This window comes from Mesoplodon bidens (genome assembly GCF_964165515.1).
Source record: "Mesoplodon bidens genome assembly, chromosome: 4".
Lineage (NCBI taxonomy): Eukaryota > Metazoa > Chordata > Mammalia > Artiodactyla > Ziphiidae > Mesoplodon > Mesoplodon bidens.
The window spans coordinates 159325794-159396340 of NC_138160.1; the positions used below are offsets into that span (position 1 = coordinate 159325794).

Here is a 70547-nt window from a genome sequence, read left to right on the forward strand (position 1 = left end):
CTGTGGTGGCATTGGACATCTTCTCCCACACCCGCGTCCCCATCCCTCCCTGGTGGGGCAGGTTCCCCTAGGGGACGCCAAGGGGGGCGTGGGCCAGTGCCGAGGCTGCTGCGGGGATGACCAGGCTGCAGGCAGCTCTCCGCTCAGCTCAGCGGGGGGAAGCCTGGCCCTTCCCACGCCCCTCCTGGAATGCAGGGCTGCTCCGGGGAGTTGATCGAAAGTGTGACTTTCCCTCCGGAGTCTGAGGTCAGTCAGCCTCCCAGGCCCGGGCCAGCATTCTTGACAGGGAGCCAGAACAAGCAAGGGGCGAGGGGCCGGGGCCAGCTCAGAGTCCTGGGAGCCCCTGCCATCTGATCGCCCCTCGCTTTCGTTCCTTGTGGGTAGGAGGTGTGCTAATGCTAGATATTCCACACTTGGGGGAGGGAGATGTTGAAATCAAGGTTCTACTATTTGGGAGACCTGTGCTGATCACCTGTAGATGCTGCTAGCCGTGTCACAGGCCCACTCCTTGAGGTAGTACAGGGCCTGGATGGAGGCCCAGGGGACTGTGGGGTGACAGAGGTGGCCCCTGGCCCAGCTGGGACAGGGAGGAGTGGGATGAATGGGGGAGGTGGTGTAGCAGGCCTGCAGTACTGGTAAAAACGGTAACCACCTACTGGGCACTTCCTAAGTGCCAGCCACTTCCTGACACGGAGCGTCCTGAGCAGTCCACCACGGGGCTGACACCCTCTCGCCTCAAAGATGCAGGAACTGAGGCTCAGAGAGGGTCAGTAACTTGCCCCACAGCAGAGGCAGGCCTGGACCCCAGGCTTGTCTGTCTCCCGAGCCCGCGCTCTCATCCCCCTATGCTAGACTCCATCACAGTGGATACCCTGCTGGGAACTGACAAGCCGGAATGCAGCCTCCTCAGGACCTGGGGAGTGAGTGGTTCTACAACCCCACCTAGAGGCAGGGAAGTGAGGTGCAGAGAGGGGGGCCTCCCCATCGCAGCCACACAGACTTCGAGATGAACAGCACCCCCAGAAGGCACCTTGGGCAGACCAAGTGCCCCAGTTTGTTGGGGTCTGAGTGTGGATGTGAACTCTGACCTCTCCGGCTGACTCCTGAGCCGTTCCTCCAGAGTCCTCAGAGGATGGCTGAAGCCTTTCCCTGTCATCGGGGAGAGGCAGGAGGGGAGTCTGAGGCTCTCAATTGAGAGAGAAAGGTTTAGACCTGGGCAGGTCATAGCCAGGAGGGGAGGGGGCTGAGGAAAGGGGACCAGCCTGCCCAAAGCGCTCTGATGCAGCTGCCCCAGGGACTTCTGGAAGCTTCCCCTGGGTACATTTAACAGCCAAGGTTGGGGTTCTGTTCCCATAGCTGGATGCCTGGAAAGTTCACTTTCCACATCCCTGTGTGGGAGCCAAAACCAGCTTCCAAGAGCCAGGAGACTTGAGCCTGAAGGGAGAAGCAAAGATTCTCTGTCCCTGGAATTGGGCTATTAGACGTTATGTAAGTTGAGGACCTGGCTTGACAGCTTTTCTCTCCTTGCCCTTCTAGGTGCTGAGTCTGGTTCTTTCCCTTCCACTTCTCTCCCCTTCCCTCCTCTCCCACCGTTTCTTTTCTTTCTTCTCTTTCCTCTTCCTCCCCCTCCCTACAGTTTACTCACAGAGAAGCCATGATGCCGTGGAAGGAGCCAGACGTGGTTCACAACCTGGGCTCCACAGCTCACAAGCTGTGTGATTCAGGCAGGTCATTGCCTTCTCTGAGCCTCTCTTCCCTTACCTGTAAAATGGGACAATAATACCTACCTGAATGGCTGTTTGTAGGATTAATGTAAACACAAGTGAATATGTTCCAGGCCCATTTGCCCTTGAAATATCACTGGGTTTAGATTCTGGGAAATAATTACAAAAAGAAAGAGGAGAAATCCTTTTGTCTTTGAGAGGCCATGCACAGTGGGATAAAGTTACTTAATTTCTCTTGGTCTTGGTTTTCTCTCCATAAATGGGAGTAATGAGGGGATCTACCTCAAAGAGCTGTCATGAGGATTCAATGGATGTCGTTAGCACATCGTAAGTGGTCATTAAATGATTTGTTTATTATTATTATTATTACTATTACGGATTGTTTGTCCTGCAGGAACCCAGGAAATGAGGGAAAGAGAAGTCTTTATAAATATTTTTTGGCAAAACTCCTCTGAGGCTAGCTGCATCAGGGAGGCTGAGGGTCAGGGCATGGGCTTTGTACACTGAAGCTTTAGACAAGAATATGATGTGCCTGGGAGTATGGCCCAGGCATTGGTAAAAGCCTGAACATCCAGGAGAAAGAAGGATGCTTAAATTACATCACTAAATGATCAAGAGCTTTTATGCCTTGGATTTGATCTGTCCCAGCAGCCTCAGAACTACACTAGTCTGAACATGTCTGTTTTGGGGTCTGCCTTCCCTTTCCAGATTGGTTGATTCTTGAGGGTAAAGGCCATGTCATACCTGATTTTGTATCAGGTGTGGGTGTGTGACAGAGATTGGTTCAGGGATTAAGCTTTTAGATTAAGTTCTGGGCAGACTCTGCCTCTGAGACCTAAGGGAAAGGGTGAAAATGTGCCTCTGAAAGATTTTGCCTCTTTACTCTGGAACAGGCACACCTGGGGTCTAATACTACTTCTACCTTGGAGGGAGCCTGGTTTCCTCCCTGTAAAATGAGGAGACAAATATTGTGGTGAAGATTCGTTGAGAGAATGTGTGAAAATCACGGTTTCTTCTGCTTGACAAATGCTGGTTCATTTCTCTTACCCTATTGTTTCCAAAATTCAATGTCACCTAGCTGGGATGTTCTAACAAGCCAGGAGGAACAGCCCTGGGCAACAACATCTCTTCTCCCTTCCCCTCACTCCTGATACCACTGCAAGGCTCCACCCCAGAAATCTGGGCTCTAAAGCCTGGCCTGGAGGAAGCCCAACCAAACTGGTTAGCCTGGCCTGGTCTCCACTAGAAACTAACAAGCCCTTATCTCCACCATGACTAAATTTGGATCTCAAACGCAGACAATCAGCCTGGGAATTCCTGATGAATTCTAGCAAGGGCCAGCTGTTCCTGTTGGGTTTTGCAGAGTAGGGAGATAATTTTTCCAAACAAGAAGTTTAAGTTAAAAGTAATAACTGGTCATTATAGAAAAATTGGAAAACATGGCAGGAGAAAAGTTACCAATAATGCCATCACCTAGACACAACCCCCATGGACATTTTGCTTCTATTCTTTTGGTCATTCCAATGCATGGTCAGGTTTTAGGGCTACTGGTTGTTGTTGGTGGTTTGTTTTGTTTGTTTTACATCCATCCAATTAAAGTGTATGTGCAGGGTTGTTTTTGAGTTGTTGTTGTTTTTAAAATTTTTATTGGGGTACAGTTGATTTACAATGTTGTGTTAGTTTCAGGTATACAGGGAAGTGAGTCAGTTACACATATACATATATCTACTTTTTTTTTAAAGATTATTTTCCTATGTAGACCATTACAGAGTATTGAGTAGAGTTCCTTGTGCTATACAGCAGGTTATTATTAGTTATCTATTTTATATATGTAAGGTCGGATCTTAACAAATGGCACCGCGAAACAGAGGAAAGCTTCAAGTGAGCTCTATTAGGGGGCGCTCCTGGGCGAGGTTCACTGGTCCGAGAGAAGGGGGCCAGAGAAGTCGCACCCGGGCAAGGAGGGTTGGGCAGGATTTTATAGGGGAAGAAGGGAAAGGGGTGTGCTGAATCTGGGAGGGCGCAGGGTATTCCTTATTTGGTGGTTCTTCGGGTATCGTGGCAATATCTGGTGCCGGTTACATCAGTCTTGGGACCGCCAGTCCCGCCCCTCGAAAGGCGGGAAGGCTGGGCCGGGTGGAAGGTCCCCAGGTCAGTTCCTGGAACTGGGTGGTCCGGAAAGTCTCCAGGTCGGTTTCTGGAACTGGGTGGTCCGGAGAGTTTCTGTCTAATGCAACCTGTGAATCTGATTGCGTTCCCCTGCCTCGGGCCAGTTGGCCTTACATCCCGACATCTTTGGTGTAATGGGGCGGCGTTCTGATCTCTGGCTACTTCATGCTGAATGGGGGCGTCGAAAGGGGAGTCGGGCGACCAGAGGTCTGAGGCTTAGGGGAGACCAGTTGGGGGTTCTGTAGGAAGCAAGGTGTAAGGACCGAGGAGCATTTGGTTTGTGGCCACCCGAGAGACTTCCTCCATGCGCCTGCGAAGGAACCTAAGAAAACAGGGGGCAAACATGAGCAAGATACAGATGAGAATTAAGGGGCCTAAGATTGGTGTTAGCCAGGTATAGAGGGCGGATCGCCACCAATCGGGAATTGGGGAGGCGGACTGTTGGTGTTTGCGTCGGAGCTCTTCTCTTAAGCGATGGAGGGCGTTTACGTTGTCTTCGACGGGTCCTGTTTCATTGATGTAGTAGCAGCGTTCCTCCTGTAGGAAGAGGCAGGTACCTCCGTTGTCGGCCGTCAGGAGATCCAGGGCTCGTCGATTCTGGAGAGCGACTCGGGCTGTGGAGGCGATTTGGCGCTGGAGAGAGGAGATGGAGGCGGCGGAGGCTTCAGTGGCTAGCTGGAGTTTATGTTCTAAGTCGCGGGATGTTGAAACACTATGTGTTGGAGCTCCTCCCACCACCCCCGAGGCCTGCAGCGACCAGGGAGGAGGCGAGAGAGATGCCTGCGACCAGAGGAAGAAAGATAGCTCTTTTCCGTCGGGTGAAGGGCGGCGTGATTAGCGAGGAAAATTCGGCTTGGCTATACAGTGTGAGTTGTGGGACGAGAGTAACAGGGATACATGGGAAGGGGGAGGAAGAATTGATCTCTTTTGTGAGGGAACCATTGCACCACAAAAACATGCCTGGTGGTGCTTCAATTGATGTGTTTACCGTGAGGGATGAGTTGCAGAGAAACCCAGTATCAGCTAGATTTGGGCGGCTGCCGTAGATTTTTTGAATCAAGGAATATGGGGAATAGTAGGTGGAACTCCTGGATGCGGGAGGGGCCCAGGAGGGAGAGAAAGACTTGTGGCCTAGGAGGTCGACCAGCCGGTGGGAGGAAAACACGGTTAGTGGGTGGGCCAGAGTCAGTTTGAGTGTTTGGTCAGTTCGGCTGCTGCTGCTAGGGCCCGAAGGCATGGTTGCCATCCCCGAATGGTTGGGTCTAGCTGTTTGGAGAGGTAAGCCACGGGGTGGTAGGAAGGCCCTACAGGCTGGGCAAGGAGTCCAGTGGCTATTCCGGCCCGTTCATCCACAAAAAGGTGAAAAGGTCGGTTTGGGTTGGGCAGAGAAAGGGGAGGAGAAGATATCAGAGCGTTACGGAGGGTGAGAAAGGCCTGTCGAACGGCGGAAGGAGAGGTGAGGGGTCCTTGAGGGGTTTCTTCAGCAGCGGCTAGATATAAGGGTTTAGTGAGGAGAGCAAAGTTAGGGATCCAGTGTCGGAAAAATCCTATAAGGCCCACAAAGGAGAGAATTTGTTCCGCTGTTTCCGGAGGCTGGAGTTCACGGATAACCCAGGTGCGATCGGCTGTTAGACCTTTTGTGGTAGGGGTAAGGTGGAGCCCCAGGTAGGTTACAGAAGATACAGATAACTGAGCCTTGGCTGGGGAGACCCGTTAACCGCGAGATCCAAGGTAATTGAGGAGATCTGCAGTATGTTGCCTTGAGAGGCTGAGAGATGGGCTACAAAGGAGGAGGTCATCTACATATGGAAGGAGTGGGCTGGGGGTAAGGGAGCAGGAAGTGAGGTCCCGTGCCAGCGCCTGACCGAAGAGGTGAGGACTGTCGCGGAAGCCATGGGGAAGAACTGTCCAGGTGAGCTGACTGGAAGTATGGGTATCTGGATCCGTCCAGGTAAAGGCAAAGAGGAAATAGGAGTCGGGATGTAGGGGGATAGTGAAAAAGGCATCTTGGAGATCCAGAACCATAAAGTGGGTTGTGGATGGGGGGATATGGGAGAGCAAGGTGTATGGGTTTGGTACTACTGGGTGGAGAGAAATTATGGTCTCATTGATTAGTCGGAGGTCCTGGACCAGGCGATAATCCCCAGAGGCCTTGCGGACAGGCAGGATGGGGGTGTTGCAGGGAAAGTCAGTGGGGATAAGGAGTCCCTGGTTTAGGAGTCCGGCGATAATAGGTGGTAGGCCCCTAAGGTGAGTCTCAGAGATGGGAAATTGGGGCCTTGATGGAAATTTGGAGGGGTCCTTTAGGCGGATGAGGACGGGGGAATGGTGTGTTGCTATTATGGGCTTAGAAGTATCCCAAACTTGGGGATTGATTGGGTTCGGTGTGATTGGAAGAGGGGGATAGGAGGGGGAGGGTTCTAGAGACAGGCCGAGAAGAGGAAGCAGGAGTTGGGAGGAGGGGACCTTAGGGTCAAGTCTAACCAGCTGGAGGGAGGCCCCTAAGTGGAAAAGGACATCTCGACCTAGCAAGGGAACTGGGCAGGATGGTATGACTAAGAAGGAATGAGTAAAAGGGAGTCCTTCGATATGACATGGGAGTGGACCGGTCTGGAGTGGGAAGGATGGTTTGCCATCACTACCCATGACCGAGATCTGGGAAGGAGAAACTGGCCCGGAATAAGTAGGCAGGACCGAATAGGCAGCCCCCGTGTCCACCAGAAATGAGATGGACTTACCCGCTACCTGTAGCGTTACCCTGGGCTCGGCGAGGGTGATGGGCGTCTTCGAGTCCGGGCGCCATCAGTCGTCAGCCAATCCCAGCAGTTCGAGTGGTAATGCTGTGGGGTCGGCCTGCCCCCCGCGTGGAGACGCTGAGGGCGGGCCAGTCGTAGGGCAGTCGCTCTTCCAGCGGCCCGTTAGCCCGCAGCTGGGACAGGGCTTAGAAGGAGGTCGGGGATTGGGACATGGGCGAGCCCAGTGGCCTTCTTTTCCGCATTTGAAGCAGGCCCCCGGCGGGGTTGCCTTTTGCGGACCCCGTGGATGCTGTGATCCATGGGAGATGGCCGGCCTTAGGGCGGCTACAAGAGCTTGGGTTTGGAGGGCCACCTTCTAGTGCATCCGAGCCTGTCGGCTGGATTCTGCCAAATCCTCACAGCCATTGTAGACTTTAAAGGCCATCTTTACCAGATCTCGAATAGGGGTTTGAGAGCCGTCTTCTGCCCGTTTTAATTTCTTTCGGATGTCCGGGGCTGATTGGGTGATAAAATGGGTGGCTAGGACGGCTGGGTGTCGGGATCCAGCCGGGTGTAGAGAGTTAAGGCCTCTGTAAGGCGATTGAGAAAGATAGCTGGATTTTCGTTAGGTTCTTGGGTTATCTCTTTTAGTTTTTCAAAATTGACTACCTTATGAGCGGCAGCTTGCATGCCAGCCAGGAGGCATTGGATCATGAGGTCGCGTTTACGACGGCCATTTGGGCCATCCTGATAAGTCCAGCCTGGATCGGTGCCAGGTTCGGCAGTCGCTCCGACAGGCATGGAGTTGTCAGTAAGGTGAACCTGATCTGCATGGTTTCGGGCAGCAGTTTGAATTCTTTCCCTCTCGTCAGGGGTCACAGTAGAAGATAGGATCACAAAGATATCGTGCCAGGTTAGATCGTAAGCTTGAGAGAGGTAGCGAACTTCTTTGATGTAGCTGGAAGAGTCGGCAGAAAAGGAGCCGAATCGCTTTTCTATTTGAGAGAGATCTTGGAGGGAAAAGGGACCATGAACTCTGACTAATCCTTCCGCTCCTGCCACCTCCCTCAGAGGGCAGGGGAGATTTGGATCTTGGGTGTCGTGAGAGCGTGTATGTGCACGAATTGGCGAGGCAAGGGGCGTGGCAGGAGAAACCGTTGAGGGAGGCGGGAAGCGGTTGGATGGGCGGAGAGGGTTCGGGAGGAGGAGGGACCGCTTCAGGGTAGGGTGGAGGTTGGAGAGGAGCTCTGGAGCGGGGAGAGGCGAGAGATTCGGGTGGGTCGGCTAGTGGAGAGGGGTCATCGTCAAAGGAAATGAGGGGCTTGGATGTAGGAGATGTCTGTCTGGCAAGAAGGATCTGGGAAGTGGAACAATCGCCGCAGAGGGAGGGGCGGGAGGGTAAATACCAGAAGGCCTGAACGTAGGGGACCTCGGACCATTTGCCCGTCCTGCGGCAGTAATTACCTAGATCATGGAGGATGTTAAAATCGAAAGTCCCTTCAGGAGGCCATTTGGATTGATTGTCTAGAGGATATTGTGGCCAGGCCACGGTGGAATAGAAAATAAGCCGTCGGCGACGGAGATCTTGGGAGAAACCGAGGGCTGTAAAATTGGCTAGGAGACACCCCGGGGGCGTCTTAGAATCTGGTTTCGATTGTGAGGTTCCCATGACCCCCAGTCTGTCCCTGAGTGAATGGAGAGGGAGAGAGGCGTCCCTGGTCTCAGTCTCCAATTCACGGCAGGTCGGAGGGCGGTCAGGCGATTGGGACGTCTCCACAGTCGCCCGAGGCCCGGAGAGAGGACGGAGGAGTCCCTGACGCGGCCGCGATTAGGGACAGGGAGTCCAGTGGGTAGGGACTCTGGGGTTCGGAGGGAACAAGGGAGGGGGACTTACCCCGTTTTCTGCCGGATCGGGTGGAAGAGTAGAGGTTCCCTAGTTGTCTCCTGGGGGAGGGGAGGAGCGGCCCGCGGGGCTTGGTACCCCTCCCGGGTTTCGGCACCAAATGTAAGGTCGGATCTTAACAAACGGCATCAGGAAACAGAGGAAAGCTTCAAGTGAGCTTTATTAGGGGGCGCTCCTGGGCGAGGTTCACTGGTCCGAGAGAAGGGGGCCAGAGAAGTCGCACCCGGGCGAGGAGGGTTGGGCAGGATTTTATAGGGGAAGAAGGGAAAGGGGTGTGCTGAATCTGGGAGGGCGCAGGGTATTCCTTATTTGGTGGTCTCTTCGGGTATCGTGGCAATATCTGGTGCCGGTTACATCAGTCTTGGGACCGCCAGTCCCGCCCCTCGAAAGGCGGGAAGGCTGGGCCGGGTGGAAGGTCCCCAGGTCAGTTCCTGGAACTGGGTGGTCCGGAATGTCTCCAGGTCAGTTCCTGGAACTGGGTGGTCCGGAATGTCTCCAGGTCAGTTTCTGGAACTGGGTGGTCCGGAGAGTTTTGGTCTGATGCCACCTGTGAATCTGATTGAGTTCCCCTGCCTCGGGCCAGTTGGCCTTACAATTTGTAGCCCCGTTTTTTAGACTCCACATGTAAGTGATATCATATGATATTTGTCTTTCTGTGTCTGACTTACTTCATTCAGTATGACAATCTCCAGGTCCATCCATGTTGCTGCAAATGGCATTATTTTGCTCTTTTTTATTGCTGAGTAATATTTCATTGTATATATGTACCACACCTTCTTTATCCAGTTCTCTGTTGATGGACATTTAGGTTGCTTCCATGTCCTGGCTATTATAAATAGTGCTGCAATGAACATTGGGGTGCATGTACTTTTTGAATTATAGTTTTCTCTGGGTATATGCCCAGTAGTGGGATTGCTGGGTCACATGGTAACTCTAATTTTAATTTTTTAAGGAATCTCCATATTGTTCTCCTTAGTGGCTGTACCAATTTACATTCCCACCAACAGTGTGGGAGGGTTCCCTTTTCTCAACACCCTCTCCAGCATTTATTGTTTGTAGCTTTTTTGATGATGGCCATTCTGACCAGTGTGAGGTGATACCTCATTGTAGTTTTGATTTGCATTTCTCTAATAGTTACTGATGTTGAATATCTTTTCATGTGCTTTTTGGCCATCTGAATGTCTTCTTTGTAGAAATGTCTATTTAGATCTTCCCCCGTTTTTTGATTGGGTTATTTGTTTTTTGTATGTGCAGTTTTATATCTTGATTTTCCCAGTATATTTTAATGTAAACATGTTCCTGTGTTATAAACTCTTTGCTGAGTGCCCGATGCTGTGCCTAGCGCATCACCCGCATGATCTCAATAATGCTCACATCCACCCTAAAAGCAGGAGCTCCTATTATTCTTGCTTTGCAGATGAGGAAACTGAGGCACAAAGAGTTTAAGTGTCTGGCCCAATGTGGAGGTGAGGACCAGGCTGTCTGGTTTCACAGCCCATACTATTTCCCAGGGATATATCTGCATCATGTTTTATTCAACCTTTCTTAGACATCTGTTGTTCCTCCCTGCCCATCTTTCCTTCTACATTGCTTCAATTTTCCCATGGGGTCTCTGATTCCCACCCCCCAACCCATAATTCAACAGGTGCGGCTATTGGGTGGAGGTGAGCGCATGTCCTGGGTCTCACCAGTCAGAGCCCCGGATCTCCCCAGCTTCCATGATTGGCTAAGGAAGGGGCACGTGATCCAGTTTGGTCCACACAGGGATCACTCAAAGGCAGGATGTAGCCTGGACCTGCTGCCAGCTGTCTTGAGAACTTGTGCGGGAAGGGGGGACAAAAGAGGGCAGAGGCAGAGGGGGAAAGACCACATCCTCTTGCAGCTTTTCAGATTCTGGATCGAAATGCACTCGAAGTGAGTTCTTGGGTTTTGATACTGGACTTCTCAGTTACCCGAGCCTTTTAATTCCCCAAAGGCTGTTCCAGTTGGGTTTCTGTCACTTGTAACCAAGAGCTCTTGGCAAGTACAGTTGACCCTCCATATCCGCAGGTTCCGCATCTGTGGATTCAACCAGACTCAGATGGAAAATATTTGAAAAAAAAAATTCCAGAAAGTTCCAAACAGCAAAACTTGAATTTGCTGTGTTGGCAACTATTTACATAACATTTGCCTTGCATTAGGTATTATAAGTATTCTAGAGATGATTTAAAGTATATGGGAGGATGTGCGTATGTTATATGCAAATACGACACCATCTTATATAAGGGATTTGGGCATCCGTGGATACTCCAAGGCAGGGTGGTCCTGGAACCAATCCCCTGATGATAGAATGGTGGGGACAACTATAAACCCTGGCTGTTGGTCATCAGGCTTTCTTCTAGTTTTTCATCATTATAAATAATGCTGCAATGAACATCTTTACATATAGAGCTTATCCTCAACAAGAATTATTTCCTGGGGATATTTTCTCAGGAGTTACTTGGCAAAAGGTTTGAATATTCTCAGGGTTCTATAGACATTTTGCAAATTGTCTCCTCAAGGCTGGCAATGATTTGTATCCCTCACCTCCACTCCCCAACTCTGTAGGCAACTGTGATTTTTAAAACTGAGTCCTGAAGAGACTTTCTTAACAAGCCAAAGTTGTATTTGTTTTTTTAAACAGGAAAATTATGTTAATATAAAACGGATAAAAAGACAAAAATCAAAACGCACAACACGCAAGAGCACAACACACAGGACCAGTGCAAACCCTTCCCCACCCATCCCCCCCAGGTTTTGAAACCTTTATTACAGATCTCCAAAGAGTAGACTGTATTGGAGAGGTCACAGCATTGAATCAAAAAAAGAGACATTTTTAAAAAGGTCTGTACACAGGTAGTGGGGTGGGGCAGGGGACGTACACTTCTTCACTCCAACATCAAATACACAATGCAGAAGGGTTTCAGTGATGAGCACAGATTTCTAGAACACTACCACGTATGCTAGTCCCCGGCCCACTTTTTAAAGTTGCTTTCAAAAAGGATTAAAAGTGCACAGACACTTTCATAAGGCACAGACAAATTGTTGTACAAGTCATCTCACTAGGGACTTGAGAAAGACGGTGAGAAAATTAAATACCGAGAGATGCCGGGAGGACACGTGTTCCTGAGCCGGAGTCCTTCTGCCAGAACCGGCGCAGAGACAGGATTGAGCAGCGGAAGGTGACTGCCTCTCATTCGCCAAGAGTTTGCACAACCCTATTCTGGAACTGACTGGGGGTTCTCTGTCGACTTGGGGATTGATTTCCAGCCACCAGTCCCAAGGCCTGAAGGTAGCAGGTAGCCATCTCCCTGTGTCTCCCTGGCAAGACCTGAAGGCGATTATCGGTTGGTAGGGCTCTTGAGGGCTCTGCCCAAGGCCATTTCGGCAGCAACTCAGTGACTACAAGATGCCCGGCATTCTTAATTCAGAGAAGGCCTTTCTGAAGTGTGCAGGGGGCTCTGGGTCTGGAAAGCAGTTGTGTACTCACTAAGATAGACCCCCGAGGTAACAGAATGGCCAGGAAAGCCCATGGACTCTGCCCCAAATGTCTCATAATGTCACTCCCTCTGACATCAGAGCTGGGGTCCTGTCCTCTCAGCTCCGTCCTCCCAGCACCCCACACCTGGTGGGCACTCAGCAAATGTCTGTTGAATGACTTTGTGTGCATGTATACATGGTGTTTTACCAAACCCCTGGAGACTCATAACCTGCTTTCTGATTTACTCAGTAAGCCTTTAATGAGAACCTACTAAGTGCTACCACAAGACCCAGCACTAGATGGGTCAAATACAAGTTTACAAATCTGCCCACCTCCTGCTCTGGACTGCGAGCTCCCTACAGGCCTTGTCTTTAGACCCGGTTCCCATCCCTTTGTCCAGAACAGAGGCCACGCTGACCAGTGGTTGTCGGATGACCGAAAAAGCACTGCTGTACTTAGGGGAGCAGCTGCCCTGGGTAGCTAAATCCCAGAAGACTCCCAGTTCTGAGAATGGGCTAGAAAAAGGAGTTTGTCTTGACTTGGAAACAGCTCAATTTCTCTGGTGGTTCAGAATGAACAGGCACCAAGCCACAACAAAGGGGGCATCCTCTGGTCTTCCTGTCCTCGCGCTGGGGGCCCTACTTAGGGGGGTGGTGGTCATGAGGCCCAGGAAGGTGGTGGGACAAGTACCTCCCCAAAGTTGCCCCTGATGGGCACCCCTATGTAACAGGAGGAGGCCCTTGGGTTGGACCCAAGCTCACACGTGGCTCAGCCCTGCCGGGAGAAGGTGGGTAGTAGGCCGATAAGCCTGAAAGGAAGGACACTTGTGCTCCCAGGGTTCCGGGCGGCACAGGGGCTGCAGTCTGGGGCTGGAACCCTCACACAGGGGCGGGTGCCCAGCTCTCTCCAGGCGCTGCCCAGGTGAGCTCAAAGGAAGAAAACTCAAGCAGTCTCGAGCTTTCTGGGCTCGGGGCCAGGCAGTGGAGAGCGTGGGTTTTGGCATCACGCACTCCTGGGTTTGAAGCCCAGTCCTGTCACCTCCTGCTTCACTTCCAGCACCTTAGTTCTCTTACCTGCCAACTGGGGATAATATCGTATTTCATTGATTCTAGGAGCACAGCTTCTCCACTTAACACGTAAAACGAATGGAGTAAAATGAATAGAATAGCTGTGGCACCTTACAGCTGAAATTGGCAGTGTTTTTCCCTTAGTGGTACATAGAATGGTGTGTTTTGTCATCAGTGGTGTCTTTGATACGACTCAATATGGTACTAAGACCTACCTCACAGGATTGACATGGGGATGCACCTCTCCAGCCCAGTGCCGGGCACACAGTGATGTCAGATAAAGGAGGTGGTTCCCTTCCCTCTTCCTCCTGCCCCCTCTCCAGACAGAACCTAGAGGGCGGTGTGGGCAGCTCCTCTGCAGCACTGAATAAATCAGTTTAGAGCATCAGGAAATGTCTGGTTTTTAGAAGATAAACACACCCTTAATTCCTCTTGGAAACAGGGAGGCTATTTATAGCAGCTGCAGAGCATGTTAAACAGGCCACCAGCTCCTTTCTTCCCAGGTAATAGGTCACCAGGCACATGGCCTGGTCCACCCTGGGTCCAGGCCCTCGATCCCTGGATTCCCGGCAGTGGTTGCACTGACCCTGGCTGGAACCTGAGGGGACAAGAGAGAGGAGCTCGCTCCCCCAGGCCGCCGAGACCACCGGGGCTTGTGACTATGGCTCAATCCAGTCAGGGGAGCTGCTGCCTGGAGAACCACGGTCCTGTGGGTAACTAGCCCTCTCACATGGGGCCTGTGCGTGGCCTTGCCCACACCCAGCACGTGGGGGAAATGGAAGGCTCCAGCGGACCAAATTCAGCTGGGTGCTGAGCGCTGCCTAGGTTTGCAAACTCTTATCTTGGCAAATGCTGGGGTGCCAGTTACTCCCCTAAAGATTCTGCTGCAAAATTAAAACCTGGGCATGTTTCCCAAGTTCATAAGGGAAAAAGAACTAATCAGGGATCCTTGAAGGGGCAAGAGTAGGGTTTCTGAAGTTGAGATCAGGTCGGAATACCAGGCAGAGGAGAAGCAGATGTTCCAAGACCTGGAGCATCACAAGGGCACGGACTGACTGGCCTTATGGGCCTTGATCTGATGAGGGGGACCCCAGACACGCAGGAAACACTTGTTATATGAATGCAAAAACTCTGCAAGTCTTCCCTTCCCTGCCTCCCTCAACAGAGGAACAGATTAGGAATTGGACTAAAAACAATACCTGTCCTTTGCAAGGTGTCTTGGGCCTTTTAAAATGTGCCAGTCCTGCCAAGAGCTCTGGAGTGGGCAGGTACCAGGCTTCCTCTTGGACAGATCGGGAACTGAGAAACAGAGAGGCCCAGGGACCTCCCTAAGGGTACAGCACAAGACAGAGCAGAGGTGGGGCCCAGAAGGGAATTGCAGGCCTGCCAGCCCATCAGCCCAGGTGTGGTCCGGGAGTCTGCAGAGATGGGCCCAGGCAGGGGGGAGGGGGGAGGGGTTGGGGCAGAGCCAGGGTCCCAGGAAATGCCCGGCAAATAACCCTGGGGAGAGGGAGAGTCCCAGTGTCAGCATTTTCAGTGAGTGTCTCAGTTCCTAGTTAACATCCTAATGATCAGTTAACATCTTAGTAATCAGCAGGGGGAGATAAGCTGAGAATCAGAACAAAGACCGGTTGCAAAGCCCTGCTTCCTTCCCCTACTTGGCCAGCAGGTCATCCTGGCGATGCCCACAGCTGCTGGCAAATGCCAGGCCCCGTATTTCAGCAGGTAATATGGAGAGTTGCGGAGTGACCCTTTCCAACCCCAGGTGGCTCACTGGCATCTAGGATTCTTTCCCTCCCCCAGGAAAGGGGAACCTGTTGCTTGTCTTCTCCTTGGAGACGGTGAGGATGCTACAGACTAAAAGCATATAGGGATGGAGTCAAGGGGTGGTGTGCTTGTAATTAGGCTGTCTGGAGTTGAAGGGGTGACAAGGCTTCTGGAGGAGACACCGCCCAGAGCTCTGGTCCCAGCACCCAGTCAAAACTCCTCTCCAAGACTGAGTTAGAAACTGAAAAAGCAAATTGTTCTCTTATGTTCTCCGCCCAACTACTCCCCAAGGAGTTGCCGCTCCGGAGCTGTAAACAATGAGCTATTTTTTCCTCGCCTTAGAAAGTCTGAGTGTCCCTTTTCTATACCACCTGAGGGAGTTCTGTTTAGGTGCAGGCTTTGTACATTCAAAACCAGCTGACAGCCCTGTAAAGTGAACAACTTCTAGTCACGCTACCGTCTGGGCTCCGGATTGCACATTCCTTAGTGTTAAATAACCTCCTAGAGCCAGGATCCCTGGATAAATACCTACACGTTCTCTAGGTCATTCTCACACTCGCCCTCTCTGGACTGTCTCCCTCCCTCCCCTCCCCCTCTCTCACACACACTCAACCCAACCCCAGCAAAAGGCATTGCACAGAGGACGCCATTTCTCAGCTAAGAGGTCACCGGGGGACAGGGCAGTCTGCCAGGCAGTTCCTGAGCTCGCTCTTGGGGGCAAAGCACTTACGAGCCAGAAGCAACCCTCACTTGGACTGAGACCCTCGGGGGCCTCGTGTCCACGACTGTCACGCCTTGCCCACCACTGGAGAGCGGCAGGCAAGATAGCTGCTGCCCTTGGACTCCCCGGCGGCCATGGTGGTTGCCCGGCCCGGGGTGGGGGTGGGCTTCAGAAAGGTGACCTTGCTCTGGTCAAGGCCGTCGGCGGGCCAGGCTACGGCCTGTAGATCTTAATGACGTCCTTGATGGGCCGCCGGCAGATAGGGCAGCAGGCCCGGGCCTGCCTCTTGAGCCGCAGGCCGCAGCCGTGGCACAGGCACATGTGTCCACACGTGTAGATGACCGTGTCCACTTCGCCATCGAAGCACACCGCGCACTCGCTGTTCTTGCCGCCCGCCAGCTCCGGTGGGGAGAACACGGGGGACACTGGTGGGCTCAGTGGGGAGCTGGGGGCCGTCACTGCAGAAAGGGAGAACAGGCAGACCTTAATCCGTGGTTCTCAGGTGGGCTCTGCTGGGGCAGTCCCAAGAAGGCAGGGCTTCTATGGCAGAATCCATTGGGGGACAACTTTGGGAGACACCAGTTTTGGTTATTCTCCTGGGTTTTGGCCCCTTTCCTACGCTCCTACCCCCAAGCATCAAGCACCATTATCACCCTCTGGGATGCCATATCCAGATGTTTCTCCTCCCTACAGCTGAAGAAGGAAAGGATGCGGGGGAAAGGCGGCCACCTTATTTAGCCCCAGGAGGGGCTGGCACAGCCACCAGGGCGAGCCCCTGTCTCCCTGCACCCTCCACGCCCCCATCCCTGAAGGTTTGCCCTTCCTTACCCAGGGATGATTCGGATGCCGAGGAGGACTGGTTGACACTGAAGGCCATGTCGGAATCGCTATCGTCCTGGGAGCCGCTGAGGGATCCTGATGGGGATGTGGTCGTAGGGCTGGACTGCAGGGTGCCTGAGACCAAAGAGACTCCATCAGGGGCAGTGGGAGGTGGGCTCTGCTCTGCTAGTCCCTGGCTCTCCACTGCTTCGCACCTTCACTTCCTCATGTATCTAAGGGGAGGACAAGAGCTACCTCACAGTGTCCTGCTAAGAACTGATGGAATCGTACAAGTGTGATCGACATCTGGTCTTTGCCACCTAGCCTCCATTCTTATTTCAGAAGCAGCACTGGAATTTTGTTTGAGGCACTACTTCACCCTCACACACACGATCCAGGCCAGGCCAATAAGAACTTCCACCCTTGGTCTCAGTGGTGGTTCAAGCAAGGCCTGCAAGGCCAAATTCTGTGACTTTCACTGGAACTACCAGGAAAGAAGGGGCCCATTCCACTGGGAGATGAGCCTGGTGCTGTAGGGCCTGCCTGGGAGTCAAGCCAACACAGAGGAAAGTACAGCTTTCAGGTGGAATGCTGATGACATCCTTTCAACACCTAGATCCAGCTGTTCCTGAATCCATCCAATATACGCCCAGACTTCTGAGGCAGGTGTGTACCCCCCAAATTCCCTTTTTGCTTAGGGCACTGTGAGTGGGGTTTCGTTACTTGCAACTACAGGACTCCCAACTAGTGTTCAACGTGGAGGGGTCTTCTTCCCTGAACTCACTGTTGCTTCAGATAAGGATGGGTTATCTCCGATGGGAAGAGACATGCCCCTTCCCTTACCCTACTTGAGGATGGATGGACAGATTACAGAACCAGGGCTGCTGTCAGACGGGGATCAGGAGGGCAAGTCCCTGGCCTCCAAAAGCAGTCACTTCCTTTCTACCTTCTCCTGCCTTCTCTTCCTGACCACTCAAAGGCTCATCCTGGTTCTTCTGGAGGTGCTGGGGAGGGGGAGAGAATGACTCTAGGCTTAGTTCTTGCAAAGCCCCAGTGGGAACTTGGGCCACTCATCTCAGGCTGAAATGATGACTACTGTCTGATGGTCCCTTAAAAAAACCCCAAAAAACCCAAACCAACCAAATTACAACCACCACTACCCTGTTCCTCCTCTGTCCTCAAAGAGCAACAGTCACTGTCGTTACTATTGCCACTTATTAAACACGCTGCGTGTGGAAGGCACCTGCTTAAAAGCATTATATGCACCTCATCATTTCATCCTCACACCAACCCCATGATGCACGTCATCCCTCCCTTTCTACACTGAAGGGAACTGAGGCTCAGGGATTCTCTGATTTGCCAAGCATCTTCATGGCTGACCAGCCACGTGCCTGGGACAGTTATTTAATCTCCCTGTGCTTCAATTTTCAGGAGGATAAAACTGAATGAGGTGACATATGAAACGTTCATCGTTTCTGTTATCGCTCGACTTTACTTCTTGAAACACGAAAATGGAGCTATGCTCTCCGGGAACCTTCCCTGATCACCAGCCCCGCTCCACCAAGCTGGTGAGAAGAGAAGCCCCTCTGCTGTAGCGAACACCACACGGCGCAAATCTCCATTTGGGTGTCTGTGAGGACGTGAAGGCGCCCCACGGTTCTGTGTCCTCTCCTCTGCCGTGCCCCATCCCACGAGCTCAGGGCCTGGCCCACAGCTGGAGGAGGGTGCTGCGTGTCTATTTGTGGCATGAAAGAAGGCAAGAATCAATCTCAAAACGGGATGGTTCGAGCCTGCGTTCCACTTTCTGTGGACGGTGTTATTCTCATTTTCCTCTTTTAAATGTAGTTGTATTTTCTTTTTCTCCTACACTTAATATACATTACATATGTAAAAATATTTATAATGAATCATAATAATGGAAATAAAAATTGCACCGACAATTTACCTGCCAGGCCCTGACACCAGCGGGTACTTGGGTTGGTGTGGACAAAGTGTGGTCCAGGGAGCTGCGACAAAGGCATCCCCGGGGCACTGGTTAGAAATGCATCTTCTCAGGACCCACCCACCCCCACCGAATGGGAAACTCTAGGTGGAGGCCAGGTGGTTCTGATGTGCGCTCAAGTTTGGGGGACCACCGGCTGGGCTTCAGCAGCGGCTCCGGCTACCTATCCAGTGGCGCCAGGATCCCCGGGGCGAGCCCCGCAAAAGCGCGGTCGGGGGACTCACCGAGGAGGCGCAGCTGGCCTGCGGCGCCGCCGCTAACGGCGAAGAAGGCCCAGAGCGCCTGCGTGGTGTCGACGCACAGCAGGCGGTCGCGCGGGCGTCCGTTGACGCCCAGGAGCACGTCGCCGCCGGGCCGCAGAGTGAAGCTGAGCGCGTCGCCCCCGCTCGGCACGGGCCCGGCGCGCGCCACCACCCAGTACTCTTTGCGGTCGAGCAGCGCGTAGGGGTCGGTAGGCAGCTCGGCGGCCCGGAGCCCGCCCGGGTCGCATGACGTGATGCCGAAGGCCAGCGCACCGGGCGCCGCCAGCCCCGGGCGGCCCACCTCCACGAAGAGGCTCTCGCCGGGCCGCAGCGGGCGCTCGGAGAAGACAAGCGTGCGACCGCCGTCGGGCCGCGGCGCGCAGGCCACCTTGCGGTCGAGCGACAGGCTCACGTCGGGCCCGCGCGTCGCGTGGAAGCGCAGGTCGGCTTCTAGCAGCGCCGGCGACGACGAGGGCCGCGGGCGTTCACGGGGCCCGCACGGGATGGCGGCGGCCGCGTGGTCGGCGAGCGGCGGGCCCGGGGCGCGGCCCAGCGCCAGGTGGCCCAGCTTGGCCACCACCTGGTTGTTCTCGAGCTCGTTGTTGTCGAAGTTAGCCGCGTCGTGGCTGCTGGGCGGCAGGCAGGCGCTGAAGCGGGTCTGGCCGAGGCGCGCGGGCGTCAGCGTGTCGGCGAACCCGCTCTCTGCGCGGGGAGGGCAGAAGAAGGACAGTGAGGGCGCAGCCGGCCAGGAGCCCCCGCCTTGCCCTCCCCACGCCCCCACCCCGACCTGGGCCCTCCCTTTCTTTTTCTGATTCCTTCGTGAGGTTATTTAAGATCCTCAGGTGCACAGAACTGGATTAAGCATCACCCCGAGTGCACTTGACTATTCTTATCTCTGGGAGGGGCAGATGAGGCCCTCCTCCCTTTTCCTCCCCCCTTTCTCTCACTCCCATCCCCCCATCCTTTCCTCTCCCTCTTTTCTGTCTTCTCGTCTTACTTTTTTTCTTTCCCTCTTCTTCCTTCCTCCCCCCCCCCAGAGGTTTTCATACTTTTGAAGTTTTTTTTTCTTTTAATTGGTGTGTTAGTTTCTGCTTCGTAATAAAGTCAATCAGCTACACATACACATATTTAAAGGGCATTTAAAAATCGTTATTGTCCGCTTCCCCAACTAGAACATAAGCTCCAAGGGAAAGAGCAAACCCTTGGGTTTGTGGCCTTACTGTGTGACAGGTTATTATTTTAAGCTCCTTCTCACAGGGTCTCATCTAGTCCTCATACAACCTGTGAGGTGTGTACTGTTATCACCCACCATTTGGTAAAGAAGGGAGCTGAGGCACAAAGGGGCTAGGGAGCACGACCGAGCTTGCACAGCAATTAAGTGGCAAAGTCAGGACTCGAACCCGGGGCTCTCTGGTTCCATGCTGCTTCTGAAAGAAGGCGGGGCATGGGCCTGTCCTCCTCACTGCTGTGTCTGCAGCAGGGAGCACAGTGCCTGGGTGCTACCCCACCTTTGAATGTGTAAGGTTTCTGCAAGAAATGGCCTCATTGTATAGGACAGGAAACTAAGGGGGGGTTTTTTAAAAGTCACAGTCGTGAAAATATTTTTGAATAATTTTTAGTAACATGAAAAAATGCCCTTGATCTCTATTAAGTAAAAAAGCAAATAAAAATAGTGTTTGTCATCCAGGTAATACAGGTCTTCATACTTTGGTATCAATAGATTACTTGTTGACCGTCCCTATCTAGAACGTGAGCCCCTGGAGGGCCGTGTCTGTGACAGTCTGTTCACCACCAAGTTTCAGGGCTTAGCAGAGTGCTTGGCAGATAGCCTTCATTATTATGTAGTTTACTGGATGAATAAATGAATGAGGTCTCTAGCAGAGACAGACTGCCTCTCTGAATAACAAAGATATCAGGGAAAGAAAGTATTTTGAAGTTGTTTTTGTGATCAAAATTTTCTTGTTAACCAAAGCAAGTAAAGGAAGCAAGAAAAAGTGTTACTCAGACTTTTTAAACCAAACCACTCTAGCTAAGATTTTGTTACCATTCTGTAATTTTTATCACGGGGAAAAACTATTTCCTCATCTTTAGTTTTCCAAATATAAAATTAAATCATAATAACAAACATGGTTTTGCAAAAAACATGCCCTAACCCCTGGTGAGAGCCTCATATGTTACTCCCCACCCCCACTCCATACAGGGCAGAGTTTGCAAACTGGCCATCCAAGTTCTGATGCTGGTTCAGAGACCTGTCTGGTTGGCCTACTGGTGTCTGGGGGTTTTTTTTCTTTTTTTTTAACTTTTTATTTAAAAAACCCAAACATATACAAATAGTATAATGAATGCTGTTTACCCAGATTCAACAATTACCATTCATGGCCAATCTTGTTTCACTGACGCCCCCATCAGTTCTCCCTCCTATATTATTTTGAAGCAAATCCTATACATGCCATTTTATCTCAAAAAATTTCAGTATGTCTCTCTAAAATTTAAAGACTTCTTATCATATTGTGTGTGAGAATATGCTTTTTTCCCAGTTTCTTTGAGTGAAGATCCAAATAAAGCCCACTCATTGTCACTGGCCTCTTTTAAGCTATGATTGCCTCTTCTTTTTTTCCCTTCCAGTGGTTTGTTGAATAAATCACCCCTTGGTCTTTCAAAAAATTTTTGAACTAGTGGCCAGTACTTAAGAGTCAGGAGATTCACTTTACACTGGATGTATAGCCTCTCTTGGAAAATCAGGTCTAGTGACACAGGACCTGAATTCTCGCCTGTCATCAATGGGTTACAGCTTGCCCTTTTGCTGAGGTTGTTTGCTCTCCTTCCCCATGGCCCTGAGCTGGCCCCTTCACCCATCTCAACTACTTGCTTGGGATCTGTGGACATTTGAGTTTGTCTTGCGTTAGTGGATGCTCCCCCATAACCTGAGGGAAGAAGTAGGATTTCAGTTTGGTCCTTTTAAAAAGTATATATGTGTGCATGTGTCTGTATCTATCTGTCTATAACACTATATGTGCATAGGAAATCAAGTTCTAGAAAGACAACAAAATGTTAATGGTCATTATCTCTCAGGTGGGTGAGGTTACGAGGGATTTTCTTCAGATTTTTCTGTATTTTCCAACTTTTCTACAGTAAACATATACACTGCAAAGTTTTATCATCAAAAACCCCAATATTTTGAAAAATCAAGTTTTCAATTAATATTTAACAATGGGGGGGAAAATGCCCGTGATATAATACTAAATGAACAGCTGAGGATACAAAACCGAATATATGATTTGATTCTAATTATGTGGGAAATGTATGCGTGGGACACAGAGGAAAGACACAGGAAGGAAATACATAGAAATTCGAGGGTGGTTATCTCTGGGTGGAAATTTGCTTCTTTATGGTTTTCAGATTTTCTCATTTTTCGCTAATGAACATGCATTGATTTTGTAATCAGAAAAAAAACACGAATAAAAGTAGACTAAAACAAGCACTTTTTTTGAAAAGGCATTTTAGACAAGTGGATGTTTCTGGGAGCCTCTTGGCGTAATGCATTTTCCCAGGGCTCGCTGCCCTACTACAGTCATCCTGTGAGGCCAAGCCTAAAGGCATTGGCCGTGGCTTGCCCTGGGCCTCTGCTCTTGCCAACACACTCTGCTTTTGTCCCCCACCCCCAAAGCTCTTCCTCCTGGCCCCTAACAACTCCACATAACAGCCTGTCCTTCAGTATAGCATCCTAATTGAGAGCATGGCTTGGAGATGGGTACACTTAGGTTTGAGTCTTGGCTTCAGCCCTTTTGGGCTGTGTGACTTTAGGTAAGTCACTTTACCTCTTGAAGTCTCAGCTTCCTCAGCTTAAATATCGTATATTAACGCATATATGTGGAACCTAGAAAAATGGTACAGATGAACCGGTTTGCAGGGCAGAAATTGAGACACAGCTGTAGAGAACAAACGTATGGACACCAAGGGGGGGAAGGGGCGGGGGTGGTGGCGGTGGTGGTGGTGTGATGAATTGGGAGATTGGGATTGACATGTATACACGAATATGTATAAAATAGATAACTAATAACCTGCTGTATAAAAAAAATAAAATTTTAAAGTTTTTAAAAAAGGAATGATGATACCTGCCCCCCACACTCCCACCCATGTTGTTGTAGAGATTAAATTAGATGCTTTTATAAAGAGTCTAGCACAGGGGTCCCAACCCCTGGGGCACGGACCCGCTATCAGTCCCCATGGCGTGTTAGGAACCGGGCCTCACAGCACGAGGTGAGCAGCGGGCAAGCCAGCGAAGCTTCATCTGTATTTACAGCCGCTCCTCATCGCTCACATTACTGCTCACATCGCTGGTCTGACAGGAGCTCCGCCTCCTGTCAAATCAGCGGCAGCATTAGATTCTCATAGGAGCGTGAACCCTACTGTGAACTGCGCATGCGAGGGATCTAGGTTGTGCGCTCCTTATTGAGAATCTAATGCCTGATGATCTGAGGTGGAGCCAAGGCGGTGATGCAAGTGCTAGGGAGCGGCTGCAAATACACATTATCATTAGCAGAGAGGTTTGACTGCACAGAGACCATAGTAAATCAATGCACTTGAATCATCTGGAAACCATCCCCCTACCACCCGGTCCGTGGAAAAATTGTTTTCCACGAAACCAGTCCCTGGTGCCAGAAAGGTTGGGGACCAGTGGTCTAGCACAGAGCATGGCAACAAAGTGCTCAAAACATGGTAATTATCATTATTCCTTAAACATCTATTAACAAAATGCACAGAGCACTTGCCATGTGCCAAGCGCTGTGCTGGGCACTGGCTGAAGAGGAGAACAAGCAGGCATGGCCTCTGGGTCCATGGAGCTCTCGTTGCAGTGGGAGAGACAGATTTTAATGAAGCAACTGACAGTAAACTAACTCTTCTTCCAAACTGTGATGAGTGCCACCAAGAGCTGCCATCTCACGATGCTCTGAAAGACGGGCACATTCCAGTGGGGAACTCAGACTCTGAGAGGCAAGGTGAGTTACTCCACGTCACACAGCCAGGAAGTGATAGAACTGGGATCCTCTGTGTGTGTCAAAGGGGGACTTGGTCAGAAGTGGGGCCTGACCGCGGGTCAGAACAGCCCAGTCTCTGATCACGGAGCTGTGACACGAAGGCTGAGGGAGTGGTGGCTGGGAGGTGGAGAGTAAGCAGTTCAGGCAGAGGGAACAGCACGTGTGAAGTCTCTGAGGCGGCGAAAGCTTGGTATGTTTTTGAGGCTGGTGTTACAGGGTATGTGACAGCATTTAACCTGGGACCTGGCACACAGTAGCCCCTTGGAAAAGCTTGGGTCTCCTTCCTTTATTATAAGGAGCTTTGTCCCTATCAGGCATTGTCCCTGAGTGAGACAGGCCCAAGAGAGCAGAGTGCTGGCCTAAGCCCGACACGTCAGAATCCACCTCTCAAAGCTTCTCTATGGAGAGTCAGCCAGCTGGCTACAGGCAGAAATCCAGCCACATCAAGAGGCCATCAAGGAAGCTTATCAAAACTTCCTGGCTCTAACCTGTGACTCGTCTCCAAATCCACTCCCTGGACCTCATGAAAGTATACACAACCATTTACTTGAGCACCTACCAGAAGCAACTCCATGCATTCATTATCAATCCTTACCACTATCCCATGCGGCTCTGCAAAATGGGCACATTTCACAGTGGGAAAACACCGAAGCTTTGAGAGATGAAGTGAGTTATTCAAGGTCACACAGCCAGCGGTGACAGAAATGGGATTCCATCTCAGGCTATGCAACTCCAAAGCCGGGCTCCTATGACAAGCAACGCTGCCTCCAAAATTCAGCTGTCCTTGTTCAGCTCTTACAGCTGCCCAGCATGGGGACTCAGCCTCAGGCCAAGTGGAATTGTGGTCCCCGGGGACCTAATATCTCTGACAGGAAGGGTCCAACAAGTACCCCCCCCCAACCCCTCCATGATCATCCACCAAGCACCATCATGCAGCAGCAGTCCGAGGCCAGGCACGCGGAGGCTGGAATGGCTGGGATGGGCGCCCTGACCTCCCACTCTCCCTGGGCCACCTCCAGGGCCTGCCTCTGGCCTGGGTTGGAGCTCAGTTCTTCCCTTTCTTTCTCTTCCCTGGCTCTCTCAGGTCAACTATGTCTGGGCCTGGAGGTAAAGCAGAATTTATGCCCCAAGAGAAACCATCTGTGTGTGATGATGAAAATGAAGACTGGAAGAACTGGAGACAGAGGGGACCATCCATCAGTCACTTCAGTGTCTCAGAAGGACTGTTTTGGGCCGTGTCCTGGAGGCAGAAGTGACAGGACACGCTGACAGAATGATTGCCGGGGGAGGAAAAGAGGAGTCCAGCATGACCCCGGAGGTTTTGGCTGAGGCACTATGTGGGTGGTGCCATCCACAGACAACAAGGGATGGCTGTGTGAACGTGTTCCATGTGGGAAGCCTCTCGGACGCCAGAAGGAGATGTGAGTAGGCGGAGGGAACTCTGGAGTTCAGGGGAGGTGTCAGGGCTGGGAATATGGATTTGGGAGCCAACAGCTTAGAGATGGGACTCAAGGCCCAGCGACAGGGTCATATCATCTGGAGAAAGAGGGTAGATGAGAGAAATGGCCTTGCCTCATTTGTTTGTTAAATTCTACAGTTGTTTAGACACTTTTCTACATGCACGTTGTATTATATGATTTACAAGTAAGAAGGAGGGCTTCCCTGGTGGCGCAGTGGTTAAGAATCCACCTGCCAATGCAGGGAACACGGATTCGAGCCCTGGTCTGGGACGATCCCCCATGCCCTGGAGCAACTAAGCCCGTGCGCCACAACTACTGAGCCTGCTCTCTAGAGCCCGTGAGCCACAACTACTAAGCCCACGTGCCACAACTACTGAAGTCCACGCATCTGGAGCCCGTGCTCCGCAACAAGAGAAGCCACGACAATGGGAGGTCTGTGCACCACAACGAAGAGTAGCCCCCGCTCGCCACAGCTAGAGAAAGCCCACGTGCAGGAACGAAGACCAACACAGGCAAATATAAAAACACATAAATAAATAAATTTATTTTTAAAAAAAGTAAGAAGGAAAGAGAATAAAGAGGGCCTAGGATAGAATCCTGGGGCTCTCAGCATATGGAGACAGGCAGGGGAGGAGCCAGCAAGCGGGCCAAGGAGGAGAGGCTCAGGAGGTAGGAGGAAAAGCAGGAGCTTTGGAGGCCTGGAGCCACGAGCAGGTCAGAGAGGCGGGGAGAGCTGTCCTGTGGCAGCGGGGAGAGGCCGGGTGAGAGGATGGAGACGACAGCTCTGGATCTGGCAGCGCGAGGCTGAAGGGTGAGCTTGCAGGCTGAAGTCCAGTGAAGCGGTGCGGACGGCTCTATTGCAGCCAGGTTTCAGCACACTGGGGAGGAGTCTGATAAAACTGGAGCGAGTAGGGGCTTCCCTGGTGGCGCAGTGGTTGAGAGTCCGCCTGCCGATGCAGGGGACGCGGGTTCGTGCCCCGGCCCGGGAGGATCCCACATGCCGCGGAGCGGCTGGGCTCGTGAGCCATGGCCGCTGAGCCTGCGCGTCCGGAGCCTGTGCTCCGCAACGGGAGAGGCCACAACAGTGAGAGGCCCGCGTACCGCAAAAAAAAAAAAAAAAAAAAAAAAAATTGGAGTGAGAAGGGTTTCTGCTGGTCCACGAGCACTGGCCACCCCGTGTATTACTGCCACAGCTGGGAACAACTTTCTTCAGCACACCTGGTGGTGCCCTAAGCCAGGAGAAGACGAAGTTGAAGGGCTAAAACTCTCACTGGCCGAGATACTGGGGCATCACGGTGAGTCCTGCCAGACTGGGTCATTGATGACTACGTGGGTAACTAGTAGCGACCAAATGTTGAACGTCCTCAGTATCCGTATATTCCTGCACACATTACAAAGCCTAAGGAATATAAGCAGTTGTTTTTGGTTTAACTTCAAGAGAAAGCCTTGTTTGCAGAACCTAAAAATTACAGGCTGGTAGCTGCCCCATTGTTTGAATTGACGATGCACCAGGCTACGGATCCACCATTTCTTGTCTCCCTCAGCTTCTGAGCAGGTTCCATTTTACCTACAACTGCAATCCTGTGCCAGTGCAGAGGTAGAAGAAGCTGTCTCTGGGAGCACAGCTATATGCAGTGTAGAATAAACATGGTAGAAAATGTGCTTTGGGTATATCTCTCCCCCAGTCCTTAAATTGCCAACTATACTTTCTGTTTTTTTTTTTTTTTTTGCGGTAGGCGGGCCTCTCACTGTTGTGGCCTCTCCCCTTGCAGAGCACAGGCTCCGGATGCGCAGGCTCAGCAGCCATGGCTCACGGGCCTAGCCGCTCTGCGGCATGTGGGATCTTCCCAGACCGGGGCACGAACCCGTGTCCCCTGCATCGGCAGGCGGACTCTCAACCACTGCGCCACCAGGGAAGCCCCTACTTTCTGTTGTTTGAATAGTAAATAATATGAAGAACCAGAGGGTGGTGTAAACAAATGTGATAATGTTTCATTTCCTTTGGGGCCTACTCATACTTTTTTGTATAATGCTAAAGAGAATTGATTTCTTTCTATTTGTGTTTTCTTTTTAATTTCATATTAAAAACTTTTTTAATCAAAAAAAAAATTTCACGGTGGCACACTGGTTAAGAATCCACCTGCCAATGTAGGGGACATGGGTTCAAGCCCTGGTCTGGGAAGATCCCACATGCCGCGGAGCAACTAAGCCCGTGCGCCACAACTACTGAGCCTGTGCTCTAGAGCCCGTGAGCCACAACTACTGAGCCCACGTGCCACAACTACTGAAGCCCGCGTTCCTAGAGCCCGTACTCTGCCACAAGAGAAGCCACCCAATGAGAAGCCCACGCACCGCAACAAAGAGTAGCCCCCGCTTGCCGCAACTAGAGAAAGCTGGTGTGCAGCAACGAAGACCCAACACAGCCAAAAATAAATAAATAAATAAAATTAATTAAAAAAAAATAATTTAAAAAATATTTTTAAAAAATTTCACTGGGACGAGCTGAAGAAGGAAATGGGAGGGGGTGGTATAGACAACACCTTTGAGAAAGTTTCTCTCTGAAGGAGAGCAGAGAAATGGTAGTAGCCTGTGGAAGAGACTGTCAAGGGCAGTTTCTTTTAAAGATGGGCGCTACCAGAACCCTTGTGTGTGCTCATGGGGATGATTCAGTGGAGAGGGAAAGAGAGGCTAGAGAAAGGGACAAATGACAGGAGAATGTCCCTGAACAGGCAGAGGGGACAGGAGCAGAACTCCTTCTACCATGGCCACAAGAGGGCAGGCAGAAAGGCAGGGGTGTTGGGATGGAGAAGAGAAGGTGAGGATGTTGGGCACTGAGCCAGGGCTTTTCCAGATGCCTCCCTGCTGCCAACCAGAGAAGACTGGACCAGGGCAGACAGACCTCGGCTGGTCCCTGGCCAGTACGGTTTGTGACCTCAGCTTCCTTCTGCAATTTGGGGAGTTTCACACCTTCCTCACAGGCCCATGGGGAGGCAGGCAGAGCTGTGGAAGGAATACCCACGTGCCTGGTGCCGTGCCTGGTGCCATGCCCGACACAGAGTGGGCCTTTAGGGGCCCCTAGTAGGACGTGGCCGCAGAGTGGAGCTCTCACTCCTGACTGGGAAAGGATAAGCTTTCGGGGTACCCTACCAGGCAAATGCCTTACTGTGGGGCTGGGAGCTGGGCGCTGATCTGGGCTGTTTGTAAAGAAAACATTAACTGCAAAAGCCGATTACCCTCTGCTGCTCCCCACTGGGGCTCCGGATGAAGCCAGCTGAAGCCACTCCTCCCTGCCTGATGTGGGTGCTCACAGGTCCCACACCAAGGCACCTCTCGGGTCCTGGACCAAAGCCCCTTGCCCACCACAGCCACGGATGGGCTGGGTGACCTCAGGCAAATCCCTGCCCCTCTCTGGGCCTCTGTTTCCTTATCTGCAGCATGGAGAGGTGCACTCAGACCTGCAGGCTCTGATTTCAATCTACAACTTCAAGTCTCTGTCAAACAGTTTGTTCGTAACACTAGTGAACAAATACTGGCTCTAGAACCACCAACTGTTAGGTGACCTTGGCCAAGTTATCCATCCATGCTGGGTCTGCCGATGGGGATGATACTATTTCCTATCTCAAAGGGTTCTTGTGACGACTAGAAGACATCACCCAGGTAAAGCCCTCAGCGTGGTGCCTGGCACAGAGTAGGTCCAATAAATTAACGAAAGGGCTCAAGGCTTTCAAGGGGGGTTAATGACTCCCTTATGAGGCCTTTGGAGAGCCACTGTTGCTGGCTATCTGGCACCCAATCCCCGCTTCTTCCGGTCTCAGCACCCAACTATTCTTTTGAGGGAACTCCCCCTGCCCCATTTCCACTCATTGCCTTGAGGAGGGAGTCTTAACTTGGCCAGTCACTCTATCCCATCCCTCTGGCCATGGAGATCAATGAGGTTAGATCTTGAGATTTTAGCTAGACCTTGTGGGAAAGCAGCTCTCCTGCTAGTTCGTGGGACATGGGACTGGAGCTGCTGGTGGCCTTGCCCCCAACCCAAAGGGAGAGCCTGGTGGAGGATGACACCAACAAAGACTACAGCTGAGCAAGAAATAAAGGCAGGCCAATATTCTGGATGCTATTTCTTGGGCCTCTGCATCAAGCCAGTCTAACAGGGAGCTGTTCCCTGGAATTTTCAGTCACAGAAGACATTAATTCCACCCCACCCCACCCCCACCTTTTTTTTTTGCTTGAGTGAGATTGAACTGGTTTCTGTCACTTGCAACCAAAGGTTTCTGACAGCATAGCCTGCAATGCCATGGCCTTGGGCTGGCGTTCCATGTTCAGTCTGACCAGCCTTCTACCGCTTGGCAGAGGGAGGATAATGAGGCCATGACACTGACCACTCCTGAGCTGCCTGGAAGAGGGACAGGGCTGCCTCAGGACAGCATGGGGCCTGCATTCCAGAGCTCTGGAAAAGAGCTTCCTTGGAGAAAAAGGAGCCAGGAGAGGTGTGCACGACCTGGCTGAACCTTCTTCTCCTGGGTCCGAGAACTACTAAAATCAGCAGAAAGTAACTTGTCTTTGGCCCAGAGGAGCATCCAGAGAAATCAAGGCTCTCAGGATGGACCACTCCAGGCCCCAGTAAGCCCATCCTGGTTGATGCCCCCGAGAACAGTAAACTAGCAGCCACAGGGCAGCCCTGTGGGAGAATGTATCCAGCAATGCAGTTTGCATGGGGGCAACCCAGGTGTCCATCAAAGCGGGAGGCCATTAGAGAATAAGGAAGCAGAGACAGATACAGATAAATCTTAAAATGGGGCAAGTGAAAAAAGAAAAACAGAATAAGATCCTTAGCACAATACCATCTACCTATGCATACAAAACAGCTCTACATATTTTAAAAAGATACACACGCCCAAGGGCTGCCAAATGTCAGAGTGATGCTTATCTGGGCAGGGGAAGGCGTGAATGGGAGTGGGAACTGGAGATGAAGCAGAAAAGTCAAAACAAGAGAAGGGGCTTGTGTGATGATACCATGCCCTGAACTGAGAGGTCTGAAGAGCTCAGCTTGGTACTAGGCAGGGAGGAGGGACAGGTACCCATGCAAAGAGGACCACTGTGATCACAATCCTGGCTGCACCCTGGGATCACCCGAGGAGCCTTTAAGAAATCTGAGTGCCTGGGAGCCACCCCCCACCCCACCCCCACCTCCCTGAGGTTCTGATCTAATTGGTCTGGGTGCAACCTGGGAAGTGGGGTTTTCAGAGCCCCCCAGGTGACATCAATGTGCAGCCAAGGCTGAGAACCACTGAACTAAAGTGTTCTAATCCTGGCTCTGCCACTCACAAGCAAGTCACTTCCCTTCTCCAAGCCCTGGATTCTTTATCTAAAAGGGGCTAAGTTGCCCTATCTTGAGGAAAGACTGAATGTCACAAGAGGGGGCACCTGAGGGTCTGGCCACAGAGAAGCAGTGCTCTCTGCTGCAGCTGGACCCCCCTGCAGGAGGAATGCTGGGCTGAAAGCACAATTTCTTCAGGTAAGAGAAATAGGCAAGGCCTACGCATCTCTTTTTGTTTCTGAGACTTAATTTTGGCTCAAGTTCCAGGGCAAATACAGTGCACCCCTGGCCCACCAGATGGGGAGGACACTTCCCAGGTGAGGGTTGCCAGATAAAATATAGGATGCCATGTTACATTTGAATTTCAGATAAACAACAAATTCTTCTCTACCCAATATTCTGTAATAACCTATGTGGGAAAAGAATCTGAAAAAGAATGGATATACGTATAAATGAATCATTTTGCCTTACACCTGAAACTGACACAACATTGTAAATCAACTATACTCCAATATAAAATCAAAATTAAAAAAAGAAAACAAATTATTTTATAACTATGTCACAAATATTGCATGGGGTATACTTGTACTAAAGAAATTATTCATCATTTTTCTGAAAATTCAAATGTAACTGGGCATCCTAAACTTGACAACCTTACCCAGATGCTGCTTTAGCTTGGTGTTGAGGGTCTATCCAGTGTGGTCTGAGAGAGGTGAGGGAGGGATGAGGGGTCCCTATTCTGGAGTTTCACAGCTGAGACTCTCTAAGGGAACTATGTTACCCCCTTGTTCCTAGTGAGGAAAAGGAAGCCAGAGGAATTTGCATGACACTAACATCAGTTGCCTTTTACTTATCCACTTGGTACTGTGGACACCACCCTCAGAAGCCCAGTTCTTCCAGGAACTGGGAGGGAGGGGTCCCCTTTATGGTGGGATTTCTTTGGTTCTCATGTTGTGCCGGCCACAGCAGAGTATCTATTACCCAGGCTCAAACCGTACAAAAGCATGACTGTTTTGCTTTCTTCTTATCTTTATTATAACTTTTTTTTCTGATTATAAATCATTGTTGATAACTTGGGGGGAAAAAAAGAAAAAAAAACACCCATAACCCCTGTACCCGGATGCAACCAATGTCAATTTCCTCTTTCCCTGGAAAGGAAACATTTATTGAGCCTTGATCACATGTCAGTAACTTCTCCATTATCTCATATAACCTTTAGAAAGAAAAATAACTTTATTGCCCTTTCTGATTATAAAAGGTTTTTTTACATATATATTAAAAAAGATAACTCATAGAGGTAATAAAGAAAGAAGTGAAATTCACCTATGATCCCATCACCGAGAGATAGCATTCCTTCTGAATCTCATTTCCGCATCTGCATGTAATTGTGAACATTGCCCCATGGCACCTGTGCTGGTGCTCCCTGTCAACCAGCTCACTGCAGGCACTACTGTCAGAGAAGGAAACAAACTCATGCCTGCCACCTGCCACTGATGTTCCAGTGGGTCCTCTCCTTCCCTCCAAGGGGCATGGGATGCTGGAGGGGCTCAATAAAGGCTTGTTAAATGAGCAAATGAACATGGGCAAGAGTCCGTGACTCCTCACAGGCTTGTTCAGTCTCATTAAGTCATCAGAGGCTACTTCCAATTTGTATTTTTTAAAAATCCGAATCCACTTGCACTGATTATGGAGTGGCTGTGATTTCTCGGCTACTACCCTGAGACATGGGCTATCTGAGGGAGCAGGTGAATGAGGCCTGATTGTTTTCCTGCTCTATAGGAATAAAGAGCTCCAAAAAAGAGCGACAGGACATCTAGAGGAGGTTTTAGAAACCTACATTTCCTGGAGGTGAAATACCAAAATTTTCCATGGAAAAGAGTGTGGGGCAACACAGTTAAAATGCCCAAGTAAGGCCTCAGCTTGGAGGGTGGGTAGCTCTTCATAATTTGGTCTGCCTAAACCTGGATTTCAGACATGTGCTTCAGCCCCCATGCAAACGGGCAGAGATTCTTACTTCTTAGCTGTTATTTCTTGAGTGCCTTCTATGGGCCAGGTGCTATGCTGCATCGCTTTCATACACCATCTCATGTTCCCCTGCCCAACAATCCCACGAGGTGGGTGCTATCATGAACTCAATTTACAGATGAAGAAACTGAGGCACAGAGAGGGTTCGGTCACCTGGCTAAGGCCACATAGCTGGCAAGTGGAGAGCCAGGTGTGGAGCAGAAATCCGTGTGACTCCCAACCCTCTGCTCCTAACTGCTCAGAAATCCTGCTGCCTTTCTTCTCCTGGAGATTTGGGGAGGCTGAACGCATACATCTCCCTTCCCTGCCCAGCGGTGGTATGGGTGGTGGTAGGCAAGGAGCCCGGGGCCAGAGTTTTCCCTCAAGATGCAGGGCTGAAAGACCAGAAACAGCCCAAACATTCAGATATACAAACTGTGGTGCATCCATATCACGGAATCCTACTGCACAATAAAAAAGGAACAAACTTCTGATACACCATCAACATGGATGAATCTCAAAGACCCTGCGCTGAGATTAAGAAGCCAGACACAAATGCATATACCGCATGATTCCATGCATGTAAAGTTCAAGAAGAGGCACAATAATCTATAGTGAAAAATCGGAAGAGTGGCTGCCCCGGGAGAGAGGGGGGCTGCCTCAGAAGGGGCAGGCAGGAACTTTCTTGGCTTATGGACAGGTGTATAAATATGTCAAAACTCAAACTTTAGATCTGTGCGTTCACTGCAGGTAAATGACATATAGGGCCGTGTCCCCTGAGAAACTTGCTCTCCTTTTGCTTCCCCAGAAATGGAGGCTGGGTTGGCTCAGGTGCCACCTGAGCACCTTCAAGAGCTAATGTCACAAACAGAAAGCAGGTCAATGGTTGCCAGGTGCTGGGGGGAGGGAAGGATGGGGAGGGACAGCCCAATGGGTATGGATTTCCCTTTGGAGTGATGAAAATGTCTTGGAACTAAATACAGGTGATGGTTGCCAACTGAATGCCACCGAACTGTACACTTTAAAACGGCACTTTTGTGTCATGTGACCTTTACCTCAATTTTTTTTTAAGTTTAGAGAGAGAGAGAGAAATAAGGTCTTAAGAGCAGCAGACTTGTAGCCCCATGAGTTCTCACCACCTCCTCTGTTACAGCCAGAGCCACACTTACCTGCCTGCTTCCCCAGTGGACCTTGAGCCCTTTAACCATGGGCCTTGATTCGATACATATTGCCGACTGCCTGGGCAGTGTAAATACTAGAAGACTAGGTCATATGTTTGACTGCTATACCAGTAAATGGATTGTGAGTGAATGAATGAGCAAATGAATAAACACGTGTGAGTGAGTGGATATATGAATCAGTGAATGAATGAGCGAGCAAAAGAACAAATACTTGCATGAATGAGTGTGTGAGCAAATGAACAAGGGAGTGAAGGAATGAGCACAGGAATGGATGAAAGAATGAGTGAGTGAATGAGCACGGAACTGAACGAAGGAGCAAGTGAATGAACCTGGGCCAGACCATGGACTCTGGACCACACCCGTGTGGGTTCCAATCCTGGCTTTGCAATGCAAGTCATTTAACCACTGCGTGCCTCAGTTTTCTCATCGGTAAAACGGGGGTGGTAGGTTTTTGCCAGAAAGAAATGAGTTGAAATGTGTCAACTGCTCAGAAGACGCCTGGCAAAGTGAGCCCTCGGTACTCGTGAATGTTACAGAAATACACATCCATGCGCGCGGGGACCCGCTGCCTGGTCCAGGCGGCGCCGCCCTATCCCCCTGCCAGCGGGAGCCGCGACCTACCGAGGAGCTGCACCTCGTCAGTGATGCCGTAGACGTCGATGAGCGCCCAGAGAGGGCCGCTCACGGCCACACCGCAGTGGAAGAGCACGGGCTCACCGTCGTTGACGCTGTAGAAGACACGGCCGTGGCGGTCCGCCCAGTAGGCCAGCACAGTGTCGCGCAGCGCCAGGTTCTCGGGCAGCGCCTTGGCCCAGTAGCCGGGCCGCGTGACCAGGTCGGGACAGGCATACTTGGGGATGTCCTGGGCGCTCATGAGCGACGGGTCGTGCGCCGTGAAGCCGAAGCGCAGCGCCCCGCTCCAGCCCGGGCGCACGGCCACCAGGCGCAGCCGCACCTGCTCGTATAGCCGGATGGGCCGCTGCGTGAACGTGACCCCGTTGCAGAAGCTGTTGCGCCGCGTGGCCCGGCGCGAGTGGCCGTCCAGCCGCACGTTCTTGCCCTTGGCCTGTGCATGGAAACGCGGCGCTTCGCCCAGGACCGGGCGCCGCTCCGGGCCGGGGCCGCAGCAAGGCCGGGTGGCCAGGAGGCGCGCGGGCGGGCTCGAGTCTGCGGGAAGACACAGACAGGAGGGTTAGGCGCCCTCACAAACTGTTAGGCCCCTCTGAAACTGTTCAGAGCTGTTTCACTCCCAGACAGGCCAACACTAATGAGCTGGTCACAAGAGCCAGGCTGGGGTCAACTGACTTCTCCATTCCCATCAAATCCCTCCACATCTAGAGGCTTCCTCCAAAAGCCACTTCTGGGCTGCAAAGTCCCTCTAAAGGGAAGAGCGGCCTTGGATTCTTGGGGAGTAGTGGGGAGTCTTTGGTTGCTTTTCTCTGTGTAATTTTTATTAAAAAGCAAGGCAATTTGGGCACACTCTTGGGATCCCCGGCGCATCCTGGAATCTCAGCTCTCTGGCACTTCCTGGCTGTGTGATATGCAGGAGATCCTATCACTTCTCTAGCCTGTTTCCCTGCCTGTAAAATGGGGACATTGCTTAACTCACACAGCTGCTAAATGAACATGTGGACGAAGTTCCTAGAATACTGCCTGGCACAGAGCATGTGGTTAATAAGCAACTAATAACGTGATCATAATACTGAGGTTCCAAAGGACACCCAAGCCAGTATTCTGACTTCCCTTCCCCTTTACCCACAGAAGAGGAAGGCATTCTTTATAAGCAAGTCTGGCTTTTCTAGAACATACACCTTTCATAATTCATTTCTATGGGAATTTTGCCCCAAAGGACCTGGAGAATCTTGGGATAGTCTCCTTTCAAAGGATCTGGACGCTGGCCACAAACCCAGGTGGCCCCTTCTGGAGGTGGGGGCATCATCCTTCCCACCTTCCCTCCTCCATCCCTGGTGACTTACCATGCGTTTCCTCATTTAATCCTTATAATAACTGTATGAGGTAAGGACTACCATTATCTCCTTCATGCAGATGAAGACATGGTGTTTCAGAGAGGTTGATTTATTTGCCTGAAGTCACACAGCTGGCTCCAGTAAAGGCAGAGCTTCAATTGAAGCCATGTTTGTGTGACCTCCGTCCTGCCTTTTTAGCCATTTTACCTTATTCTCTCTGCTGTTTAGGAATCAACACAGGATGGACAGAAGGGCTGGGCTGTACACCCCTGATGTAGGACAGGGATGCAGAGGCCACCTGTTGATTCCTTGTACCCCTAGGCAGGCCTGCTAGGCATTGAACTGGTGGAGGAGGGCAGCAGGCAAAATGCTCACTCCATTATTCATCCATCCATCCATCCTTCCATCCTTCTATCTACCTATCCATTCCATCCAACCATCCATCCATCCATGCATCCATCTATCCATTCATCCATCCATCCGTCCATCATCCATCCATGCATCCACCCATCCATCTTTTTGCAGATGCATCTGCTGGTGTGAAGCACTGAGGGAGCACAGGTGATGATACAATCCTGCCCTTGTGGAGATCTGAGTCTCTCCGTGGAAGAGAAGACACACAGATGAATAGACATGAACATTAGGGACCAATAATAACAATAGAGACCACATTAGGCATTGGCATTGGGGGGCTATTAGGCCCAGAGGAGACCCCAGACTCAGCCAGGGGCCGGAGGGCAGGGGGTGATGTCCACAGAGCCAGGTCTTAAGGGAGTATACATTCCAGGCAGAGGGAACACTAGGGGCAGAAGTGGGGGAAGCTGGACTTGGAGGGGAGGGTAAGTACTACGGTAGGTGTGACAGAGGGTATCTGAGGTTGGGCAACGACTGCTTTGCAGGGGTGAGGGGTGAGGGAGCCATCACATCATAGGGACCAAACAGGAAGGCCCTGAACGCCAGCCTGGGAGGCTCAGAGTGCACACCATAGGGGCCTCCAGTGGAGCAGGCCGGCACTGCCTGTTAGGAAGGGCCCCTAAGGCAGAGAGGAGGGTGGACACAGAGCCAGGCTGTGGGCCATCTCCGGAACCACAAGGATAAGAGTAAGGGACCACTGGACAGCAATACCAGCAGGACAAAAATCAGACGAAGGGGGGAAATACTGCTCGGGTGTAAACCATCCAGAGAGGCCGCCCAGGACAGCAGAGCCTGCGTTCTCCACGCACGCTGTGGCCTTGTACCAGCCACCCAACCGTGGGTAGCAGTTTCCTCCTGTGTCTAACAGGCCGGATTCTCTCCAAGGTCCCCGCCGCTGGCAAACTCTCCAGGAAACATTAAATAGGACTAGAGATCAAAAGCACCAAAGACCACAAGCCACCCTTATTTGATTATTTTTATCTCAGCTCCCATCACTGTTGTTTTTCCAACCTTACCTCTCAATCAGAGACTTTCTTTACAAAACTGGCTTGGGAATCCTAAGCAGCTGTTCCTTCAGAGTGGCCTGGCGATTTCAATGGATGCTGGGGTGTGGAGAGATACTGCTTTGTTACTACAAGGGGATGTTTCCTGCTAAACCAGCTATATGTTAGGATAAAAGGCAGCCAAGTAACCAGCGAAGTTTACATATTTGTTTAATTTTGATTATATGATCCAACTTCCTTCAGGGAATGAGGGATAAACACTACTTTTCCCTCCTCTGAGGCCAGAGGCCTTATGTGAGATAAAGAAAACCAGAGTGAAAAAGTCTCTAAGAGGATGTGTTATTTACACAAATTGAAAATGCTCAAAATGAAAGAACAAAAAGCAATCTGCAAATTGTACACCAGCATCTGCTTTTAGCTCAGCTCAGGGAAAGCAGCTTCTACATGAAACAGAAAACTGTGGCCATGGACCCCACGGGGCCTCAGAGAACATCCTAGTTCAGGGATGTCAATGGAAAACCTGAACTTTGTCATTTAAATTACAGCAATAAACACTACAGCCATATTAGAGAAAGTTTGGGAAGAAGGAGAAAGTTTCCCCTCTTCTCCCCACATTCACACCTTAGCTCACATTGCATTTTTCATCTTCCCTGCCTGGCCCTTATCCGCGGAAGAACCATGGCTGTGCCCTCACTAGGCGCCATGTCTTGGGCCAGATTTTTTTTTTTTTTTTTTTTTTTTTGCGGTACGCAGGCCTCTCACTGCTGTGGCCTCTCCCGTTGCGGAGCACAGGCTCCGGACGCGCAGGCTCAGCGGCCACGGCTCACGGGCCCAGCCGCTCTGCGGCACGCGGGATCCCCCCGGATCGGGGCACGAACCCACCCGCGCCCCCCACGTCGGCAGGCGGACCCCAACCACTGCACCACCAGGGAAGCCCGGGCCGGATGTTTTTGATACAAGGTTGTAGTTAATTCTCAATACAAATCCTCACCCACAGGATTATTGTCTTTATTTTCCAGGAAAAAAAACTTCCTGCAGCTACAAGGAGATATGAACCCAGCTCTGTCTGACCCCAAACCAGTGCTCTTTCCTCCTGTCCTGCCTTTCCTCCATAAGTAGCACAGAAGTACTAAGCACTAAGTAGTACTGAGTACCTTTTCTAACTTCCTTGCAACCAGAGTACACATTTAATTTTGCCTCCTGCCTTTTCTTTCCTAACTCAACATTATATAAAAAGCATTTTTTCCCACATGGCTCCCAAGCATTCACTGTTCTGTTTCACGACTGCAGAATATTCCACTGAGAGCCAAAATGTCCCCTGCCGTTCCCCTCCTGGAGATCACTTCAGCTGTTCCCCCAAATGGCTGAGTCCATGGGCACAGATGTTCCTGGCTGCTGGTGCCAGGACCAGATTTAAATGGACGCCCTGTCACTGGTGAGAAGGTGTCACCTTCTGCCAGGGAGGGACCCCAACCCACGCCAGGGGCCAGACCCTTTCCTCCCATGCAAGGCCGAGTCCCCACTGGCCTCGTGCGGGTGTGCCTCCCTCTCTCTGGCCAGGAACTGGGTCTAGAGACTCTAAGAACAAGGCAGGGGGAAGGAGTTTCTATGCGGTGGGAACCGAGGGGAGACTCTGTAGTCTCTTCCTGTGTGTAGGAAGGAGGGGACAGTCCTGGCCCACCCCTCATGGTTAACCAAAGGCTGCTCCAGCCCCTCCAAGACCAGAGGCAAGGGCCTTTCCAGCGTTTAGTCAAGGAAGCAATGCCCCATTCGAAAACGTACGAGTACAGATTTTGGGGGGTGGGTGATGAGTGGCTGTGGGTATTTAGGGAGGAGGGAGCTCTGTTCTGGCTAAACAAATGTTGCCACTGCCAGCCTTGGGCTAGTCCTTCGGGAAAGCAGGGGGATGGGCTGCTGCTCCATGATTTACTCACATCAGTGCTTTAGAACGGCCCTCACGGGCTCTGGGTGCAAGCCCGTGCTTTGCTGCTAATTTGTCTGAGGGGCCTTTGGACAAGTCGCCATCTGTGAATAGTGTGTGAATGCAGAGCCTCATCTCAGGCTGCTGGGAGGGGCGATGAGAGCACAGAAAGCTCCCAGCAGGAGTCCCAGCACACGATGGATATGCACTAAACGTTCATTCCCGCCCCTGCAGGGAACATCAGGTCCAACCCCTGGGTAAGCCCCTCACTCCATCTCTCCCACACTTTTATTTTCTAAATTTCAATGTGAGAGGCAGTTAAAAAGAGCACAGGCTTGGAGTCAGACAGATGGGGGTTTAAATTCTGGTTTTGTCGTTTTGTAGCTGTGTGATCTTGAGGTACATGCTTAACTTCTCTGCCCCGCCCCCCAACCAGACCTAGAAAACTGGTAAGAGTCATCTCCACCCTGCACAATTGCTCTGAGGACAAATGAGGCCAGCTGGTCAGACTCGGTGTGTGGCACGTAGTAGGTGTTCACTTAACACTGGGTTCCCCCCCAACACCCCATTTAGTTACCTTATTTAGTTTCTTTGCCGAGAAAAGGTTTACTCCTGGGTCGAAGATGGCTACTTGTAGGGTCAGGGGAATATATCCTGCAACGTTTCTCCCATGGAGGGTTGATAACCTTGGCCAGGAAAGGCCTCTTGAAAACCCCAGGGTCACTTTCTCTGGGTGTCTGAGGACAGAGGCCTATTTTTAAGCCATCCCAGCAGCGTCCCAAATGTGCACTGTGCCACCCCTGAATGATGCCCGCTCATCGCCCCAACCCAGCTTTTCCTTTGATCTAAAAAGAGCCCAAGGAAATGGCATTTACTGCCAGGAGGATGGCAGGAAGCAACAGCTCCAGCTTCTCTGGCTGCCGAGATGACGGCCTCCAGCTTGCTGGCACTCAGCAGATGGCATTCTGGCTGAAATTTTCAGCAGATTCCGCTCCACCGGGGAAGGGAATTGCCAACTGCGAGGACAGTCTATTCTGCCCCCTCCCTCTCACCAGAGGATTTAACTAGCCTTTTACTGAGCCTTCGTTATGTGCCTGCACAGGCCTTTGTGTATTGAGTTTACATTCTTACAACCCTGCAGGGTAGGTTTTACCACCTTCATTTTCCAGAGAAGGAAACCAAGGCAGCAAAGATGGGCAGTGGCAAGGGAGGGCCAGGCTCGGGCCCTTCCTCCCATCCCTGCCCCCTCTCCAAGGCTGCCGCCTGTGGCCTTTGGGGGCGGGGGTCGTGTGCCTTGCTAAGCGCAATGACAGCTGTACCGGCCCCTCTCCCACCGAAATACACCCACACTCCACTCACACAATGTGACGTACAACTTCAGGGGCTCTGAACCCTCACAACATCCAACCTCAGACTGTGGACCTTCAGTAACAACTCTCTGGTTCAAGTGACAGAGGTAGGAAGCAACAGGGTGCACGTGTGTGCGTGCGCGCTCGCGGGCTTTAGAGAGGAAAAGGCAAGCCTGGTATTTGGCAAGGCTTCCCGTCACCCAAAGCAGGGCGGGAATATCAGTCTCCTTTGGCAACAGAAAGTAATTTTCTATTGGTGAGTTTGAAAGTGTATTAGAAAAAAAATAACCAAGCCTCCTTCACCTCTGCCAAAAAGGGCAGTGACATGCACCCAGCAGAAAGACGCCAGCCTAACGGGACTTTGTTTCAGAGGCCTGGTCGGCCAGCACCCAGGGTGGAAAGGGGCCAGCCCACACTTGGAAACCGCCACCAGGCTCCTCCCCCTCCTATTCTCTGCAGACAGAACGCGGTCAGCACAGTGCAGCCGGAAAGGCACAACACTCCTGTCAACAGCTGCAAGGAGGCCCAGGAGGGAGGCCGGAGGTCACGCGCCACTGCTCGTTGGGAGAAAAGCCCTCTCCTTCCAGGTCTAAGTGGCAGCCCTCTTGGCTCAAGTGGGCTCAGATGCACTGAGTTCCCAGGGGGTGAGGTCATCCCGACGCCCGCTCCAAGCATGTTCAACAGAGCTGGGATTCCCAAGCCGGCTCCGACCCTCTGCTGGGCCCCTCGGTCGAGGCCTCTTCTTGATAAAGGGACCCAGCAAGCTCCAACTTCAGAAGCGCCGGCTCCCAGGGTTAGGACCCCACTGCTGCAGAGGGTGAGGGGGAACGTGCCCTCATTCTTTTTCAAGTACATCACTTCCTCCTTCATCTGACATTTAAGGAGCATCCGCTCCATGCCAGGGCCGCGCTGGCTGCAGGGACGCACACGCTGACGAGTCACACACAGTCCCTGACCCCAGAGCTGAGAGACCAGCAGGGGGGATGGACACAGACAACATGACTGCACAGGGTGGTCAGCACGGAGGGCTGGGGCCATGGGGCTGCTTCTCAGAGGGGCCACTCTGCAGTCTGAGGAAGAAATGGCTGGGGGTGGGGCATGATAAAGGATGGGGAACTGTGTTTCAGGCAGAGGGAACAGCACAGGCAAAGGCCTGGAGGTGAGAGCAAGCTGAGCGCACTTGGGGAACTGCAGGGAATAGAGTGTAGAAGGGAAAGGGGAGGGTGGAGAGGGAGTCAGGAGCTACATCACAAAGGGTCTTAAAGGCCTAGCAGAGGAGATTAAGGTCCTCACGAAGGCTCTGGGGGCCACTGAAGGGTTTGGAGAAGGGAAAGAGCCTCTGAGGATCCGTCTCTCTGAAAAATGAGATTCAAGTCCTGGGTCTTCCCATAGAAACTGCCCGCTCCTTTCTTCCCTGCCTATCAAAATGATCCGGCACAGCAGGAGTGGTAAAACCAGTCCAGGTTTCGAACACTGCTTCCAACCGCTGGCACAGTCTTGTCCCTTGGCACCTGCTTCTCCTCCAGGCAGCTTCTGGCAGCTGCCTGCTAAGCCAGCTGATGGGCCAGCTTTCTCCTTCTCTTTGCCCTGATAGCTGCCACTCCCCCAGCCTGGGCGATGCCCAGAAGCCTGGCTGTTCACTATCCTCAGCCCTAGATGGGCACCTGCAGGGCCCCTGTCCCAACTTTGAAACAATAGGTCCACTGGCCCTGCTTTCCAGGCTCAAAAGCAGCTGGAAACTCTCCTAGAAAACCAACTGTTCTCACCTCTGGAGCTGAGGAAATGCTCTTCACAAACGCCATGGCTGGGTGGTGTTTGCTGGCCCCGAGGGGTGGGAGCCCACCTCTGTGGCACTCCCAGTGTGTGCCAGGGGCTCACCACATGGCCCATTCACTCATGGCCACACCCTGCCAGGTGGCTTCCAAGTGAAGAAACTGAGGCCCAGAGAGGCGGACGTCCTGGCCAGAGACCACCCAGCCTGTGAGGCTAGTGCCTGTTTTTGAATCTGGTCCTGTCTGACCCTGAAGGTTGCATCCTTCCTGTTTTATGCCTCATTCCTCCCAAGGTCTCTCGCTTACCCCCTGACCTACAAGAAAAAAGTAGGCAATGTACAAGAGGCATAAGCCACCTTCTGGGACAGAGGTGGAGTGAGGCCCTGGCTTGGGCTCAGAGAGGGGCAGGTGTGGTGGTGGATGTCATCAATCAGCCTGTTTTGAGCAACTCAAAGGCCACAGGTTGGCAGAACTTGGGATGAACAAGAAGCAGCATCTAAAAAAGGGAAAGCAGTGGCAGATTATAGCAGGGGGATGGAGCCCCAGAGCCGAATGTCCCCAAGGTCTAAAAGGGGATTGGAGGTGGGGCATGATCAGAGAGGCAGACCTCCCAGGGGGCCATCTAGAGTCTGGGGCTGGCCCTCCACCCACCAGACTTCCTGTGATCCTCCTGACAGTGCTGAAGGAGGTGACTGCTACCAGACCCACTGCTGGTGAGGAAGGGAGGCTCAGAGAGGCTGAGAGAGCTGCCCAAGGCCACACAGCCAGGAAGTGGTGGAGTTAGCATTAGAACCATACCAGCCTGGCTCCCAAGGCTAGGAAGAAGATGCCATGGGTGCTTTGGGAAAAGTGTAGAAGTTATCCCTACAGGGAAGGAACAGAGCCTGGCACACAGTAGGTCCTCAACTAAAGTAGATTCCTTCCCTGCCATGTTTGGCTTTGAGGCCCACAGAGAAGTGACTCAAGGGTGCCCCTCCCACTCTCCTTCCTTCTCCAAAGAGCCAGCTTTCTCTTTCCTCTCCCCCTCTTCTGTCAGACTGGCCTTTCTCCAAATGCCTGAGGGCTCCCAAGAGCCAGTGAGTATAGACTGAGGATGCCTGCAGGAAGTCTGCATGGGCTTCTGTCCCTGACCCAAGAAGTAAAGGATGAATGTTGGAAATGCAAACTCAGGAGTCCTAATAAGAATCTCCATATCACACATCCTAAGCTCTGATGATCTGAGAGTTGTTGGCTCACTGGGGCCTCTCTACATCCTTATGAGCCCATTTCCCAGATGAGGACATTAGGCCCAGATGAGGAGGGGATGGCCCAAGGTCATGGTGCAGGCAAACAGCTGGGTCAGGATTTCACTCAGACCTGAATCCAAAGCCATGCACACACTTAACCATCATGTGGAATTGCTTCCCTAGCCAGCCAGCGAGTACTTTAGGCATCTATTGTAGGGATTTGAGAGGTGAGACCCAGCAGGACTATTTGGTCCTATTGCTCCCTTCCTTTTCATCAATTTCAAGAGCACGGATTCCTTGCCTTCAAGGAATCCAAAGTCACCTCTGGCAAAGAGGGTGAGACATGCCCATTTACAGAGTCCCCATCTTATGTTGGCTCAGACTTCTCATGGAGTCTCCTATTTATTCCTCATCACAATCCCATGAGGGGGTCACCATCATTCTCCCCATCCTAAAGATGGGAAATGAAGGTTCAGAGAGGGGAAGTGACTTGCCCAGGGTCACTTAGCTTACATATAGAAGAACTGAGGTTTGAACATGAGACTACCTCCAAAACCAGTGCTCTTTCCACCATCTCTCCTGGGATTCCAGCCACAGACCCCACCTGTAATCTCTGTGTGACCCTTTGCAAGGCTCTTGTCCTCAGTGTCCTGATCTGCCAAATGGGAGGTGGGACATGGTGTTTCTGAGCATTCTTGGAATTTATGAGATGGGTGGGCATCTCCTTGGGGAAAAGGAAAGAAAACACGAGCCTGAGGGATATAATTATGATGTAAACAATGTGTAACGTTGAGGATGTAAACAGAACACACTTGTTAATAGCTGTGGGCCTTGTGCCGACTGCCAGTACTGCCCCAGACACCACCACACCACCCGTATTGCCAGATGGTTTACTCATTAAAGAACTTTCTCCCCTCTGCCCAGAGGCGATACAAGAGGCCAGCTCTGAGCTGCTCTGAGTCCTGGTAATAAGGAGAATGAAGGGGAAGGGAGGAGAGCGAGCTGGCACTGATATCCAAGAATGGCTGCTGCTCAGAAGTACCTGCTGCTACGTGTGGAAAATTGCTGAGGCTGGGAGGTCACAGGGGAGGGAACAGACCCAGAAGGGGGTGGGTGGCTTCATTTTTCTGTGCCTCAGTTTCCTGATCTATAAAATGGGGCTAAAGCCTCCCAACATGCAGAACTGGCAGGGGGATTAGAAAAGTGAGAGATTATGAAGGGCCCTCCACGCGTTCAGCAGATGAGCACTGGCTAACACTTCCTATAAGACCCCGGGGTCAAAAGGCACCTTAATGGACAATTCATCCCGGATCCATCTGATGCTCTAGTTGCCTCTACAATGTCCATGTCAAGTCCCAATTGGGCTAAACACCAATGCCACTCTGGCAAAGGGTACTTTCTCCCCCACTGCCCTCATTCCACTTCCAGATAGCTTCCACAGTTAGAAAGCTCTTCCTTTGACTGAGCTGAAATCTCATGTGATGTCACACACGTCTGGTCATGTCTGTGTTTGGTCCACAGTACCCTTCGCTGTCAAGTCTGCTCCCCTGCCTCATGGATCTGCAGGCAGCTCTCTGGTTCCAAGGGTCCCCAGGCTATGTTGCTGGGGATCCTTTGCCCCTCTGGGGCTGACATGGCCCTTGCTTTGCTCTCCAGAAAACTCTCAGGACATCAGTCGTCGCCTGGCCTGCCTTGAAAGGGGGTTGGAGATCTACACATCAGACTTCGGGAATATCAGCTGGGGTCCCCATAAGCCACGGGGAGAGTGGCCCTACGCTTCCATGCCTAAAGGTGGGATGTGAGATAAACAACCTCAGAAGTAGGTGAACAACTGAAAAGAAATCTGCGAGACAAATCTAGATGCTCACAAGTTTCTGCTCAATACTATGAAGGCTTCCAGGGCAAATGTGAAATGCCCCTCACCTGACCCCCTGTCTCGACCTGGCAGTCATCCATCCCACACCAACACTGCTTCCTTCTAGTGGGAATCATGTTGGACTACCCGAGCTGTGTGCCCTTAAGCAAGCTACTTTCCCTCTCTGTTCTCTCAATAGTTATATGGGACTAAAAATAGTAGCTCTCTCACAGGGCTTGTCCTGAGGGCTAAATGCAGGTACCTGCTGAGAACAGTGCCTGGCACAGCCTGGCTGAGTGATACAAGCTAGTGGTTATTATTATTCTTTTGTGTCTGTCTCCCATGGGAGCACCAGGCCCAGCAGGGAGCAGGGGCTTGTTTGTCTAGTGAATACATAATCATAACAGGTGCCCCCCGTGAGCACTCACTATCTGTCAGAGGCTTTGCAGGCCTGAGACGTAACATCATTATCTCCTTTCTGCAGAAAAGGGAATCAAAGCTTAGAGAGGTCAAGTCGTTCGTCTGGATAATAAGGGGCAGAGCCCAGACTCAGACCCAGGGATGGAGGCCCCCAGCCTGTGCCATTACCAACGCTGTTAATAATGACAGCACACCAGGGAGACAGGATGCTCCTGCCCTGCAGGAAAGCCTGGGTGCAGGGTGACAAAGGGCACTCACCCTGGCCTCAGGCCCTTGCTGACCGACTGGTAGGGGCTGCCTGGAGCTCTGGGTAGCAGCCGGGCTCAGGGGAAAGGATGTGGGTGCGTGGTGACACCTGCCAATGGGGGGTGGGGATGGCCGAGCACGGGCCAGCTTTTACCAGGCAGACACATCAGGAGCCTGAGCCCTAGTCAGGCAGGAGGAAGGGGTGCAGAGCTCCAGTTCACCCCTTCTCCTCCAGGGCAGGATTCCCAGATGCCACCTCTACCTTTTTAGTTAGAGTCTCCAGGCCTGGGATGAGGTGAGCGGGGTTGGTGGATGGACCTTTTCTATGGGCAGCTTCATTCTGGCTGCTGGGGACAGAGGCGATTCACCTTCCCAGGACAAAGAAGGTAAGAAGGTGTGCCTGCAGGAAGGACAGCTTGTGGGGAGGGGGGACTCAGGAGCTCAGGATGAGGCCAAGGGGCAGCAGCCCCAAGAAGCCCCAGGGGGCAGCGCCCCATAGTGATGGGGGAAGGGGCTTTGGGGTCAGGCAGGCTTGGGATCAAATTCTGTTCTGCCACTTCCTAGCTGCCTGACCCAAGGCGGGTCTCATGACCCTTCTGAGCTCAGTTTCCTCATCTGTGAAGTGGGAGACTACTTCTGGAAGGCTCGTCCTGATGGTTTAAAGGGGATGAAACAGAAAAAGGGCCTGGCATGGGGCGGGCGTGCTGCAGCTCTGACCACTCGGCTACACCCCCCAGGTGGGCGCTCACAACTTACCGCACGCTGGGCCCCTTCCTCTTCCCTCTCTGCTTTAAGCTCTCACCACACACCTGGCTTCTGGGCTTCTATTTTAAGTCCTTATAGAGCACTACCAAGTACAGAAAGCCCTTTGGTCCAAAAGAGGACACAGTTGACTCTTCTTGTCCAAGGGGAAGATTAAACAGCCTGTTCTGAGCAGCCTTTGCGGCCCAGCCCAGCAAACACAGCACATCATCCTGGCGGGGAGTGTGGCATCTGAGAAAGCTAAGTCTTCTGACTGCAGGCCGGCCTGCAAGAAACCACTCTTCCTCTGACCTGACCTCTACCCACCGCTCTGACCTCATATTGCCACCCTCACTTGCACTGGGACCCCCGAACTCTGCAGCTCCCCCTTCACATGCCCCGTTCTCCCTCCCCTCAGGCCTTTGCACATCTAACCCTCTGCCTTGAACAGCCTTTCCCATTCCCTTGTGGCTAACTTCTCTGCTTTCCGGTCTCAGCTGGACAGCACCTCCTCCAGGAAGCCTTCCCTGCATCCTCCTCTAGGCTCTCACAGCCCCCTGGGCTTCCCCTCCCCCACTTACCAAACTGCCCTGTCCTTGGTCGTCTCTCCCACTAGACCTGGAAGTTTGGTGAGCCAATGCAAACTGCAAAATGCAACCAGCCAGGCAGATTCTCGTCCTCAGAAATGAGGTGTCTTGGACAGGGCTCAAGGAACCCTTGGGAACTGCTGTCAGTGCTATGAAAGGGATGCCTCCCAATCCAGCCCCTCAGCTCAGGGCTCGTGGTCACCGGGGGGCAGAGCTTTCAAGGCAGGAAGTGAAGGGCACTTGTCAGCCAGCCCCGTCTAGGGACCCCAGGGGCAGGCCTGAGGCCTCTCCTGTCCATGGTGGCAACAATAACCATGACAGCGACTGCCCTGGGCATTGTGCTAAAGCCTCCGCCCGCTCTGTTCCGTTTAACTTTCACTCCCACCAACTGCGAGGGAGCTACACATCCTCCCCACTTGCAGGGAGGAAACTGAGGCACAGAGAGGGGAGTCTTTGCCCAACATCACTCCACTGGGAAATGGCCGCGCTGAGATTTGAACCCAGGTAGCCCGACTCCAAGATGCATGTCTAGACCTGGACACCAGACCTCCCTGCTGCTGTAGACCAGTGAGTGGGCTCACCATAGCCCTTAACCACTGCGACCCACGGAGAGAAATGCATTTGACGTTGTGATACGCAACTCGCACAGGTGCACGCACACATGCACAACTGAAGCCAAAGTTTCTGAGGCAAAAATACTCTTCCTACATGAATGCACTCGATATTTTATCTTTTATCCTGTTCTATGTCATTAGGATTTTTTTTAAAAGGTGGTCGTGCATGACCCACAGTAGACAGATAACAAGGCCAGGCCTTGTTCGGGGTGCTGGGCCTCGGCCCCTCCTTCTTTGAGGCACAGGGTAGCAGCACCTTATGCTCTGCAGTGATATAACCAGTTACGTGACCTGCTCTACTAGAACATTCTATCCCTCTCCCACCAGTGGCCAGCTCCACGGGGCCCGCCTGTGGCTGTCCATCCCATTCAGGGCTGAACCCCAGGGCTGGCACACGACACATGCCCAACAGATGTCAGATAAGTGAACGAAGGTGCACAGTCAGGAAAATGCAGAGCAGGGCACACCCCAGGGTCACCCAGCCTGGGCGCACAGCACTTAAGCAGAGATCAGGATGGCTTTGGTTCAACTGAGTTACAGAAGACCCTAAAAGCAGGCAGAAAAAGATGACATTCGAATGAGGGAGGCAGACATTCATTTGGACTTTCCTTCAGATGTCGCCTCCCCCAGGAAGCCTTCCCTACCCACCTTTCCTGCCTGGGGAGAGAGAGAGGGAAGGGAGAAGAGGTGGGATAAGAGGGTAAAAACAGAGTGAGGCCCCAGTTCCGTCTGGCTCCAGATTCCCCACAGGCAACTTCTCCATGTTTCCTATACATTGGACAGACCCATTCCTCTTCCTCACTCCCACTGATGGATAAGACTGCTCCACCCTTTCCCCCAACGCCCACCCCAGCCCCCAGCATCCTCGCAGGCCCTCACCAAGGAACCTTGACTAGTCAGGGCCCCTGACCATGTGTTGACAGCCTGGTAGGTTTCAGGGCTGTTGGACGAACCACTATCACTTTGAGAGGCTCAGGCTCAGGCCTCTTGCTCAACTGGGAGGCTATAAAAGTGATTCTTCATGACCCAGTGGGAGAGAGGCAGATGGGGCCAGATAAGGCGGGCAAGCCCAACCTAACTTTACGTTGTGACTGGGTAAAGGAGGAAGAGTGGTGCAGAGAGAGGGGAACGTCACTGGTTGGGTCATCCATGTAGCCCCCGTGATGGCTGTGAGAGTGACAAAGGCTGCTGTCCTCCCTAGAGCTGAGACAGTCCAGATCCAGGGAAAAGAGTGGCTGCCAGGCCCTCGGAGCATTATCGCCCACTGCCAGAGGGCAGCAGATCTGACCCATGTAGGCCCAGTAGCCACACGGTTCCATATTCAGGTCAAATAAAGAAAGAGGCTCTACAGGGAAGGCGCCTGAGTGGCCCAGTAGGAGCAGGTGCTTCCGGTCTGGACGTAGCACTTGCAGACTGACCATGCAGGTTAGGAAGATTGGTTCTCCCCCTTATACCGGTGAGCCTTTGTCCTTTACGTCTCCAAGCCTCCATCTGCCTCCCTGTAAGATGGGGATAAATATAGCCCCTCTAAAGCGTTGTTATGAGGATCTGAAATAGGTAATGTGGGTAAAGCCCTTGACTCAGGGCTTGGCACAGAGCAGGGTCAACACACTTCCCTCACTCCAGAGCTCCAGGATACCACTCACTGAAATAGCACTAGAAAGGGCCATTGACTTGGTCAAGCATGGACCGACTTAATGATTAAACCCAACCGACAGTTTGAATTCAGCCTCTTCTCCAACCAGAACTACGGGTGAGCCCCAGAGGCGTGTGGAGGGAAGGGATTGAAACGTGCTGGTGGGAGAAGGGGGAGAGTTCCTCCTCCCATCCCCCTCCCTGCTGGAATTGTGCCCTTCTCTCCCCCCCACCCCACTCATGTTTACACTTTTCTTTCTTCGCTTTGCAAGACCCAGATTAAGGCTAAAGGAGTGCAGAAAAAAGGACCATGTAGTATTACGAACAAGACAGATCTGGGTCTGCTAAGCCCAGCTTTACCACTGCCCTACTGTGTGAGTTGGGGCAGGTGTCTCAACCTCTCTGTGCCTCAGTCTCCTCATCTGTAAAATGGAGGAGAATGGCACCGTATTTTGCAGGTCTGAACTGCAACTAGAAAGGGATGCACACAGTAAGAGCATAGCAAATGCGAATTCCCATGCTGACCCCTGCACACTTGTTTACAGGGCATTGATCTGAATTGCTGATGCCCTTTATGAAGGCCACCAAGGGCTTCCCCTCAATCGATCATAAAAGACATTCCTTTTGGAGGGCATTTCCTTATTGCATACAATAGCATGCTAGGTGTACTCTGGGGCACCCAATAAATGGTATCTGAACCATGGATGTCAGGGGAAGACTGCAGGACTTTGGAGCTAAATAAACCTGGATTCAATCCTGGTTCTGCCAACTGGATGACCCATGTGAAATGGGATGAGTCATTTTACCTCTCTGAGACTTGGTTTCCTTATCTGTAAAATGGAGATGATAATCCCTACCTTGCAGAGCTGTTGCAAGAACTAAATTTATTCATTCAGCAAATATTTACTGAACATCTACTATGTCCCAGCCACTGCTCCAGACGCTGAATATACCACAGTGAATAAAACAGGCAAAATCCTCCCTGGGGAGACAGACAATAAACAGCTAACTACATGTACAGCGTGGCACATGGTGAGCCATGCTCAGAAAAAACACAAAGCAGGGGAGAGGGAGTGGGAGACGCTGGGGGCAGGGGCAATGGCAGGAGCCGCGCGGAGCAGAGACCTGAAAGAAGCAGGGGGAAGCCATGTGGAGATCCGGGGTAAGGATGTTCCAGGCAGAGGGATCGGCGAGTGCGGAAGCCTTAAGGAGAAGCATGCTTGGCATGTAAATGAAGCCACATATGCAGGAAGCCTGGCATGGAATCCAGGTGCTCGGCAAATGCCAGCTCTCTATTTCAAGTCCCGTAGAAGGAACCCCACGCATGTGTCCTTTTCCTGAGAACGAAAGCACAAGGATTTCTACAGGGCAACACTGAGCCAAGTGTTCTTTCAGCCTAAGATGCAGGCAACATGTGAGCTCCACCGCCAATTTTTGGGCTCCCGCCAGGCACCAGGCTCTGGGCTGGGCAATCAGGGATACAAGATGATCAAGACGTGGGCTCTGTCCTCAGGCAGCCCCAAGGCGAGTAGTAGAGATGGGTGATAACAATGCAAAGTGGTCTGATGAACAAGCAGAGACAAGAAGGTATTTAGGGGGCAGAGCAAAGGTGTGGGTAGTCAGGGAAAGCTTCCTGGAGGAGGTGACAACTGAGCTGGGTTTTGAAAGATGGACTAGACAGTGAAAGGATATTCCAGGTGTGGGGAGCATCATGTACTGAGCACAGAGGTGCAAAAACCAGCACAATGTGTGTGAGAAACTAATTACGGGCAGGTCAGAAAACAATAAATGTTTCTTCGTGTTTTTGACACCTACAGCCTGATGTGGCACAGGAATGCCAGTTCCATCTCCTTCCTCTAACTCGATGCAAGCTTCAGCACCAGTGGAGTTTGAATTTTCCACGATTAGCTACTGCTGTGAGTAACCGACCTTAACCCCAGGCTCCCAGCGCGGGGTGGCCCTGTCCACAGAGAGAGGGCTGAGTGGGATGGAGACTACATAAATATCCAGCTATATTTAGCCTGCCTGGCGTGCCTGTGTCCCTTCATCTACCCCAAGGCTGACCCACAGGTGGCAGAATGGCTTTTCTACTAGAACAGCATAAACATTTCTTAATTAAGAAATCCCACAAAGGGGGCTCATGTCTTTGTGGCTGGGAGGACATCTGCTGCTCTATTTGCCAATATCCCTGGACACCTCCAGACTGGGTGGCGGGTTCTCCCCATCCCCATCCCCATCCCATCAACAGCCCTGGACATAGGAGGCGTGGCCACTCTCAGGTAAGAGGACCTGGATTCGAATCCCACCTCTGCCACTGATTAACTGGTGACGCTCTTCTGGTGACTTCACCTCTCAGAGGATTTGGTAAATTCTGTGTGCAGTGGCCTGAAAGCTGCCCAGGGGCTTATAAAGTAGAAGGAGGGGCTCCTCTCCTATAAGCGGGCCTTGGGAATGTGGGGGTCGCACCATCCATTTCAATCCCTTCCAGGGGAAGAAATAATTATTTTTTTATATATAATTACGAAGGAGAGAGCTATATGGGACTGTTAGAGCATAGAGGTGATACCTCCCTCTCCTCCTAAAACCTCACATATGTGTCTCTCACCTTCTGCCTAAAGGATGCTACAAATGCCCAGCCTTAAGGCAAAATAAAGATTTATTCTAAAGACTTGGCAGGGAGGAGGGTGGGCAGACAGACATGGATCCCAACCCAGACGCCCTCCCCACTAGCAACATGGCCTTGGGTGTGTCATTTCGCCTCCACTGAAACTCAATTTCTTCATTATAAAATTGGAATACACACCTTTACCGTGAAGCTTCTTTGCATACCGCGCTGGGGTAGGCAAAGTGCCAGACACTGAGCCTCCAAGCCTTTGAGCAGCGCTGATCTATTCCCACAATTATCAGGTATTTTCTAGCAAGGCCTCCTCTATCTTCACACCCCCACCTCCTCCCAGCTCTGGATCCCCTTACTCTGGCTCCGGAAATTCTCGGGCGGTGTTAACTAGGGGGCGATGCTCTCGACAGCGGCGACTGCAAGGGGCTAGAGAGCTCCCAGCTGAGCAGACACCAGAGGGGGGCGCAGCCAGGGTGCGCGTGGGAACGTGGCCAAACCAAGGCAGCATGTACTGCGGGGGCGCCGAGCGGCTGGTAACTGAGGTACCCCTGAGAGCACCCCCCCCCCCTCAGCCGCTGCAGTCTCGGCACAACGGGCGGCTTTTGGCCGTCGGAAGCCCTGCGGAGCCTGGTTCCATTCACCCCCCTGGAGCGCCCCGGGCTCCTTCATCAGCGCCCTTGGGCTGGAACAAAGGCAAGGGGTCGCGCAGCATCGCCCCAACGGCCCCTTCGCGCATCTGGCCAAACCCGGGAGAAAGAGCACCGGGGTCCCCAAGGTAACCAGGACGCGGTACCCGCCCTCCCAGAGCGCAAAGCTCAGCCGCTCCGCGCGCGCTGAGCCGGGAGTCGGGAAGCACCGGAGATTTCAGCTCGCCGCGCCCGCCGAGGGTTCCAAGGGTAGGTGGGGTGGCTCTCCGGAAGTCACCCAGAGGGTCCCCCGAGGAGAGAAGAACCCCAGCGCCCGCCTCCCGGGAGGGGCTCCCCGGCGTACCTGGCAGGGTCCTGTGCACAGTGTTGCCCATAGCTGCGTCGGGGCGCGGCGTTGGCGGTGGCGCGCTCGGGACGCACGGAGGCTAAATACGCGGTGGGCCGGGGACCCGGGCCGGGGTCGGGCTCGGGCTCGGGCTCCGGGGCATCGCGGCTGCACTGGCGAGCCGGCGGGCTGCAGCTGAGGAGGGTGCGGTGAGGGAAGCAGCGGCGGGAGGAGGAGGCGGAGCCACCGGCCGGGGCCTGCCGGCTCCGCCCCCGCCTCCCGCCGCCTCCAACCAAGCGGAGAGGGGCGGGGCCGCGGCCGCAGCATCTTTTGAAAGTTTGCACCGGGAGGCGGGAGGGGAACGGCCGAGTCTCCCGCCCTCGCGGCTCCCGCGCCCGGGGCAGGAAGGCGCGCTGGGCAGCTGGGTGCCTTCAGGGTGCCAGGCTCGTTAGCCTGCTGGCCTTTCTGTCATTAATTGCAACACTTTAAGAAGGCCTACTGTGTGCCAGGCGCTGGGCCACAGGGGACCAAGCCCTCGCCCTGCGGAGCTTCTATGCGGCGTGTTGAAGGTGCGGGGGTAGGGGTGGGGGATGAAGAGTTCCGGGACGGAAACACAAGCACAAGGTCACCTCGGACAGTGTGAAGGGCTTGAAAACAGTTCAACCAGGGTGATGGGTTGGGGTGGGATCTCGTGCCTACAAGTAGGAGAAACCTAGGCAGCGTCCAAAGGCTGGGAGGAGGGAACCTATATTCATTAATTCACTCACTCGCTCATTCATTAAAATATTTATTGAGCACATCCTATGTGCCACAGGCTGTGCCGGGCACTGTAGATACAGACAAGCCATGCTTGTCTAGTGGTGAAGACAGAAATAGCAAGCAATTAAGATCACATAATACAATGATCAAAGCCAGGAAGAAAATAAAACAAGATTAAGACTGATGGGGTGACTCTGCTGGGCTCAGGGAGAACCTGGGGGCGTGTCAGCTCCATCTGATGCACAGCAAAGAATCGGCGTGGGAAGAGCTGGAGACAGTGTCTCTGGCAGAGGGAGTAACAGGCGTTCCTTATTCATTCATTCACCCCACAGATCTCAGTACCTCTCCTGTGCAGGAACCCAGACCACACTCAGTGGGGCATGAAGCCTGCTAACCCCTGCCTTCATTTGGCTCCATTTTTCAGATCAGAACACTGTGGCTTAGGAGGTGAAATGACTTGCCCAAGAAGACCCAATTCCAAACCAGTTTTTTTTTCCGGCTTTACTTTCCATGCTCTTGTATCCTTTATGACCATATGAAATGTGTTATTACCCCCACTTCACAGATAGGCAGACTGAGGCACAGAGAGTGGAAAACAGGTGCTCCAAATTTCCCAGTAAGGGGCAAAGCTGGCCTGGAGATATGTGATTGAAAGATGGGTATCTGGGAGAACAAGCCCCCGCCCACCCCCAGCCCCCGCAGCTCAGTTTCTCTGGTGCCTTCTGCCTCGAGTGCCTGACCCATCCCAACAGGGTTCTTGTCCTTCAAGGTCAGTTCAAAGCCTCCACCTCTGGGAAGCCTTCTCTACTCCCCACCACACCCTGATTTATCATATATGTCTGAACATAAGGTTGGCTTGTGTTTGAGTCACAATTTCTCATATTACGGGTACTCTCTCAGTCGCTTATTTTTTTAAACACAAAGTCCTGTTTGGGAAAGGTACAGTAGTTCCATATACCCTCAATCCATGTGAGTTTGGGATGCGTACAGAGGTCAGTATTATTATAAAAGGAGTCTAGGAAATTTTACTCATATAAAGCAGTGCAGTGCAAATGGGATTTTGTAACTGCAAGTGTCACAAAGGGAGGGTCACAAAGGGTGACAGCAAGGGAGGTTGTCGTAAACAGGCCTTTTAAAGGTCGCTCTCAGAGCACCCGAATAAGTGGCAGCGTTGTGCAGATCACAAATGCACACCTGCCAATGAAGCCCCAACTGTCCTAATGCAATGCAGATGGTACCTGCAGAGGGGACACAGTGTCCAGTGGTCACCTGACACTTGGATCCAAAAGGGCTGTGTTTGAGCATCTTGGTCCCTGTGATTAAGATGTGCTCTGGAAAACCAAAAATTCTTTCCCCCCACCCTCTCACCAACTGATGGTGACACTAGTGTCAAAGCCACGTGTAAAGAATTTGAACCAAGTAGTTTCTTGAAATTTTAGATTGGACAAAAGCAGTCTTTCCAAATTAATCTTTTATTAAATAAATGAAATATTAAAAATTTAAATATATAAAAGTGATTTAAAATATCTCTCAGTAAAGAAATAAATATTACCATAGCCATTTGACTATTTCATCTCCACACCTTAAAGTTTATATTATGCAACTTTACTGTGCGTCTTCTCATTGGGAGAATAGGGATTGCCCTTAACCTTTACTTGGGTGGCCTACTATTTGGGCATATAGGGTAGTTGCTCACCCCTCTGAGGTCCCTCTGCACTTTGTCTTTTCTGTCAATTATACCCTCAGGGCAGGTGCTTTAGCTGTTACCCTTCTGTCCTCTCCATTGGCAGATGGGAAGCCTCCTGTGGGCAGGACCCAGGACATATTCACTTATGAATCCCCGGTGCCCAGAGTAGGAGTAGCATGCACAGATGCTCAATACACATTTGAAAAAACTGACTGCAGAGGGGCGTTGCTCTAAAATGGGAGAAGAGAGGAAAGAAGGATGGAAGAAGGGAGGGGTAAAAAAGAGTTGTGAAGGAATGAGTTTTAGTTGATAGCAGCCCTGGACTTGGGTGTCATCAATAATGCTATATGTGTGGGGAGAAACAAACAAAGTAGGGATATATTAACAGAAGTATAGTCTGTAGAGCAAAGGAGGAGCTTGCCGCTCCAGTGCATGATTAGACCATTCTGGGAGAAGTTGCTTTGGTTCTGGGCACCACACTTGAGAAGGAAGACAAAGCTGCAGGTGGCTTTGGGAGAGAGGGAGATCCCAGTCACAGGAGGTGTGCAAACAGAAGCAGAGGATGCGGGGCATCCTTGGGCCAGGACAGCAGCCTCTAGTCATAACCTCTCCTGGCTTTGACTTCCACACTGCCCCCCACCCTTAGCCACATCCAAAACTGTGGAGACAATGCTACCCTCCCTTGGCACCAGGACCCGTGCTTGGGTTGCAGGAGCCCCTGGGTGGGGCTGCCTCTCTTGACTGTGCAGTGTTGGCACTGTCTCCCATGGCAGTGGGTAGAGGGAGGGCCCAGGCTCTGCTCCCTGGCATTGCTCCCTCTGGGCATGCCCTAGCAGATCCTGCCCCACGCATGGCAGGCCGTCAAGTGCACCTCGTAAAAAGGGCATGCACTGAGCTGGTGGGGGACTCCTGGGTAGAAGACCCCTTCCTCCAGCGAATCCAAGGGCCTTTGCACAGACTCGTCCTTGCAACTCAAGAACTGAGAATCCAGGCTACAGTCAAACCACAAAGCTTGGTTTTTAAATTGCTACAGGAAGCCTCTACTTTTCAGCAAACTCTGCCCATCAAACCTTCGATTTCCAAACCCAGCGGTCTTCCCCTACAAAAGCAATATATTTTCAGTTCCTGGTTACAAAGTGCCAATCATGCAGTGGGCACCAGGCTGTGCCCTTTGAGTGATCCTCCTCACAGCATAGTAGCGTGCTCATTAACATAATTCCTGTTTGACAGGAGAGGAAACTGAAGCGAAGGGCGAAGAGGGAACTGCCAAGTTCACACATCCAGGAGGAAACAGAACTCAGAGACTTCTAGCTCTCTCTCTCTTTTTACAGAAGAGGAAACAGGCTCAGAACCACAAAGCCACTCATCTAGTGTGGCACAGTGGTGAACAGAGGAGCCAGGTGTCTTGAGTTTTTCTGGCTCCCATACCTATGTTCATGCAGGGCCGCCCTCAATGAGCAAATCACATTTGTGTGGTACTAAATCTGGCCACAGTTTACCTGGCAGCCAAGGCAAAAAGGGAAAGAAGCCCTGGCACATGGCTTTCCTTGTCCTGTTCCCTTGCAGATACATACTTGGTGCTGGCATCAGTTCCAAAGGGGAGCTCATCACTGGTGCACAGGAAGCCTGAATGGACAGAATCTTCCTCTAGAGTCTACCCAAAGACACATCAACAACATTCAGATGGATGGGTCCCATGCTGGCCATCCGGAAACGCCAAGCACTGGCATTTTCCTGAAATCCAGTGGAGGCATCTCTGCCATAGGCTGGGGTCATGGGTGTCCTGGACTCAGCTTTCTCATAACACAAGGACAGAGCTTAGATGCTCTGAGACACATGGTCATGATGGCCATGGGATGGAAGCCTGAGGCAGGGGGTGAACTGAAATCAATTTATGATCCCAACAACCTGCAGTTACAATGATAATTACAACACAGAAATAGCTAACATTTATGGAGTGTTGGATGCTGTTTTGAATCCTTCAGATGTAGTAAGTTAACAACAACCCTAGGAGGTAGTATTATTAATATGCCCATTTTATAGATGGGGAAACCAAAGCCCAGGGAGTATAGGTAGCAGGGCCCCAGTCACATAGGCAGAGAGCAGTATGACTGAACGTGTTAGGTTCTGATTTATTTAATCCTCATAAAAACCCTATGAGTGAGAAAAGGAGTTAAGTGTTGTTACGGAGTTGCTTGTATTTGTTGCCTTTTAAAATCTTCATTCCCTCCAGCAGAGGTAGGGGCCATTATCATCTCCATCCTATATGACATGCTGGGAGGCTCAGAGAGGTACAGCAACTTGCCCAAATCTATGCAGCCAAGAGGGCAGGACCCGAACAGGAACCCAGCCTGCTCTGACCCCAGAGTCTGTGCATTCCTCCTGTTGGCCCCTCAGGTGGCTGAGAGTTTGCAAAGAGCCCAGCCCATCCTACCTAGAGCAACTTGAGGGCAGGCCTGTGCTGATCCATCCCAGGGTCCAGCGCACAGCTTGTCCTGGCCCTGGGAGAGCCCACTCTTCTCTGCTGCCTTCCTAGAGCTGTGGAGAACCCACCAGGGGGACATGGACTTTTAAAGAAAAACTGGAATGATGAATGTGGAAAGGGCCAAATCCTAGCTAGGCTACTTACTTAATTACCTTGAATCTTGTTGGCTATGTGTCTCTGCATAGCTACTTAACCACTCTGGACATCAGTTGCCTCATTTGTAAAATGAGGATGATAATAACGCCTACCTGATAGGCGCTATAAACTTTCAATGAGATTATGATTGCAAAGGGCTTGGCACAGAATAGGTGATCAGTGTTTAATTAATGAATGAATTGATGAGTCAATAGATAAACCCCAGGGACAGGGGTTGGATCTCATCCACAGATGATGTACTGGCTAAGGGCTCAGTCTCTGGAACCAGACTATCTGGGTTCATAGTCTGGCTTCCCTCCTAACTAGATGTGTGACCTTGAGCATGTTACTCAAGTTCTCTGTGCCTCACTCCCCTCGTGTAAAATGGGCTAATAAGGGTACTAGCCTCATAGGATTGTTTTGAGGATTAAATGAGATAATACATGTCAAGCGCTTAGAACAGTGCCTGGCACATGGTAAATGCACAATAAAACTAAGCTACCATTATTATTAATTAGTAACTATTGTTATTCCTGGGGTCAGTTGCTTGGGAAGAGGACATTTCTTCTAGAGGAAGGGAACAGAGTGGGGACATGGGGCGGGACAGTAGAAGAAGCTGCTTCTCTTGGCCTTGAACACTGTGGTGTCTCATGTCCTGGGGGAGCTCCTCAGAGCTGGGTCAGGAGCTGCCAGGTCTGGGGAGCCTGAGCAGGGGACCAGAGGGGTTATGCCAGCCTGGGGCCCAGTGGTGCCACTGCAGGCCATGTGAAGCGTGGGTTATGCCTGGCAGGCCTGGGACGCTTGGCTTCCTGTGACCCTGGGGTCTTTCAGGCAATCTTCACCTCCCTCAGATGTCCCTGCACTGGTCAGAGCATCAGGGGAGTCACGGAGGCTCTGGGGCCATGTGGGCTGCAGCAGGAACCTGAGTGGGGGACCCCAGGTTGTCAGGGATTTGAGGCAGATTGGGATCTGGGACAGCTGGGATGTGTGTATCTTAATGTGCAGGGCCTTGTTCGTCCAGGAGGCCAGGCCACTTGCACCACCAGTGGGTTCGGTGGGCTCCAGGATTGGGGGGCAGACCCAGGTCTTCCTCCGGCTCTGATGGGAGATGGTGCAGAGGGAAAGAGTCCAGCTCCGGGCCCTTGGCTTGAGTGCACACCCAGCCCGCTATTGCCTAGCTGAGGGTCCTTGAGCATGTCACGTGCCTGCTCTGAGCCTCAAGTTCCTTATCTGTAGAAGGAGGACAGTCGTTCCCAGTGTGGGAATGAAATGAGAAGCAGCCTGGGAAGGGATCGGCGCAGGGTGGAGGCTCAGTCCAAGTGGTCTGACGTTAGAATTACTGCGAGTTTGGAATAAGATCCAGTGTGGAGCACACTTTTTCTCCAAAACACATCTGTAGTGTAAAACGCGATTGGGCTGCATTTCTTTTTTTTTGTGGTACGTGGGCCTCTCACTGCTGTGGCCTCTCCCGTTGCAGAGCACAGGCTCTGGACACGCAGGCTCAGCGGCCATGGCTCACGGGCCCAGCCGCTCCGTGGCATATGGGATCTTCCCGGACGGGGGCATGAACCCATGTCCCCTGCATCGGCAGGCGGACTCTCAACCACTGCACCACCAGGGAAGCCCCTGGGCTGCATTTCTTGAGGCGTTGCCAGGAGCCCGGTGAGGCTGGTAAAGGCCAGAGAACAGAGGCAGACCTTGGTGGGACAAGTTGGGGGTGAGGTGGTGGGAGAATGCCACCAGGGGCCACAGCAGGTGCAGCAGGGTACGGTTTGGACCCTGAGGCCAGGCTGACTTGTTCAAAACCCCTGGCTTGCCCTTTCTTGGCCATGTGGCCTCTGACAAGCAACTTCCTTCACTAAGCCTCAGTTTCTCCCCCTGAAAAATGAGGACGGGGGACAGAGTCTGTTTCTCTGACTATTGGGAAGAGTAAATGAGGCCAGTGGCCCTTCCGTTGCCCCAGAGCCTGGCATGGAGACTGGCTCAGACCAGGCTCTTCATCTCAGCAACCACTGTTACAGTCTCAGGAAGAGAAAGGCTGGGGCCTTTCTCTGCTCTCTGTGCTGAGGGACGCTACTCCTTGTTTATGTAGGGAATCCATAAAGCTACCCCAGCCCGTGCTGGAAGCTTCTCACCATGGTCCGGTTCACGCTCAGAGGTTTTTTCCATCATCGTCTGCCCAGCCTGAGGGAAGGTGTCTGTGCTGTGTGGCTGGGGGAGCTCGGGTACCGATTGGGACTTGGAGAGCCCAGGATCAACTCGAGGCTGCAGCACTTACCCAACTGAGGCCTCAGGCAGGCCTCAGTGTCCTCATCTGTAAAATGGCCAGGAAAAATCAGTTTCTGGGTTTACTGGGGATCAGACGGGATTCGACTTGGACATTCTGGCTGTGCGTATTGCAACACTGCAGTCGGATGTACAGGACCAGGTTGGCAGTCCAGGATTTGGTCCCATAGACCAGGGTTCAAATAGTGATTCGCCTTCTTACTTGCCCTGTGACTTGCCCTTATGTCTCAGAGCGATGGGGCCTCAGTGACAGGCTAAACTCTCATGAAACAAGGACCATTAATTCTATCAGAGGTATAGATATAGAAAGATAAATACCCTCTTTTTTTTTTTTTTTGGGTATGCGGGACTCTCACTGTTGTGGCCTCTCCCGTTGCGGAGCACAGGCTCCGGACGCACAGGCTCAGCGGCCATGGCTCACGGGCCCAGCCGCTCCGCGGCATGTGGGATCTTCCCAGACCGGGGCACGGACCTGTGTCCCCTGCATCGGCAGGCGGACTCTCAACCACTGCGCCACCAGGGAAGCCCTGAATACCCTCTTTTATCTCCCACTCCTCCCCCCAACAAGTTCTGGTCCCGGCCTGCTCTGCCCCCACTTGTCCCATAACTGGGTGACATCTCACGAGGGCTCTTTAAAACTCAGTCCCACAACCATTGCAGAAGCACTCATTCTGCGCCAGGCCTAGGGTCGCACCCTCACTGGCTGGAGAGAATCAGGCAGTACAGGTGGGATGGGAGGAGATGGGACCTGAGCCAGCAGAGGTGGGTGACTGGGAGGTGGCCCTGACAGCTGGTGCTGATGGACTGGCCGTGGAAGCCCAGCACCCGGGAGCGCTGTCCAGTTCACCGAGCCATTTCCCTTCATGGTCTCTTCGCCCTTTTCACTGATGAAGAAACTGAAGCTTAGAGAGTGGAAGCATTTGCCCGTGTCACACAGCTGGACTCAGGGGACTCGTGCCTGTTGTGGGACCCCTACAGTCGGGTCCTCCCTCTCACTGACCCCTCATCTGCAGAAGGAAGAGGCTCCTTAGGCCAAGAGGAAGGAGACCATGAGAGGAGACAAGCATGTGGAGAAGAGCCCACATTATCCTCCATCCTCCCAGAGTGGTTAAGGGTGGGAACCCTGGGGGCAGAGTGCCTGGGTTCAATTCCCAGCTTGGGTACTCACTGCCTGTGACCTTGGGCTAGCCACTCCACCTCTTTGTGTCTCAGGTTCTATTTCTGTGAAATGAGGCAAATGATAGGGACTCCCTGAGAGGTTTGTGAGGAGGGAATGAGCTGATAGGCCTGAAGCATTTACAGGGGTGTCTGGCAATAGTTAGTTCTCAAGAAACACATGCCCCACGGGCAGCCATGGCTACAGGTTCTAACTCCTGCTTTGAAATGCCTCATAAGCTTCTGTTTGCATTCTCTGAGTCTGAAATACACTTCTAAGCATCTATTCTGAGGATGTAATCCCAGACGGATAGGGACTAAGCTAAGAAATGCCCAGAGTTCTTCAGTACACACTGCGTACACCAGCATGAATTCACAAACATCTCCTACCACAGGTAATGTTTAGTAAACAGGTGTCACTCACAGAACCTTACAGAGCTCCTGGCCATGATGCTTCTGAAGAGTTTGGAGTCACAGGAGAGAAAGCTTATGTCATAATGTTAAATGAGAAAGGCTGCACAATGTGTATAAAAACAAGGTGAAAGGAAATGCATCAAAACATGACAAGTCATTTTCTCTGAGTAATAAGGAATATGGGTGTTTTTTCCCCCTTCTATCTGTGGGCAATATTTAAATGTTCTGTAATGAGCATGTACAAAACTTTTCTAATGGTAAAGAGCTCAATAGACTACTTTTCAAAGGTAGAGTTTTATCTAGTAGCTGAACCACTGCCCGACCGGTCCTTAGCATTTTGGCATGGATTGGGTTGTCAGTTTTCAAGCAATGAGTTGAACGCTGTGGGATGGGAGTGTGACAGGTAGTGCTTAGTTCATGTATATTTACTAAGTCCCAGGCCTGGGTCAGCTTCAGATTGTGCAAAGTGTGCAAGGGAAGTGGGCCTTGGGGGAGGGCCCAGGCACAGCTTGAAGTCCCCTTGATACCAAGCTGGCAGGAGGTACCAAAAAATATTTTGGGAACATTTCTGTCTTCATGATTTTGCCATATCCAAATGTTGCCTGTACTATCACTCACTTCAGAGTTTTAAAAAAATTGGTTCACCTAAAAAATACTCAGAAAACTATAAAACATTATTGAGAGGAATCCAAAAACTAAATGGAATGATATCACATTCATGAATTGAAGATCCCATATTTTAAAGAAGTCAATTCACTGCAAACCGATTTATAGATTCAATGCTTACAACCCTAATCAAAATCCTAACAGGTGTGTGCGTGTGTGTGTGTATGTATGTATGTATTATAACTTGGAAAACAAGTTTGTAAAACCTGTGTGGAAACACAAAGGGTGAAGGATAGCCATTTTTTGAAAAAGACATTTTTTGATAAAAAGGAACAAAGTAGAAGGATTTGCTCTACTGGATGCCAATACCTATTATATAGTTAAGTAACTAAGATAGTGTGGTATTGGTACAGGATAGACAAATAGACCAACGGAAGAGAGACAGATGCCAGACATAAATGGACTCATGTTTTTTGACAAATGTGACATTACCAAGTAGTGGGGGAAGAGGAACATCTTTTCAATGACTAGTGCTGTGCCAATTGGATACCTATATAGGAAAAAAAGAAACTTGATCCCTACCTCACACCACTCACAACATCAATTTCAGGGAAATTATAGATCTACATGTTAAAGGCAAAACAGTAAAACTTCTAGACAATAACGTAGGAGAATGTCTCGAAGACCTCAAAGTGATAGAAAAATTCTTTAACAAGACACAGAAAGTACTGACCATAAAAATGGATTGATAAAATTGACTACAATAAAAGTTAACATTCTTTTTGCCAAAAGATATTAATGAGAAAATTAAAAGGCAAGTTACAGAGTGGGAAAAATATATCATACACATATAACCAACAAAGGACTTATTTGTTTCCAGAATAAATACAACTACAAATTGATATGAAGAAGACTAACAACTCAATACAGGAATACTTCACTTTATTGAGTTTTGTTTACTGTGCTTGACAGATACTGAATGTTTTACAAATTGAAGTTTTGTGGCGACGCTGTGTCGAGCAAGTCTATCGGCACCATTTCTCCAACAGCGCTTTTTCTCACTTTGTGTCTCTGCGTCATATTTTGGTAATTCTTGCAATATTTCGAACTTTTCATTACTATTATATGTGTTATGGTGATCTGTGATCAAGGGTCTTTCTTGTTACTCTTATAATTGTTTGGGAGTGCCATGAACTGCTAACATTATAAGACAGAGAACTTAATCGATAAATGTCATGTGTGTTCTTACTCCTCCATTGACCAGCTGGTCCCCTGTCTCTCTCCCTCTCCTCGGACCTCCCTATTCCCTGAGACACAATAATATTGAAATTAGGCCAATTAATGACCCTACAATGGCCTCTGACTGTTCAAGTGAAAGGAAGAGTAGTACATCTCTCACTTTAAATCGAAAGCTTGAAATGATTAAGATTAGTGAGGAAGGCATGTCAAAAGCTAAGATAGACTGAAAGCTAAGCCTCTTGTGCCAAACAGTCAGCCAAGCTGTGAATGCAAAGGAAAAGTTCTTGAAGGAAATTAAAAGTGCTACTCTAGGGCTTCCCTGGTGGCGCAGTGGTTGAGAGTCCGCCTGCCGATGCAAGGGACACGGGTTCGTGCCCCGGTCCGGGAAGATCCCATGTGCCGCGGAGCAGCTGGACCCGTGAGCCATGGCCACTGAGCCTGTGCTCCGCAACAGGAGAGGCCACAACAGTGAGAGGCCCGCATACCGCAAAAAAAAAAATGTGCTACTCCAGTGAACACATGAATGATTAGAAAGTGGAAGAACCTTCTTGCCGATATGGAGAAAGTTTTAGAGGTCTAGATAGAAGATCAGACCAGCCACAACATTCCCTTAAGGCAAAGCCTAACCCAGAGCAAGGCCCTAACTCTCTTCAATTCTATGAAAGCTGAGAGAGGTGAGGAAGCTACAGAAAAATGTTTGAAGCTAGCAGAGGTTGGTTCATTAAGTTTAAGGAAAGAAACTGTCTCTATAACATGAAAGTGCAAGGTGAAGCAACAAGTGCTGATGTAGAAGCTGCAGCAAGTTATCCAGAAGATCTAGCTAAGAGAATTCATGAAGGTGGATACACCAAACAACAGATTTTCATGTGGACAAGACAGCCTTATATTGGAAGAAGATTCCATCTAAGACTTTCATAGCTACAGAGGAGAAGTCAATACCTGGCTTTGAAGCTTCAAAGGGCAGGCTGACTTTCTTCTTAGGGGGTTAATGCAGCTGGTGACTTTAAGTTGAAGCCAATGCTAATTTACTATTCTGAAAATCCTATGGCCCTTAAGAACTATGTTCAATCTACTCTGCCTGTGCTCTGTGAATGTAACTACAAAGCCTGGATGACAGCACATCTGTTTACAGCACAGTTTACTGAATATTTTAAGCCCACTGCTGAGATCTGCTGCTCAGAAAAAAAGATTTGTTTAAAAATATTACTGCTCATTGACAATGCACCTGGTCACCCAAGATCTCTGATGGAGATGAACAATGAGATTAATGTTGTTTTCATGCCTGCTAACACAATATCCATTCTGCAGACCATGGATCAAGGAGTAATTTCGATATTCAGGTCTTCTCATTTAAGAAATGCATTTCATAAGGCTATAGCTGCCATAGATAGTGATTCTTTTTTTTTTTTTTTTTTTTTTGCGGTATGCGGGCCTCTCACTGTTGTGGCCTCTCCCCATTGCGGAGCACAGGCTCCGGACGCGCAGGCTCAACGGCCATGGCTCACGGGCCCAGCCGCTCCGCGGCATGTGGGATCTTCCCAGACCGGGGCACGAACCCGTGTCCCCTGCAGCGGCAGGCGGACTCTCAACCACTGCGCCACCAGGGAAGCCCAATAGTGATTCTTTTGATGGATCTGGGCAAGGTCAGTTGAAAACACTCTGGAAAGTGTTCACCATTCTAGATACCATTAAGAACAGTCACGATTCATAGGAAGAGGTCAAAATGTCATCATTAATAGGAGTTTGGAAGAAGTTGATTTCAACCCTCATGGATGACTTTGAGGGGTTCAAGACTTCAGTGGGGGAAGTAACTGCAGATGTGGTGGAAATAGAACTAGAATTAGAAGTGGTGCCTGAAGATGGTACCGAATTGCTGCAATCTCATGCTAAAATTTGAATGGGTGAGGAGTTGCTTCTTCTGGATGAAGAAAGAAAGTGGTTTCCTGACATGGACTTACTCCTGGTGAAGATGCTGTGAAGATTGTTGAAATGACAGCAAAGGATTTAGAATATGACATAAACTTAGTTGATAAAGCAGTGGCAGGGCTTGAGAGAATTGATTCCAATTTTGAAAGGAGTTCTACAGAAGGTAAAATGCCATCAAACAGCATTGCATGCTACAGAGAAGTCATTCGTGAAAGGAAGAGTCAATTGATGTGGCAAACTTCATTGTTGTCTTATTTTAAGAAAGTTCCACAACTATCCCAACCTTCAGCAAACATCATGCTGATCAGTCAGCAGCCATCAACATGGAAGCAAGACCCTCCACCAGCAAAAGGATTACGACTCACTGAAGGCTCAGATGATGGTTAGCATTTTTTAGCAATAAAGTATTTTTTTAATTAAGGTTTACCATTTTTAGACATAATCCTATTACATACTTAATAGACTACAGTATAGTGTAAATATAAAATTGTATGCACTGGGAAACCAAAAAGTTCATGTGACTTGCTTTATTGCAATATTCTCTTTATTGAGATGGTCTGGAACCAAATCCTCAATATCTCCAAGATATGCCTATATAAAAATGGGAAAAATAACAGGCATTTCAAAATAAGAACATTCCAATGGCCAATAAATAAATAAAACAGTACTGAATCTCATCGATAATCAGGGAAATGAAAAATCAAATTCACAATGAGATAACCATGGCACCCCAGCCGGATTGGCTAAAATTTTAACTTTTGACAATACCAAGAACTGGCAAGGATGTGGAGCAACAGGAACTCTCATACACTGTTGATGGGAGTGTAAGTCATACAATCACTTTGGAAAATTATTTGGTGGTATCTGTTAGAGTTAAACATACGTGTACTCCCGTGATCCAGCAAAACCCTCCTAGATATAGACCCAACAGAGACCTGTTCATGAATGTTCCTAGCAGTTTTATTCAAATAGCCCCAAACTAAGAACAGCCCAAATGTCCATCAATAGTAGAATGGTCAATAAATTGGGATATATTCATACAATGGAATATAATTCAGTAATGAGAATGAAGTAGAGTCCACATACCAACCTGGATGACTCAGCAACACAATGTCCTGTGAAAGAAGCCAGGCACCAGAGAGTACATAAGACATGACTTTATTTATGTGATGTTGAAAACAGGTATGTGTAGGTTATAAAAGCGTACAGAAAAGCACGACGTGACTATCATAAAACTCAGAGTAATGGTCAACTTTGAACAGGAGGGAGGGGTACCGTTTGGAGCGGCCCAAAGGAGGGGCTTCTGGGGAGCGAGAAATGTCCTATTTCTTGACCTGGATGTTTGCCTTTTGATAAATTATTGAGCTGCACATTTTAGTTTTGATGCAAGCTTTAGCCCCACACAATGTGGCTTCTCTGTGCATGTTATATTTCACAGCAAAAAGTTTAAAAGAAAAAAAAACTTCCAGGGCACCAGAGGGAAGGCAATTTGAAAGAGTCCGGCTCCTGAGGGAGCATCCCTGGGGCAGGAGAGCAAGATAGTGTCAGTAAGAAACACAGAAGACATCGAAGCCTTATTTTATCTAGGCGTCAAATGCCTTACTCATCTTAGAATTAGAAACAGAATTCAAGAGAGAGAGGGGCAATGCAGAGATGTGCATTAGCATGTTTACACACTGGAAAATAAATGCATATAGTTTTCTGACTGTAAGTCAGGCGGACCTGGATGCACTGTTTGGCAGAGATGGTCAGCTGTTCAGTTTGCGAGGTGGAGTTTTTGGGAAAATGTATGAGTGGAATCTACATCTCCAAAGCTGTGATGAGATTTTATTTAAAGCACCTGTTGGGTATACAGCATGCTGGAAGTTACATCCTTTGCAACTATTTACTTCTATGATGAAAACATTTAGGTGCCAACTAAAAATGTTTGTGTGCTGTAGGTAGTTTTCAAAATTCTTTTAGGGGCTATGTGAGCCCCCAGTGTGAAGACCCCTGTATGAATAGACAGGTGGAAAGAGGCATGCCGGGGCCTTCTAAGGGTGGTAGAGAACGGGCAGAGGCCTGGAAGGCCAGCTGTGCTGGGAAGGGGCTGGGGGAAGAAGAAGAATGGTTGTCTGGTCTGTAGGGGAGCCCTGAAGAGTCACCCCTGAGGGCCTGCAGGAGGGAGAGCAGGAAGAGGCCTAGGGACTGGGGAAGCAGAGCCCAGGAGAGCCAGCAGGAAGAAAAGACCAGGGGCTGGGAGCCTTCGGGTGAACAGGTGGTCAAGCAGATGTAGGAAAAGAAAGCAAAGAAAGGGGGCATCCCTGGCCCCTCGTTGTGTGCAGCCACAGCTCTTGAAAAGACCCAACAAAGCAGGCCCCCTACTCTGGCAGCTGCCTTGAAAAGGCCTTGTGCCCACCCATCTGCCACCAGCTCCCATCCCCCACTAGCGCCAGGGTCTCCCAGCAACACTGGCCTTTCCTGGCCAGGGGTGGGGCAGGGGAGGGAGGTGGGAGGCCACCCAGCCACCTAGCCCTGTGCCTGGGGACAGAGACCGCTGGGGGCGACTCTGTCCTTCACATCTCTCTTCGGAAAATTGTCAATACAAAAGATAGTGGCTATAATAAAAATTGAAATTTCAAATAGTGCCAACATTCAAAGTGAAACTGTGCTCTCTGTAAATCTCCACTGCAGCCAGTTTGCTATGTATTTTTTATTACCTCTGGTCAAATTCTCCCCAAAAGAAAATAGCTGGGTCTTTAGAGTCAGCCAGTTAGGATGTGCATCCCAACTCTGCCACTGTTGTGTGATCTTGAACAAGTTCTTTACCTCTCTGAGCCTTATTTCCTCATCTGCTAAATGGAGCTAGGTTTAGTACCAGTCTCAGAATATTGATGCAATATTCTGGGTCCTCCTCGGCATGAATCCCTACCCCCATCCCTCCTCCACCAAAGTTGAAAGGGGTGGGTGTGTCCCCTGGGGAGGACAGTGGAACACTCTGAGTACTGTCCGCAGCCCGCCCACACACTCAGAGGGAGCTGAGGCCCCTGAACTAAGGTAAGTCCATTCTAGTGGACAAGGCAGACAAGAAACCAGGGTGATATGTGGAATGAGGGAAAACAAATCAGTGGGATGGGTGGGTGGCAGTGACCTTTCCAGCCAGGCAGTCAGGGAAGGCCTCGCTGAGGAGGGGACCTTTGAGGGAAGCAGGAAGGAAGCCAGGTGGACGTCTGAGGAAGGGTGCACCAGGCAGAGGGGTCTGCAAGGGCATGAGCTGAGAGGCAGCCCGGTGTGCTTGCACATGACATAGGTATCACCTGAAGAAAGAGGGGCTCAGAAGAACAAAGAATCTCGTTCAAGGCCACCTAGGATGCTGAGTGGCTGAGCTAAGAGATTTCAACCCACGTCTTTCTGACCCCAGAGTCTTTGACCCTGAAGCCTCCCCCAGCTGAATGCTGGCTACCTAGCATCTCTCACCTTATCAAAAGGTCAAAGTCCTCCTCTCTTCCTTGGAAGAGCAGCGGTGGGCGTGGGCGGGGCTTAGCGCAGGATGGTTCCCCCTCAGCCAGCCCTGGTCACAGCCCAGTGGAGTGCTCCCCACTGATCCCTCCAGGTTCCTGTCCCTCCGGTCTCTACTGCCCCTGAGCTGGACGCTGTGGGAGGAGTTCCAGGATCAGGCATCCCTCTGAACTGTCCAGCCACTCTCGGCCACCTTGTCAGAGACTGGGATTCCTGCATAGCCCAGCTGGGGTCCTTTGGGGTCCTTGCGACCTCCTAGGACTCAGACAGCTGAGGGCACAAAGCTATCTCCGGCCTGGGCTTCCTGCCAGTGCAGGCCACTCTCTGGCCTCAGGTACCCCAGTTGAGGACCAGGGCCATTGCTGAATATTAATGAGGAAATGAATGAGTGAAGAGGGAGTGACAATGAATGAAAGGGATGCGCAAGCAGCCGGGTGGCCTGGAGAGTGCTGAGAGGCAGGAGGCTCCAGACAGGTTAGAGGGGGCAGGAGGTCAGAGGGGGGAGGAGGTCAGAGGGGGGAGGAGGTCAGAGGGGGCAGGAGGTCAGAGGGGGGAGGAGATCAGAGGGGGGAGGAGGTCAGAGGGGGCAGGAGGTCAGAGGGGGGAGGAGGTCAGAGGGGGGAGGAGGTCAGAGGGGGCAGGAGGTCAGAGGGGGCAGGAGGTCAGAGGGAGGAGGAGGTCAGAGGGGGGAGGAGGTCAGAGGGGGCAGGAGGTCAGAGGGGGGAGGAGGTCAGAGGGGGGAGGAGGTCAGAGGGGGCAGGAGGTCAGAGGGAGGAGGAGGTCAGAGGGGGGAGGAGGTCAGAGGGGGGAGGAGGTCAGAGGAGGGAGGAGGTCAGAGGGAGGAGGAGGTCAGAGGGGGCAGGAGGTCAGAGGGGGGAGGAGGTCAGAGGGGGGAGGAGGTCAGAGGGGGCAGGAGGTCAGAGGGGGGAGGAGGTCAGAGGGGGCAGGAGGTCAGAGGGGGCAGGAGGTCAGAGGGGGGAGGAGGTCAGAGGGGGCAGGAGGTCAGAGGGGGGAGGAGGTCAGAGGGGGGAGGAGGTCAGAGGGAGGAGGAGGTCAGAGGGGGGAGGAGGTCAGAGGGGGCAGGAGGTCAGAGGGGGGAGGAGGTCAGAGGGGGCAGGAGGTCAGAGGGGGCAGGAGGTCAGAGGGGGGAGGAGGTCAGAGGGAGGAGGAGGTCAGAGGGGGCAGGAGGTCAGAGGGGGGAGGAGGTCAGAGGGGGAGGAGGTCAGAGGGGGCAGGAGGTCAGAGGGAGGAGGAGGTCAGAGGGGGCAGGAGGTCAGAAGGGGCAGGAGGTCAGAGGGGGGAGGAGGTCAGAGGGAGGAGGAGGTCAGAGGGGGCAGGAGGTCAGAGGGGGGAGGAGGTCAGAGGGGG

The 70547-nt window shown here is 51.4% G+C and overlaps 1 protein-coding gene and 1 long non-coding RNA gene across 2 annotated transcripts; both read right to left on the reverse strand.

Moving 5' to 3' along the window:
• Positions 1-3820: 3820 nt before the first annotated feature.
• Positions 3821-9062, reverse strand: LOC308616606. The gene is made up of 3 exons (XR_014015727.1): positions 8523-9062; positions 6632-6766; positions 3821-4215 (listed from the first exon to the last, which is right to left on the reverse strand). It is a non-coding gene; the product is annotated as an uncharacterized lncRNA (long non-coding RNA).
• A 2108-nt stretch (positions 9063-11170) lies between these two features.
• Positions 11171-53193, reverse strand: NEURL1B (neuralized E3 ubiquitin protein ligase 1B). The gene is made up of 5 exons (XM_081230987.1): positions 53008-53193; positions 34271-34816; positions 18631-19350; positions 16414-16539; positions 11171-16043 (listed from the first exon to the last, which is right to left on the reverse strand). The coding sequence occupies exons 1-5, from the start codon at positions 53036-53038 to the stop codon at positions 15799-15801; spliced, it is 1668 nt and encodes a 555-aa protein (XP_081087113.1). The 5' UTR covers positions 53039-53193; the 3' UTR covers positions 11171-15798.
• Positions 53194-70547: the final 17354 nt, after the last annotated feature.

Bases quoted from the DNA above. Each gene is read 5' to 3' on its own strand.
- NEURL1B (XM_081230987.1), bottom strand. From the start codon at position 53,038: ATGGGCAACACTGTGCACAGGACCCTGCCAG. The intron at 34,817-53,007 runs GTACGCCGGGGA...GTCTTCCCGCAG, and splicing joins TGTGCACAGGACCCTGCCAG to ACTCGAGCCCGCCCGCGCGC. The intron at 16,540-18,630 runs GTGAGTCCCCCG...CTTTGGTCTCAG, and splicing joins AGGCCAGCTGCGCCTCCTCG to GCACCCTGCAGTCCAGCCCT.